This window comes from Homo sapiens, chromosome 8 (assembly GCF_000001405.40).
Source record: "Homo sapiens chromosome 8, GRCh38.p14 Primary Assembly".
Classification (NCBI taxonomy): domain Eukaryota; kingdom Metazoa; phylum Chordata; class Mammalia; order Primates; family Hominidae; genus Homo; species Homo sapiens.
The window spans coordinates 18,165,864-18,237,952 of NC_000008.11; the positions used below are offsets into that span (position 1 = coordinate 18,165,864).

Sequence of the window (72,089 nt, forward strand, 5' to 3'; positions counted from 1 at the left end):
TGAACAAAGTCAAAGTCATATGAAGCATCTTCTCAGATCACAATGGAATAAAAGTAAAAATCAGTAACAAGAGGAACTTTGGAAACCGTACAAATATGGAGAAATTTAAAAATCATGCTCCTGAAAATCAAGGGGTCAATGAAGAATTAAGAATAAAATTAAAATTATCTTAAAGCAAGTTAAAATGGAAATACAATAAACCAAATCTACTGAATGCAGCAAAAGAAGCACCACAAGGGATGTTCATAGCAATAAATGCCGACATCAAAAAAAACAGTAAGACTTCAAATAAATAACCTAACAATGTACCTCAAGGAAACTAGGAAAGCAAGAACAAACCAAACCCAAGATTAGTAGAAGGAAATGAAATGATAAAGATCAGAGCAGAAATAAATACAATTGAGAGTAGGGAAACAATACACAGATCATTGAAAGTTTAGCTTTTTGAAAAGGTAAAAAAGTCAACAAACCTTCAGCTAGGCTAAATTTTTTAAAATATCTAAATAAATAAGGTCAGAGACAAAAGAGGAGACATCACAATTGATACCACAGAAATACAAAAGATAATTAGAGAATATTATGAACAACTGTATGACAACACATTGGAAAGCCTAGGAGAAATGGATAAATTCCTGCATACATGCAACCTACCCCTATTGAACCATGAAGCAATACAAAACATGAACAGACAATGAGCAACGAAATCAAAACAGTAATAAAAAGTCTCCCATCAAAGAAAAGCCGGGACCTAATGGCTTCACTGCTGAATTTCAGAATTTAAATTAACCAGACATTTTTAAAAGGAACTAATACTAATCCTTCACAAACTCTTCAAAAAGTGGAAAAGGAGAAAATACTTCTAAATTCTTTTTACAAGGCAAGAGTTACACTGAATACCAAAGGCAGATAAGGACATCCAAAGGAAAAAAAAACTACAGGCTAATATCCTTGATAAACATAGATGCAAAAATCCTGAACAAAATACTAGTAAACTAAATTCCATGGAACATTAAAATGATCATTCACCATGATGAAGTGATGCAAGGATGGTTCAGCATACGCAAATCAAAGATGTAATATACCACATTAACAGAATCAAGCACAAAAACCATGGATCATCTCATTAGACATGGAAGCATTAAAAAATTCAATAACCTTTTATGATAAAAACTCTCAACAAATTAGGAATAGAAGGTATGTGCCTCAACACAATAAAGGCAATATATTATAGGCCCACAGCTAACATTAAACTCAATGGCAAAACAATGAAACTCTTTCCTTTAAGATCTGGAACAAGAGAATAATGCCCACTCTCATCACTTCTACTCAACATAGTAATGGAAGTCCTAGCCAGAGTAATTAGAATAGAAAATGAAATAAAAGGCATTCAAAACAGAAGAGAGGAAGTGAAGTCATTTCTGTTTGAAGCTACATTCTCTTATACATACAAAACCCTAAAGACGTCACAAAAATATTAGATCTAATAAACAAGTCCAGTAAAGTGGCAGGATACAAAATCAACACACCAAAATCACTAGTGTTTTTATACAGTAGCCATCAATTTTCTGAAAAAGAAATCAAAAGAACAATTATATTTATGATAGCTATAAAAACTGCCTAGGAATAAATTTAACAAAGGAGATAAAAACATGTACACTGAGAACTATAAAATTTTAGTGAAAGAAATTCAAGAAGACATAAATAAATGAAAAGATATTTTGTCTTCATGAATTGGAAGACAATCCAATCCATGAAAAAATATTGTTCAAATGTTCATACTACCCAAAGTAATCTACAGATTCAATTCAATCACTAACAAAAGTCCAGTGTCATTTTTCAAATGAATAAAAAAAAAAATCTTTTTTTTTTTTTTGAGAGGGAATCTCGCTCTGTCACCCAGGCTGGAGTGCAGCAGTACGACCTCGGCTTACTTCAAGCTCCACCTCCCAGGTTCACACCATTCTCCTGCCTCAGCCTCCCAAGTAGCTGGGACTACAGGTACCCACCACCACGCCTGGCTAATTTTTTGTATTTTTAGTAGAGATGGGGTTTCACCGTGTTAGCCAGGATAGTCTTGATCTCCTGACCTCGTGATCCGCCTGCCTCAGCCTCCCAAAGTGCTGGGATTACAGGCATGAGCCACTGTACCTGGCCAAAAATCCTAATTTTTTTTTAAGAGATAGGGTCTTGCTCTATTGCCTAGGCTGGAGCACAGTGGCATGATCATAGTTCACCATAACCTTGAGCTTCTGGGCTTGTGTGATCCTCCTGCCTCAGACTCCTCAGTAGCTGAGACTATAGGCATGGATCACCATGCCTGGCTAATTTTTTGTTGTTGTTTGTAGTGATAGGGTTTTATTTTATTGCTGGGCTGGTCTTGAACTCCTGGGATCAAGCAATTCTCCTGTCTTGGCCTCCTAAAGTGCTGGGATTACAGATGTGAATCAACGTGCTGTGCTTAACCATCCTCAAATTTATATGGAACCACAAAAAGCCATCAATAGCCAAGGTAGTCATGAGCAAAAGAAACAAAGCTGGAGGTATCACACTACCTGAGTTAAAACCATACTACAAAGCAATGGTAATTAAAGCAACACGGCAATAGTATAAAAATAGACTCACTGACCAATGGAATAGAAGGAAAAGCCCAGAAATGTACTCTCACATGTACTGTTAGTTGATTTTCAACAAATGTGCCAAGAATATACAATGTGTTGGCTGGGCGTGGTGGCTCATGTCTTTAATCCCAGTACTTTGGGAAGCTGAGATGGGCAGATTGCTTGAGCTCAAGAGTTCGAGACCAGCCTAGGCAACATGGCAAAACCCTGTCTCTACTAAAAATACAAAAATTATCTGGGCGCGGTTGTGCATGCCTGTAATCCCATCTACTTGGGTGGCTGAGGCAGGAGAATCACTTGAATCTGGGAGGCAGAGCCTGCAGTGAGCCAAGATTGCACCACTGCACTCCAGTCTGGGCAACAGAGTGAGACTCTGTCTCAAAAAAAAAAAAAAAAAAAATACACACACACACACACACACGCACACACACACAGTGGGTAAAGGACAATCTCTTCAATCAATAGTGTTAGGAAAACTGTATATGCATATGCAGAAGAATGAAATTGGACCCTTATCTCATGCCATATATAAAAATAAACTCACAATAGATTCAACACTGAAAAATAAGACTAAAACTATAAAACCTCCAGAAGAAAACATAGTGGGGAAATTACATGACATTGGTCCAGGCAATGATTTTTTAGTTTTGACCCCAGAAGTACAGGCAACAAAAGCAAATGTAGACAAATAAGATTACATCAAACTAAAAATCTTTTGCACAAAAAAGGAAACAACAGGGTGAAGCAACAAGCTATGAATTGGCAGAAAATATTTGTAAGCCAAAAATCTGATAGAAGTTAATATCCAAATTATATAAGTAACTAAAGCAACTCTATTGAAAGAAAACAAATAATCCAATTTTAAAATGAGCAAGGGACCTGAATAGACATTTCTCAAAAGAAGACATAAAATGGCCCACAGAAGATATACAAAATAATGCTCAACATCACTAATATTAAGAAGATGCAAGTTAAAACCACAAGGAGATAGCACCTCACACCTGTCAGAATCACTATTATAAAAAAGATGAAAGTTAAGTGTTGGTGAGGAAGTGGAGAAGAAACCTTTATATGCTGTTGGGGGAAATGTAAATTAATACAGCCATTATGGAAAATTATATGGAGTTTCCTAAAAAAGCACACACAACTAAAAATAGAACTAGTATTTGATCCACTAATCCCACTGCTGGGTATTTACCCAGAAGATTAAAATCAGTTTATCAAAGAGATGTCCACCACTGCCAAGTTCATTGGAGCACTGTTCACATTCACCAAGTTATGTCATCAACCTAAATGTCCACCAGCAGATAAAAATAGTTAAAGAAAATGTGGTATGTAGACACAATGGAATATTATTGAGCCTTAAAAGGAAAGGCCGCGACAACATAGATGGAATTGGAGAACACTAAGTGAAATAAGCCAGAAACAGAAATACAAATAGCAAATTCTCACTTATTTGTATAATTTAAAACAATCAACATCAAATAAACAGAGTAGGATGGTGATCAAAAGATGCTGGCACGGGATGTTGGGGGAATGGGAAGATGGTGGTCAAAGGGTACAAAGTCTCAATTAGACAGAAGGAATACATTTTTACAATTTTTCAGTTTTTAGAGATAGTGTCTTGCTCTGTGGCCCAGGCTGGAGTACAGTGGTGCAATCATAGCTAACTGACTGCAGTGTTGAACTCCTGGGCTCAAGTGATCCTCCCACCCCAGCCTCCGGAGCAGCTGGGACTATGGGTGCACACTACCACACCAGCTAAAGTGTTGGTTTCTTTTTTCCTTGGTGATGTTTTCAGTGGGTTAAATACAGTGTTAGATTTAAGTTTGGCTCAAAGTGTCCTTTGTACTGGGGTAATACGGTTTGTCCCCTGTTGGTCTCCTTACTTTGTGAACTTTACCTTAGTTGATGTGTAAACAAGTTGTAACCTAACCTAGGAGTTTACCTTTGTAACCAAGTGATCCCAGGCTGAAAACTAACACATTCTGCTCAAATAAAGCCTAGGCCAAACTGCACAAATCAGGTAGTCTCTTTATGTCATTGCTTGTTCTCTGGTTATAAATGTAGCTCACCTCATCGGAGGTGGGGGCATTCTGAACCATCTTCAGTGTAGAGGGCTGCTTGGTTCTAGAATCCTTTTCTTGCTCAAATAAAGTTTGTTAAATTTAATTTAACTTGGACTTTTCTTTAACAGATTGACCCAGTCGACAGGATCTGAACTTCCAGTGACCATCCCAGGAACAGAAAGCAACTGTGTAAGTGCCCTCCAGGGCCCATTGAGCCCAGGGATCTCTTTTCTGGGCCTGAATTGCTGGGTGAGCCTCTCTCTGGGATTCTAACTTCCACTTATTTTGTGTTCTGAGCTCTCCACGTTTATCTCAGCGACCTTTGTTCCTTTTTCTCTCTCTCCTTTTTTTTTTCTTTCTTTTTTCTCCTGTTTTACTGAATTGGATTTCACTTAAGAGGCCAGGCATCTGATTAAGTTAGAGTCTGAACAGGGTTCAAAATCAAATTGGATTCAACAGTTAACTAGATTGGATCCAGTTAAAGGCCTTGGGGTAGGTAATTTTGATCTTTTCGGCATTTGAATCCAGGGTTTTGTGCTTGAGAGAGCATTTGAGAATCATGACAGAAACAGGACCCAGTCCTACAGGGAGGCCTCAGTCTGACTGGGTCAGACAGAACTCAACTGGGCTCTGTAGATAGGTAGAGTTAGCCTTTCTAAAGGTAATCTAAAATTAAAGTGGCCACAGTGGTGACATTTAATTTGGACAGAATTGTTTACTTGTGAGGCATATTCAGAAAAAACAGAGATCAGAACCACCCCCCCAAAATACTGGGATGTATTTTTTAATTGGTACTGGGAGGCACGCAAAAGACTAAATTAATCCAAATTGCCTCCTTAAAAGATTTCTTTGCAAAAGGCAAACAAAAAGCTTAAGCAACAGACTAAGGACATGAAGAAAGAGGGGTGCAGTTTGACCGAATTAACCCTGTTTTGCTTCCTACATGTTTTTACCTCAAGTTTCTGAATCTGTTAACCTTTTGGCTCAATTACCTTTTTGCCAGAAAGAGCTAGGAGGAATTGTTGAAAACCTCTTACATTTAATTCCTAATAGCTAAGGTATTTCTGCACAAACAAAACAAAAAAACCTCCAAAAGAAAACAAAACAAAACAAAAAAAACCACACCTGATTGGTCTGTTACACAATTCTGCAGACAAAAGGACAAACCAGACTGCAGAGTTTATTTAGAAACATTGTGGAACATTCTGAGCTAGAAACGCAACAAGGAGTATTTCCTTTAGGGACTGAAACAGTATTAACTTATAGCCTGCAATTAGACCCAGTAGCTAAGCCATAACCTAATTACTTAAAAGTAAGTAGCAGTGGTTGCCAAACTGGTAGCGATCTTCTCTGAGGTAGTTTAGGGAAAAATTTTTCTTGCATGTTCCACATGCTATGGAAAGCCTCTTGAATTCCATTCTAACTCACTGTCTTTCAGCAAACAGACTAACATCTTATGAAATTCTTCTTTTGTCTTCTAAGCATCATTTAAAACACTGAAATATACTTAATCCTCCTGCTCTACTACCTCTAAGGACAACAGTGAAAACTGCCCTTGTGTGAGTGTAGCGTCACAAGTAACAACCACTTGTGTTGATTTATAAGATTCTCCATTAGCTAATCGGGAGTTAATGCTTTGTGTTAATGGGTCTTAAGCCAAACACTAGAAGAAGAGAATAGCAGGCAGTGTATGCTGTTACAATAGAAACTTTTAAGCTCCACATGTTTTATAAGACTGTTGACATTTAACTGCTTCTACCTCCCGACATGCCACTTTCCTCAACTTTAGCTTTTCAAACTGACTTCTGATCACACTGCTTCATCAAAACGCCTGCTGGGAAAGTCACCAGTGACCTTCTGATCACTAGCTGGGTTGATTCTTTCTCCATCCCTGTCCACCATATAATTTGTCCTTGCCGCCAGGCTTGTCACTTATTCTCCCTCATGCAATCCATGTACCAGTCAAAACTAATACATGCTATTTCCCCTGGCCTGTGCCCATGCTGTTTCTCTGTGCAGGCCACCCTTTACTCTGGTGGTTCAAATTCTACCAATACCTTGGCTCAGCTCAGTGGTAAACTAGGACTCTTAACACTCAGCCTTTTATTATCATTATTCGGATAAACATCTTAATTCTGTTATAAAATTAACTCCTTGAAAGATTATAGCTTATTAATCTCTACATCTTTCATGGTTTGTATTTAATACACTGCTGTGCACATAATTACTGTTTAATACATATTTGAGACATTGACTTCAATTTAATTGAATTTCTAGACGGAGCAAATTATACCCCCAAAGAACTTGAGTGGATGCTTCAAGGTCACCTGCCAGGGAGACTTTCTAAAACGAGCTGTTGTATCTGAAAAGTGCCTCTGAGCAGTGCCCCTGTAGAAGAACAAAAGCATGTGAGGCTAGACGCACACATTTTATCATCCTCAGTCCGTTCTCATGGGGAGCCCAGGACCTCTCTTCAGGGGCGAGTCTTCCATGGTGTTTTATTGTCAGGCAGAGAACAGTGCTACTGCTGCTGTAGATTTCTCTGACTGGGCTCTCCTGGCTGTGACCTGTTAGAGCACACGTGCACACAGAGATGCACACACACACACACACACACACACACACACAATGATCATGTGCACAGCACAGGATATGAGCAGAAATACATCACATTTCTTTGATCCTTATTGCAGTCAAGGCACATGGGTGCAGCTGCAACTTGAACTTTAGAATCAGGGTGTCTCGTTCCTCGAATGAGTTCATACTATCTAGCATTTTCATTCTTGCCATCTGTCTTCTACAATAGGTCCCTCTTGTTTTCCACCTCATGGAATGAATGTTCTTTTATCATCCTGTTTATTAAAAAACCTCCAACATATCACTACACAGAGGAAAAGCAAGGCTGTTGTGGATACTCATGTGCTTATGCTGTGCACCTACATTCAGCCCCAGAGCCACATAAAGGGCTTTCTAATAACTGGGATGGCAATTGCAGATGGCCAACATTATAACACTGAGGCACAGAAAATAGTCTCACCTCTTCCCAGTACTTAGGAGCCCAGCGTGGATAGTGGAGAGTGCACATTCCACATCTTGGTTCTGACACTTTCTTGTTGTATAGTCTTGTTTCTTCACCAATAGAATGGGTATAAGATTATGTACCTCATAGATTTGTTGTGATTATTTAAACATATAGCTTCCTAATCCAATGCCTGGTCCCTAATGGGTGGTTCCTTTTAACAAGCAAATATTCTCGACTACCCCATAACATCAGAGAATAGCCTTGAAACAATGTTATTGACATTTTAAAAATCAAACAATATGCACCCCATATTATAGTTATAGTTTCATTGCAATTACTTAAAGGAGTGAATAGACAGACTCACCTTCATATCCACTTTTAATCTAACTGAGAATATCTCAAGACAGTCTATTGAGATGGATAAAGTAAGAAACAGAGACAGAGCTTGTTGATGTGTGTGTGAGTCATCCTCCTTGTGAGGTTCTGTGTGTGATGAATGGCTCACTGGCGCCCTAGGGTCACTAAGAAGAGAGAAAAAGATGATTAGAAGAAACGGAACATTTTGCAATAAAATAAATTGCTATCAATATCTGAGCAAGTGTATGACTAGATTAGCCACATGAATGTCTGTTTCCCAGGGTGAGGGAAAAGCTGTGAGGCAAGGCTGTTCAGTGACTGGACTTATATCCACCATCACTGATTACAACATTCTCAGCAAGCCGTATTTCATCTGGACACATTCAGTCCCTGCCCTTGCTAATGAAGATTAAACACATCATTATTTTAGCTTTCCACTCATTCACTGATGTCCCTTCCAGAAGTCACCTCACCCCTTAATTTCCTCCTCTGTAAAGTAAAGTTCCTACTGTTTTCTAGCTACCTTCATAAAGATATTCAAGGATGGCTGGAAAATTCTTAAGTTGTCAGAGGAAGGCACCACAGGTCAAATCCCATTAAAAACACATACAGAAAAGTATTACATTTTCTCCATCATAATGGACCTTCAACTTAACAAATAATTCAAAATCCGGAGGAGTCCTCACGCCCTGGAGAACCCAGCTTTAGAGGGCGGTTATTGTGATTTTTCCCTGTAATAATAATATTTATTTATTTGTGTAGCAGTGGTAGCAAGCATAAGAATAGCAAGCATCACGTAAGGAGTCGGGAAACCCAGGGTTTTTTCTAGCTCTATAACTCTGGGCAAACCTCAGCACACAAGCCTAAGCCCCATCTTTTACAGAAAAGGATTGGCTCTATAACCCTTTTACCTCCCAAATGCGAACTCTCATGCTTATATAGCACTAAGAAGAGTGAGAGAAAACATACACAGTCCTCAAAGGGTTTACGGTCTCCCCACACCTCTGGGCAACACAATCTCAGAACAAGTATGTACAACGCTGTGTTGATCTTCTTATATTCCTGCTGCCTGGTTTTATTAAGTTCAATATTTCTGTATCATATTCATGATTCCTTAATTTTTTTGTAGAGAGTTTTAGTTTTCTAAAATATTTATTTATAATTGACAAATAATAGTCCACATTTATGGGGTACAGTGTGATGTTTTGATCTATGTATACATTGTAGAAAGAGTCAATCAAGGTAATTAACATATCTATCACCTTATTGCTTTTTTTTTGGTGTGATGAGAATGTTAAAAATCTATTCTTTTTAGCAATTATGAAATATACATTATTATTAATTATGGTCAAAATGCAGTGCAACCAATCACTAAATCTGATTCCTCCAGTCTAACAGAGACTTCGTACCCTTTGATCAACATCTTTCCATTCCCCATCCCTCCTCCTCTCCCCTAGCTACTGGTAATCCCTCTATACTTTTTGTTTCTATGAGATCACATTTTTTCTGAGTCCACAAACAAGTAAGATTATACAGTATTTGTTTCCATGACTGGCTTATTTCACTTAGCACAGTGTTCTCCAGCTCCATCTATGTTGTCACAAATGACAAAAGTTCCTTCTTTTTCAAGGCTATATAGTATTCCATTGTGTAATATAGTATGTTTTCTTTATCCATACTATCATTGATGACCACTTATGTTGCTTCCATATCTTGGCTATTGTGAATAATGCTGAAATGAACATGGGAGTACAGACATCTCTTCAACATACCAACTTCAATTCCTTTAAATATATATCCAGAGTGCAATTCCTGGGTCATATGGTAATTATATTTTTAGTTTTTTTGAGGAAACTTCATACTTTTTCCCAAAATGACTGTACTAATTTATGTTCCCAACAGCATACAAGGGTTTCCTATTCTCCAGATCCTTGCTAACACTTATCATTCCTCTTTTGGATAATAGCTATTTTAACAGATGTAAGGCAATATCTCATTGTGTTTTAAATTTACATTTCCCTGATGATTAAAGATTCTGAGCATTTTTCATGTATCTGTTAGCCATTCCTTTCTGTTATTTTGAGAAATGCCTGTTCAGATCCTTTGCCCATTTTTAATCATGTTGTTTGTTTTCTTGCTCTTGAGTTGTTTGAGTTCCTTATATATTTTGAATATTAGTTGCTTATCAGATGTATGGCTTGTGAATATTTTCTCCCCATCCGTGGGTGGTCTGTTACTTCTGTTAATTGTTTCTTTTGCCGTGCAGAAGTTTCTGAGTTGAATGTGATCCCAATTTGTCCACTTTTGCTCTTGTGGCCTGTGCTTTTGGAGTCCTGTCCAAGAAATCTTGCCCACACCAATGTCATGGAGAGTATCCTCAATTTGATTTTCACAGTATTGAACATTAACTGTGTAGTGTCACAGTTTCAGGTCTTACGTTTAAGTATTTTATTCATTTTGAGTTGACTTCTGCATATGAGTGTGAGATAAGTATATCCACATGTAGAAGAATGCCATTTATTAAAATGACTGTTTTTTCCCAATTTGTGTTCCTGGCACATTTGTCAAATATCAATTGGCCATAAACACTTCGGGTTATTTCTGGGCATTCTATTGTGTTTCATTGGTTGAGGCGTCTGTTTTTATGCCAGTGCCATGCTGTTTTTTTGTTTTGTTTTGTTTTTACAATACATTCATAATATTTTTGAAATCAGGAAATGTGATGCCTTCTACTTTGTTCTTTTTGCTCAAGATTGTTTTGGCTATTCAGGGTCTTTGTGGTTCCATATGCATGTTAGGATTTTTTTTCTATTTTTATAAAAAAATAACATTGAAATTTTAAAAGGAGTTGTATTGAGTCTGTAAATCATTGCTTTGGGTATTATGGATAGTTTAACAATTCTAATTTTTTCAATCCATAAACACAGAATATCTTTCCATTTATTGTGTCATCTTCAATTTCTTTAATCAATGTTTTATAGCTTTTAGTGTAGAGATCTTTCACCTCCTTGGTTAAATTTACTCTTAAGTATTTTTTCTGATGCTATTGTGAATGAGATTATTTTTAAAATTTCTTTTCCAGATAGTTTGTTATTAGTGTACAGAAACACTACTGATTTTTGCATGTTGATTTTATAACTTGCATCTTATTGAATTGATCACTTTTAACAGTTTTTTTGGTGAAATCTTTAGGGTTTTGTATATGTAAGATTATATCAACAGACAGTCTCATTTATTCCTTCCTCATCTGTCTCTTCCCAATGAAAAAGAATTAACGCTCAGAATTACAGTATCTTTTCTTGTTCCCTCTTTTACCTATCCCACTATATTCCAAGAATAGTAAATATTAAAAGACATTGAATAGGTTTTGGAATATACAATGAATTAACTTAGATTTGATCTTTGATATTAACCCACAAGTTTTATTTATATAGTTATATGAGCATTAGTCAGACTTATCCTCTAAGTCCTAAAATTTTGTGTTTAAAAATTGTAAAATTTACAAACAATTGCTTCTGACGTAAGAATGGGAAAATTGCTTTATTTTTATAAGTCCTGAATTCCCAGCTTATATTCATTTGGTGTCACTGTCATTACCCATAAATACTACTAGGTATTACATGAAATTCCATTGTATACAATAATGGGTTAGTGTTTTTACCTCATTTTAGAAATGAGGATATATGTGTTAATGATAAATGCAGTGGGAGGAAAGACATTCGTATCCCACTGTCCTAAAGCCAAACAATAATGTTTATGTTGACCTTTCAGATTTGCTCATCATTTTCCTTAGCTGGAATCAGAAGAATAGAAGTCTTAGTTTTCAGTTTTAGATTACGCAGGTTGCAACTTTATTAACATGTGTATCGTTGTCCAGGAGAATCCAAAAGGCAGCTTAGAAGACGGATGTTTCTAATTATCTGAGTGACTTTGGGCACCTTTTATTTAATGTAGCCTTAAGGACCCTTCCAGTTTTGAGGTTATCTTAGCTTTTGATTTTCACAGTATTGAACACATGGGATTAAGATTCAGTGAGAAACAGCTGAGTCAGCTATTAACTTTCTCTCTTCTTACATCCTCCCTGGATTTTCTAACAAATGGTGCAATTAATCTAACGTAGCTAAAAGGCATTATTAGGTCACATGATTGGAGTCATGGGACAGAGGGAGGGAGATGGGAAATGGCAAGTGCTAGCTGACACTGCAGGGAAGAAATAACACCACTAGAGGCAAACTTAAGAGCAGGAGATGCAAGAACTCACACTGTATGTTTCTAGGAACCTCTGTTTAGCAACTGTTTTGCATATTTTTCTGGATTTGTAGCTACTTGACAGAAAATAATCAGTGGTGACTTCTTAGACAGCATTCCTTCTGGTCAAGCTGGTCTTCAGAATATTAAGCTACTGAACATAAGTCAAAAGAGAATAAAAGTTTAGTGTGGATTTTCTTGTATATTAAAATGTGTGGCTTTGATATACTATTTTATTTCTGGGCTGAGTTAGAATCAACTTGATAACAAAACAGACATCTCTTCACTCACAGAACCTGGATTGAGGTTCTATTTTTGGGTCTTCACTGGAAGTTTTGCTACTTTGGCCAGGATGTGTAGACAGCAGAGAATTACAGTGCTCAGTGAGATGTGAGCTATAGCTGAAGAGCTCATGAATCAAGTTTTCCTAGTGAAAATTATCACTGTTCTTTCCATTTAAGTCACAGATGAATAGAATTGCAAGGCTTTCAGCAAATCCATAATGTGGACAATTGAGTCATATTCCTTTGAGAGAGGAAGGAGTAGATAAAATATCAGGACTGTAACCAGTTTCCCTAACAGATGAGTGAGTGTTAGGAGAAGGAATGCCGGGTTTTGAACAGAGACTTCTATGGGCTCCATTCAGTTTCCTCTCTGTTCAAATTCTAGAGTTTAGCTGACAAGCTTTTCAAGTCTAATACCACTTACTCCTCTAGATTTGTCTTTTCACCTTACGCTTCAACCTCACTAAACAACAAGTGTTCTCCTCCAAACACTACAAATCCTTCTCTATAGAATACCTTTCCTCAACAGTTTCAACTTGTCCTTCTTGTTCCTGCGTGCCTTTAATTAGTCAACATTTATCCCTCTATATTCCACTGTATGCCCGGCCTTCTCTCTTGTCCTCTTCCTCACTCTGTCCTGGCCAATTTGTTCTTACATCTCTCCATCTACTGCACAGTATTTGCCTGATATTTGGTGTCTGTTCCTTGCCTAAAACATTGGGAAAATCTCCATGGTGGGGATTGTGTCTTAGTCGTTTGGCACATCCAGTTCCAGGACACTCTTCATATCCTCAATGTGGTAATACTACATAATCATTCACTTGATAATAGCAGCAGATAAGGTGAAAAGGTAGATAGGGAAGAGAGAGAATGAAATAACTGATTTTAGGGAATTGGTCTAAGGTAGAATTGAAATTTTGGAGCATTTTCTATGGCCACTCAAATTAGTAGCATCCTCTTGAGAACCTTGGTTTTGAAGCACCAGCCTGGAAGTGGCATGCATCACCTTCACTTTTTTCCACTTGTCTCAGTGTCAGCTGGAAGCTTTTTGATGTGCTACAGCAAAAGGCTAAGAAATGGCGTATTGAAATGAGCACAGAAAGAAGGGCAGAACTGATTTTGGTGCATGATTAGCAGTCCCTGCTGGAGTCTGCAGACCCCAGGAAAATCGTACATGTGTTCTCAAATGTCTATAAGGGATCAAGTTTCAGAGGCGTGGGAGACAGAATCAGAGCATAAAGCATACTTCTTTAGTCAATCATAGTACTAGGGCCCTAGGGATAGATCTACACATGTGCTATCACAAACCAAATCAAAGCAAATATTTATTTTGCACTCATATGCATGGCATTGTGTTTAGCCTCATGAAAGACACACAGAAACACAAGGAAGGCACTGTTTCTGCCTGCCTCTAATGATTTGCAGTGTAGAAAGATTAAATCTTAAGCAACTTTACAAGATATACAAAGAATAATAGAGGAGATGTCATAAGGCAACAATAACTAATGGCCCAAATTACAGACTAGGCAGAGCCGGGGCATAGTAAGAAGTCAGAGGAGGGAGTATGCTATGCAGTAGGGGTCAGGTAAGATTTAAAGAAAAGTACTGAGGCATGAAAGACAAGGTGTGTAGATAAGCAAGGAAGGAGAATTGGGGGAGCTAGAGGGAACTCATTGAAACCCCAAAAATCATTGAGGACCACCAGTTGCAAGGTTCTGGACCAAGCCTGGGTGGGCTTGATGAGTGGACTTGATTCTGACATCAGGGTGGTGTTGAGTTAGGAAAATTAGTGCTAGAGTTGGATTTCACACTTAGATGAAGGGAAAATGAATTTTGTCAAGGGGGATGCTATTTGACTAGGGTCTGAGGGGTTGAGAAATGGTTTTTGCAGTCCAAAAGTACAGATGGAGCAAATGCAAGCAGGTATGAAGCCTATAGTGGATTTGGGAAGGAGAAACAAAGAAACAAAGATCTATTGAGCACCTGCTCTGCTCCAGTATTTTGTTGAGGATTTTTGAATCTATGTTCATTAGGAATGTTTGCCTGTAATTTTCTTTTCTTGTAGTGTCCTTATTTGGCTTTGATACTAGAATAATGCTGGCCTCATAAAATGAGTTTGAGTTCTATTGCACAATATGGTGACAATTTATATTAAGATATGATATAGTACAAAATATCTAAAACAGAGGCTTTTGAATGTTCTCACCATAAAGAAATAATAAGTGCATGAGGTAATGGTAACACTAAATACCCTTATTTGGTCATTATACAACATATATATATTAAAACATCAAGTTATACCTCATAAATATATGTAATTATAATGTATCAGTTTTTAAAAATGAGGTGGCTGGGAATAGTGGATTTATTTCTGGATTCTTTGTTCTGCTCCATTAGTCTGTGTGTCTGTTCTTATGCCAATACCATGCTGCTTTGGTTGCTATAGCTTTATAGTATAATTTGAGACAGCTAATGTGATGCTTCTAGTTATATTCTTTTTGGTCTGGATTGCTTTAGCTATTCAGGGTCTTTTGTAGTTCTATACACATTTTAGAATTTTTTTTCTATTTCTGTGAAGTATGTCATTGGTATTTTGATAGGAATGCATTGAATCTGTACTTACTTTGAGTAGTATGGCCATTTTAAGAATATTAATTTTTCCAATCCATTAGCATGGGATATCTTTCCATTTTTTGGGTCCTCTTCAGTTTCCTTCATCAATGTTTTATATTTTCCTTGTGGAGATTTTTCATTTCTTTGATTAAACTTATGCCTAAAAATTTAAAAAGTAGCTATTCAGTAGGATTCAATGGGATTGCTTTCTCAATTTCTAAGATTTTTTTGCAATTGGCTATTGGCTGAGTACAGATTCAACGCAATCCCTATCAAAATAACCATGACATTCTTCACAGAAATAGAAAAAAAATAGAGATGCTATGGATTTTTAAATGTTGATTTTGCATCTTGCAACTTGAGTGAATTTATCAATTTGAACAGTTTTTTGTGGAGTCCTTACGTTTTTCTAAATATAACACCATGTCATCTGTAAACAGGGATAATCTGACTTCTTTCTTTCCAGTTGAGATGCCCTTTATTTCTTTCTCTTGTCTGATTACTCTGGCTACAACTTCTAGTACTATTAATATGTATAAAAGTGGTAAAAGTGGTGAAAGTGGGCATACTTGTCTTGTTCCAGATCTTAGGGCATAGGCTTTAATTTTTCTCCATTTGGTATGATGTTAGCTGCGGGTTGTCATATATAGCCTTTATTGTTGTGAGATATTTTCCTTCCATATCCAGTTTGTTGAGACATTTCACCATGAAGGGACGTTGTATTTTATGAAATGTTTCCGCTTCAGTCAGGTAGTGGTGAAGCAGGCCAGGACTTGTTTTCCTCCAGTTGGGGCAGTGGATTCTCCTCTGTCCCAGGGAAGGTCTAAATTCTCCCTCTCTAGGTTTGGAATCAGGCACTGTGGGGGCTCTGCCTGTGCTGTGTTGCACCGTGGCAGGCCTGACTCTAAATTCCAATACAAATTCCCATACCCACTTCCCATTCCCTTCCCCAAGCAGGAATTGTCTCTCTCCTCTCTATGGTGCCTGGCATTGAGGAGAGGTGGTTTTGGCAATGAGTGATTATCCTTCTTACCTTCTTCAGTGTGTATCTCTTCTTGTTATTATGCTAAAACCAGGTACTGTGATAGCTCACCTGATTTCTTTAGCTCTTTTGAAGGTGTCTTCTTGCAAGGATAGTTGTTCCATTTGATGTTCCTGTGGGGGGTGATTGACAGAAGGCCTGTTCAGCTATTTTGCTCCCCATATTTGAAACTCAGCATTTCTTTAATATTCCAATGTATCAGTCTTTTTTTATAATTAATGCCTTTTATGTTTTATACATACTATTAGTGCATTTTGTGTACAAATTTTCTTATAGCCCAAGGTCATGAAGATTTTCTGCACTGATGTTTATTGGAAGCTTTATTGTTTTACCTTTTACTTTTAGGTCTACAATCCACCTAGGATTGATTTTTGCTTATGGTGTGAGCTATAGATTGCTTCGTTTTTAAAAAGAAACTCTTTTCACTGCTTTGCAGTGTCATATTTGTCATGAATTTGGTGTCCACATGAGTGGGTCATTTCTGAGCTCTCTATTATTTCCTTAGCCTATTTTTCAATCTTGATTTCTAGAACTAACTAAGTCATGTTTTCTAGCAGAGTAATTCTCCCCACATTGTTCTTCTCTAAGACTGTCTCACTATTTTTGACTATTTGCATTTTAATATTCATGTTAAAATTAACTCATCAATTTTCACTCAAAAAGTGTTGGGATTTAGATGGGGATTTCATTGAACATACTGATAAACTTAGGAATAAATTACATGTTTTCATTAATTTCTATCTAATCTTCATTTATTTAGGACTTTAAAAATGTCTCTAAATAATGTCTAATCATTTTCTGCATAAAGATCTTATGCACCTATTATTAGATTTATTACTATTTATTTGAAGTTGTTTATGCTATTATAAAGTCTGTTTTAAATTAATTTTTGTCTTAGTCTATTTTGTGCTGCTATAACAGAATAACACAGATGGAGTAATTTATAAACAGAAATGTATTGGCTCATAGTTCTGAGGACTGGGAAGACTAAGGTCAATGCACCAACCAGAGGGGAGAAGAACGCTGACTCCTCATGTGGTGGAAGGTGAAAAGGACCAAGAGAGAGCCCACTCTTGAAAGCCCTTTTTACGATTGCATTAATCCATTCATAAGTGCTCTGCCATCATGATGTAAACACCTCCCATCAAGCCCCACCTCTCAATACTGTTTGCATTGCAAATTTCAACATCAGTTGGGGAAGGGGACAAACATTCAAACCATTTTAAACCACAGCATTCTGGCTGTGGTCCCCCAAAACTCACGTCCTCGCATATAAAATACATTAATTCTTTCTCAATAGTCCCGGTAAGTCCAAAGTCCAGAGTCCCATCTAAATGGAAGAAAATTTGCAGAATTAGGAGTTTGTAGGCAGATATTCAGAAGAAGCCGGCAGAAGAAGTTCCTTACCCATGTAGTGTCTTAAAGGCCATTAGAGATAAATAGCCCTGAGGAGTCAGAAGAATCTTCCTAGATTAATGGTTCATCATTTTCTGTGTTCCCTTACAGAACGGAAGATATGGGTGAGACTGAAGCATGGTTCATCCTGAGACGAATCCCCTCCCACAATAAACCTATGAAATCAAACTATTTATTTATATGTTTCCAGAATACAGTGGTGGGACAGGCACAGGATAGACATTCCTATTCTAAAAGGGAGGAATAGGCAAGAAGAAAGGGGTAGCAGGTTTCAAGTCCCAAAGCCAATAGGGCCTTACATCTTAAGGCTTGGAAAAAAATCTTGACTCTATGGCCTGCCTTTCAGACACACTTGGGTTGACCTCCCAAGGCCTCAGACAACCCTGCCCCTATGACTTTGCTGGGTTCAGCCCACACAGCATCTCTCATGAGTTGGAGTCTCATGCCTGTGCTCTCCCAGGCTGGCAGTGTATACTAGTGGCTCTATGCTTTCAGGGTCCCGGGGCGGGGTGGTGGGGGGGTCCCTGTTCCCATTGCTTCACTAGGCATTACCTTGATGAAGACTCTCTGTGGTGGCCCCACCCCTGTGACAAGTCTCTGCCTGGGCCCCATGACTTGCCATAACATCCTTTGAAGTCTTGTTGAAGAAATTCATGCCTCCTCAGCTCTGGCACTATGTGAGCCTGCAGAATTAGAACCACATAGATGCCTCGAAGGTTTACAATCTGCCTTCTGGAAGACTAGGTGTGGCCAAGGAGAGTTGCATTAGAATGCATGGATCAGAGTCCTGAGACAGCCCTGATAGAGAGCAGCCCACGGAGGGCGCCCTGGGCCCATCATCCAAAACCCTTCTGCCCACAAAGCCCTAAAGCTCTGGGCCTGTGATTAGAGGGGCAGCCTTGAAGACCTCCAAAATGCCTTTGGGATCATTCTCCCACTTTCTTGATGAGTAACACTTGGCTTTCTTTTATCCATTTAATCTACAAATTACTGGAATTAATCAGTGTAATTAGCAAGGTTGTTGAATATGAGGTCAATACATAATAATCAAGAATAACAATAATTAACAGCATTTTAAGTAATGCTATTATTTGAATGTTTGTCCCTTCCCAAATTCATGTTGAAACAATCTCCCATCCAACAGTAGTGGGAGGCAGGGCCTAACAAGAGGTGTTTAGGTCATGAGGCCTCTCCAGTCTATGAATGGATTAATGCTGTTGCAAACAGAGCTTTCAAGAGTGGGCTTTCTCTCTTGGCCCTTCCACTTTCTGCCATATGTGGATCCTGCATTCTACTTCCCTCTAGAACATTTCACCAGTTTTTGCGTGCACTCATTTTTCTAATGCATGCTTGTGCAAAATTCTATGACATTTTATCAAATGTACAGTGATATTTGACTAGTAAGCTTATCTCAAATTCCTGGAATAAATTCAACTTGGTTGTGGGCTGCTATCTTTTTTAGTTGTTGCTGGCAAATCTAAACATTGGTTAAACAAATGTTTAAATGTTATTTTTTTCAGGTTTCAGGAGTGCTTGTTTCGGTTTCAGGAGTGCTTGTTTCAGTTTCAGGAGTGATTGTTCTGTAATTTTTCCTTCGGGAATGTCCGTATCAAGTTTGTGTACCGACATTAGATTAACTTCATAAAAGAAGTTAGGGGAAGAGTTCTTATTTTTTCTATTCTCTTGAAAAGTTTATAAAAGTTTTGTAAATATTTAGTACAATTCGCCAGCAAAGCCATCTAGGCCGGATGTTCTGTTTGTGTGAATTTTTTAAATTTATAGATTCCATTCCTTTAATAGTTTCAGGATTATTTAGAATTTCTATTTTTCTTGTGACAGTTTTATGCATTATATTTTTTCAGAAATGTGTTAAGTTTACCAAAATTTTCAAACTTATTGCCATAATACTGGTCATAATGTGGTGTAATTTTGTTTTTTACTGCTTCTGAGTCTGTGACAATATTCCCCTTTTCAATCCTATATTGTTGGTCTTTGTGCGTTCCCTCTCTGTATCTGTCTTTTGGTCAGTCTCATCAGGGTTTATCCATATTACTAGTCTTTAAAAACAAAACAAATCTTAATGTTGTTGTTTTCTTTTTCATAATTTCCACTATCTTTATTCTTTTCATTCATTCTTCTTTTAAAATTCCTTGGGTTTAATTCACAACTTTCTTATTCATTTCTTGAGCTAGATATTTTAGATCTTTATTTTTCACCCTTTCTACTTTTCTTACGTATGCTTAAAATTCATATAAATGCATATAAATTATTCCTTTAAGTATTGCTTCGGCTATGTCCCCAAAATTTGATATGTTACATTTTGTTATACTTTCAAAATATTTTCTATTTTTATCATGGTTTCTTCTTTGATCCTTGGCTTAGTTATAAGTGTCCTCCTAAATTTACAAATATTTAGAAAGTTTAAGTCCTCTTTTTGTTATTGGTTTCTAGTTTAATTGCGTTGTAGTCAAAGCACACAGTACGTATGATTTCAACCCTTTGGAACTGGTTAACACTTGCGTTACACGTTTGGGAACATTTGTATTTTAATGTTTTTGGGTGAAGTTTTCTACATATGTTCATGAGAGTCAAGTTTGTTAGCCATGTTTTAAAAAAAATCTATTCATACTGATTTTTTGTGCTTTGATTTTATTAGCTAGTAGAAGATAGGCATTGAAATTTCCCATTATGATTATAGGTTTGTCTACTTCTTCCCGTAGTTCTTTTTCATTTATCTTGATGTTTTACTGTATGATTGTACATCTAGAATTTTATAATTCCAAATGAATTAATGTCATTATGAAGTGCTCCTCTTAATTCTCATAATGCTTTTATCTCAGTGACTAGCTTGCATGATACTGGTGTAGGTACACCATCTTTCTTTTTTTCTTGTTGTTGTTAATGTTTTCACTCTTTTCCTTTCAAGCCTCCTGTTTTCTTGTGTTTAATATCGCTACACATATGTAAGTAGCATATAGTTGTTTTTGAAAAATCTAATTTGGCAATATTTATTTTGTAAATGCTTTAACACAATTGCTGATATTTTAGGTTTATACCTATCGTCTTATTGTATTTTTATTTTCCCATATGTACTTGATTCATTTTTGCTTTTAGAACAGTTGAATATCTTTTATTATTCCTTTTCTTTTCTCCATTGTTTGGAAGTTTTTCCTGTCTTATCATCCTTCCAGTGATTGCTTTACAGATCGCAACATGCCCCTTCCCTTAACAAAGCTGAAAATTAATTGCTAAAAATTGACAAATGGGAACTAATTAATCTAAAGAGCTTTCGCACAGCAAAAGAAACTATCAATAGTGTAAACAGACAACCTACAGAATGAGAGAAAATATTTGCAAGGAGAGCAGAAGAAACTCGAGGAGCTAAAAGTGAAAGCTGCAGGGAAGGGGCCCCTGGCTAGAGGTCAAATTAAGAAATCTGGCAAAAAGTAAGCTGTTCCTTGTGCCTGAGGAGTTGGTGACTCTTGATTTCATTTGTACTTAAACACCTGTATTCCCCGCCATAACATCTTTTGCCACCTATAGCTGGAATGAAGTGTTGTCTCGGAACTGGTGTAAATATAAGAATAAACTTTTGTACTAAAAAAACCACAATGATATACCATCTGACACCGGTCACTGTGGTTATTATTAAAACATTAAAAAATAACACATGCTGGCGAGGCTGTGGAGAAAAGGAAACACTTATACACTGCTGGTAGGAGTGTAAATCAGTTCAGCCACTGTGGAAAACAGTGTGGTGCTTCCTTAAAGACCTAAAACAGCATTTCCATTGACCCAGCAATCCCATTACTGGGTATATACCCAAAGGAATATAAATTGCTCTACCATAAAGACACATGCATATGTATGTTCATTGCAGCACTATTCACAATAGCAAAGACATGGAATTAACCTAAATGCCCATCAATGGCGGACTGGCTTTTAAAAATGTGTATGTGGTACATATACACCCTGGAATACTACGCAGCCATAAAAAAGAATAAGATCATGTCCTCTGCAGCAACGTGGATGCAACTGGAGACCATTATCCTTAGCAAACTAATGCAGGAACAGAAAACCAAATACAGCTGTTCCCACTTATAAGTGGGAATTAAATGATGAGAACACATGGACACGAAGAAGGGAATAACACACACTGGGGCCTACTTGAGGGTGGAGGGTGGGAGAAAAAAACGGGATAAGGAAAAATACCTGTAGGGTACTATGCATATTACCCGGGTGATGAAATAATCTGTACACCAAACCCGTGTGACATGAGTTTACCTATATAACAAACCTGCGCATATGCCCCGGAACCTAAAAGTTTAACAGATCCTGAAAGAAACTGCTACTTTTAATCCATTTATTCCCTCTCAATTTGTATGCTATTATCTTGTATCTTAAACACACACACACACACACACACACACACACACACACACACACACTTTTATGCCACATGAGACAGCACTATTGTTTTGTGGCTCCATTTTTATAAAGCTATGTTGTCTTCTTCAAAAAAGTTAAAATTCATCTTTACATAATACAGACTAGATCTAGAAATTAATATACTTTTACTCTTTGTACCTGAGCAAAACAGAACACTAGAAATAAAGGACGCTAAATAGCATAATAGAAAGTCTGTATGTATGTGATTTCACAAGTAAACAATTAGACACATCCCTGAAAACACTGTAACTGTAAGAAAGCAACATTTTTTCTTCTGATGTCTGCCCAAGCCCACCTTCCGGAATCCATTCATTAAACAGCTTTATGTCAACTTTGACTTCCTCCAGTTATCTCTGACACTAATGACGAAATTTTTCTTTGACTTTTATCAAGGTAAAATTCATTTTAAGAAATGACCACTGATTTGTTTAAGATATTCCAGCATGGGGGAGGAGGGCAAAATATACATTTATAAATGAATAAGTCTTAGTTATAACTTTATTAGCTTTTGACTCAAGTTTAAGTCAAAAAAAGTTGATTTTATCAACTTTTATTAAAATTGGGAAATAGGCATGTGGCATTTGATTATACATATCTTTATTTTTGTGTATGTTTGAATTTTTCTTTAATATAAAGTAAAAAATAGTGGCTTTTTTAGTTTTTTAGCTTTTTTAAATGAAATTTAATTTTTTAATTGATATGTAATAGATATACCTACTTTTAGAAAAACATCAGGCCGGGCGTGGTGGCTCATACCTGTAATCTCAGCACCTGGGAGGCTGAGGCGGGTGGATCATGAGGTTAGGAGTTCAAGACCAGCCTGGCCAACATGATGAAACCCCGTCTCTACTAAAACTACAAAAATTAGCCAGGTGTGGTGGTGAACACCTATAACCCCAGCTACTCAGGAGGCTGAGGCAGGAGAATCACTTGAACCCGAGAGGTGGAGACTGCAGTGAGCCCAGATTGTCCCACTGCACTCCAGCCTGGGTGACAGAGAGAGACTCCGACTCAAAAAAAAAAAAAAAAAAGAAAGAAAGAAAGAAAGAAAATCAGTGTATTTTTTGCCTATCACATCTGCAGAGTATTTGTCCCTTACTTAGAGATCTCAGTAAGAAATATTTATTACAACACATAAAATGCATTATTCACTCATCAAAGTTGTCAGATAATTTGCTACAGTTTTTTTCCTTGGGTAGCATTAGGGGTTCCTTGAGGATTTCAAACTTGAAAAACACATGTTTTATGGCAGCAATTTTATTCACTTTATTATTTTTTCCAACTTTTCCCTCCCTTCCTCTCATAATAACGTTTATTGATCAGGCACTGTGCTAGCTACTTTATGTTTGTAATCTGCTTTAATCATTCCTGCAAGGTAGCAGGTATCAGCACCTCTCATTTGGAGAGTAGTACGAGATGGGAAAAGAGAGCAATACTCTGGGGGAGGCATATCAGATAACAGTGTAGTTTGAAAAAGCACGTGTAATAATATAATAAAAACGGTCACACAACATAGAGTTGATCAAATATTCACTACTAGTAGGAATATACTAAAGACATATTTTTCTACCCCAGACATTAGAATCTCAAGGGGAGTGGGAAGTGATTATTTGAAAAGTTGATCAGTTTTTATAGGTAGAAGGCTTTTGTTTATTTACTTTGCGATGTGGTTGTTTCTTGCCTTTTCTCTCCGAATTCCCTTGCAGTATGGGCTGGTTACACTGTGTTCCACCTGCATGATGACTGTGAAGCTTAGAAGTCACAGAGTTCTGTGGTTGTTGTTTAGGATCACTGTTATGTAGTATTGACATTTGATTATTATTTTGTGACAAGAGTCTCACTCTGTTACCCAGGCTGGAGTGCAATGGCATGATCTTGGATCACTACAGCCTCCACCTCCTGGGTTCAAGCGATTCTCCTGCCTCAGCCTCCTGAGTAGCTGGGACTACATGCACGTGCCACCACACCTGGCTAATTTTTGTATTTATAGTAGAGATCGGTTTTCACCATGTTCGCCAGGCTGGTCTCGAACTCCTGACCACAAGGGATCTGTCCACCTTGGCCTCCCAAAGTGCTGGGATTACAGGTGTGAGCCACCACACCCAGCCTGCTATTGACATTTTATATTCTAATATATGTGTTTTAATTTAATTCAGCTCTTATAAGAACCTGATGAGTGAGATGATCTTAATCCCATTATACATAGAACAAAATGGAGATGCTAGAGGTAACTTGCCCACATTTACTATCCAGGCTACTGTTGTAAGTTTAATTAAGTGCTTCAGAACTTTTTCTGTTCACTCCTGTGTGAAAGTGTGTGTCCTTGGGCTGTATGTCTCATGCAGAGCATAATTTCAGAGGAGGCGGTATTCACTGATGAAGTCCTGGGCAGCTTTGAACACAGCCTAGAGTATTTAAATTGTGGCCACACACAGTGTGACATCACTCTAGTGATCATCTTTGAACTGAATGAGAAGAGTGTTTCCTCTTTACCCTACATGCATTCATTTTCATGTTTATTAGCCCAGGCGAAAAACTTTCCTGAGGACTGACTCTGAAAACCGATTTAATACTTCTTTCAGCTGCTTTCCTCTTTCAGCTGTGGACCTAGAAGCCATGAGCAGCTGCTCTCCAGGACGTGGTGGTGATACCCACTGCTGAAATAGCATGTGGAGCACTGATGCAGGAGGCCAGTTTTATGCCTTCTGTCTTGGACAAAGAAAGCAAGCTGGCCCTGACATCCAGTTGTCATACTTTAAGAATAAAAAATAAATAAGTAAATATATAGATAGGTAATAAACAGGGCCAGGCATGGTGACTCATGCCTGTAATCCCAGCGCTTTGGGAGGCCGAGGTGGGTGGATAACCTGAGATCAGGAGTTCCAGACCAGCCTGGCCAACACAGTGAAACCCCATCTCTACTAAAAATACAAAAATTAGCTGGGTGTGGTGGCACATGCCTGTAATCCCAGCTACACGGGAGGCTGAGGCAGGAGAATCTCTTGAACCAGGAGGCAGAGTCTGCAGTGAGCTGAGATCACACCACTGTGCTTCTGCTGAGTGACAGAGCAAGACTGTCCAAAAAAAAAAGAAAAAAAAGAAAAAAAAGATAAGCAATAAATATACTGATACCCTGTATAATAATACATATTTTAGAACTATGGATCAAATATTAAAGTCTTCCACATTCATACAATATCCTTAATTAAGATCAGGCTCAAGTGAGCATTTCTGACCTGTATGTAATTAAATGCTGACTGAATTGAATATGTCTACAGTATGAGAAGAACACAACAAAATAATAGGTTTTATAGACTGCCTTTGATTTTCACTTAGTGGTGTTTTTAGTTTAATAAAACCTCTGAAGTTTTTTATAAAAACTTTTATGTATACAAGCCTGTTTCTTTTTCTAAGATTTTTGCATTTCACAAGAGAAAATTCCATTCTTAACATTAATGCCATCCCCATCAAGCTACCAATGACTTTCTTCACAGAATTGGAAAAAACTACTTTAAAGTTCATATGGAACCAAAAAAGAGCCCGCATCGCCAAGTCAATCCTAAGCCAAAAGAACAAAGCTGGAGGCATCACGCTACCTGACTTCAAACTATACTACAAGGCTACAGTAACCAAAACAGCATGGTACTGGTACCAAAACAGAGATATAGATCGATGGAACAGAACAGAGCCCTCAGAAATAACGCCGCATATCTACAACTATCTGATCTTTGACAAACCTGAGAAAAAGCAATGGGGAAAGGATTCCCTATTTAATAAATGGTGCTGGGAAAACTGGCTAGCCATATGTAGAAAGCTGAAACTGGATCCCTTCCTTACACCTTATACAAAAATTAATTCAAGATGGATTAAAGACTTAAACATTAGACCTAAAACCATAAAAACCCTAGAAGAAGACCTAGGCATTACCATTTAGGACATAGGCATGGGCAAGGACTTCATGTCTAAAACACAAAAAGCAATGGCAACAAAAGCCAAAATTGACAAATGGGATCTAATTAAACTAAAGAGCTTCTGCACAGCAAAAGAAACTACCATCAGAGTGAACAGGCAACCTACAAAATGGGAGAAAATTTTCGCAACCTACTCATCTGACAAAGGGCTAATATCCAGAATCTACAATGAACTCAAACAAATTTACAAGAAAAAAACAAACAACCCCATCAAAAAGTGGGCAAAGGATATGAACAGACACTTCTCAAAAGAAGACATTTATGCAGCCAACAGACACATGAAAAAATGCTCATCATCACTGGCCATCACAGAAATGCAAATCAAAACCACAATGAGATACCATCTCACACCAGTTAGAATGGCGATCATTAAAAAGTCAGGAAACTACAGGTGCTGGAGCGGATGGGGAGAAATAGGAACACTTTTCCACTGTTGGTGGGACTGTCAACTAGTTCAACCATTGTGGAAGTCAGTGTGGCGATTCCTCAGGGATCTAGAACTACAAATACCATGTGACCCAGCCATCCCATTACTGGGTATATACCCAATGGACTATAAATCATGCTGCTATAAAGACACATGCACACCTATGTTTATTGCGGCACTATGCACAATAGCAAAGACTTGGAACCAACCCAAATGTCCAACAATGATAGACTGGATTAAGAAAATGTGGCACATATACACCATGGAATACTATGCAGCCATAAAAAAGGATGAGTTCATGTCCTTTGTAGGGACATGGATGAAATTGGAAATCATCATTCTCAGTAAACTATCGCAAGGACAAAAAACCAAACACTGCATGTTCTCACCCATAGATGGGAATTGAACAACGAGAACACATGGACACAGGAAGGGGAACATCACACTCTGGGGACTGTTGTGGGGTGGGGGAAGGGGGGAGGGATAGCATTAGGAGATATACCTAATGCTAAATGATGAGTTAATGGGTGCAGCACACCAGCATGGCACATGTATACATATGTAACTAACCTGCACATTGTGCACATGTACCCTAAAACTTAAAGTATAATAATAATAAAAAATAAAATAAAATAAACAACAACAACAACAAAAGATTTTCCAGATGTTAAGATCTAATGAATTAGAATTTTTTTTTTTTTTTTTTTTTTTTTTTGAGACAGGGTCTCTCAGTCTGTTGCCCAGGTTGGAGTGCAGTGATGCAATCACGGCTCACTGTAGCCTTGACCTCCTGGGCTCAAGCAATCCTCCACCTCAGCCACTCAAGTAGGTAGCACCACAGGTGTGTGCCACCACACCTGGCTAATTTTTAAAAATTTTTTTGTAGAGATGGGGTTTCCCTGTGTTGGTCAAGCTGGTCTCCAACTCCTGGGCTCAAGTGATGCTCACACCTCGACCTCCTGTAGCTACTTGGGAGGCAAGGCAGGAAGACTGCTTGAGCCTGGGAGGCAGGGGTTGCAGTGAGCTGAGATCGTACCACTGCACTCCAACCTGGGTGAGAGAGTGAGACTCTGTCTAAAAAAAAAAATTTATATATATATGTATATAATCTGATATATATATATATAATATATATATATATATCACATACTTTTCAAAAACATACAGAACCAGGTCCTTAAAGAGACAGTCCTTCTATCATGTAATTCCTGTGAAAAACGGGATATTGTAATAATGCTACCTGTAAACCTGCTTTTTTTTTTTTTTTTTTTTTTTCGAGATGGACTTTCACTCTTGGGGTCACCCAGGCTGGAGTGCAATGGTACGATCTCAGCTCACTACAACCTCCGCCTCCTGGGTTCAAGCGATTCTCCTGCCTTAGTCTCCTGAGTAGCTGGGATACAGGTGCCTGCCACCACACCCAGCTAATTTTTGTATTTTTAGTAGAGACAGGGTTTCATCATGTTGGCCGAGCTGGTCTTGAACTCCTGACCTCAGGTGATCCATCTGCCTCGGCCTCCCAAAGTGCTGGGATTACAGGCATGAGCCACCACACCCGGCCTAAACCTGCTATTTTTAAAAACAAAAATATACACGGTTGCATGCATCTCCATCACGTCCTCTTTCAAACCTGTGGATCCTGTGGCTTAAGTAGACATCCTAACTGTTACTGGCTTGATGTGTAGCCCCCTGGAGCCAGATCCTTACTGGGGTATGATTAGGGCTGAATGGAATTGGGACAACCGGATGGCCAGCCTGCTTTGTGTTCACTGGAGGTGGGGGAGTGCCGACCCACTGGTGTGGCACAGCAGAGCAAGGCTGAGGCTTATCACAAAACGTGATTATTAACCAGTAGTGCACGGAGCTGCACTGGGCATTTTCTTTGAAGAGTGACTACTTTAGTGATGTGTCTGTAGGGGAGAGGGTGAGGTGGCATAGCCTCAGTGATTTAAATCTTTTTAGTCACGTATATGATCTCTGCCTATGATGACAATTAGGATTTCTCAGATTTTCTTCTTACTCTGATGTTTAGCACCAGGACCAAGTCGTATCTGTTGAGTCCACTTGTGATGGTGGAGGTCTGTTATCTCCATATAGAGAGTTTAATGGCCCTGTAGACACAATATAAAGCATGGCCCTTGAGCAGGAGACTTAAGGTTGGCTGGGCACGGTGGCTCACACCTGTAATCCCAGTACTTTGGGAGGCTGAGGCAGGTGATCACTTGAGGTCAGGGGTTTGAGACCAGCCTGGCCAACATGGTAAAACTCTGTCTCTACTAAAAATACAAAAATTAGCCGGGCATGGTGGCAGGTACCTGCAATCCCAGCTACTTGGGAGGCTGAGGCAGGAGAATCGCTTGAACCCTGGGGGTGGAGGTTGAAGTAAGTTGAGAGACGCCACTGCACTCCAGCCTGGGCAACAGAGTGAGACTCTGTCTTAAAAAAAAAAAAAAAAGAATATTCAGGCAGAGGCAGCAGGAATGTGTATGTTTCTCTTGTTGGATTCATCGTCTTCTCTCCCAGCTAAGGAGCTGCATGGGAGTAATTGTGCTGGTTTCTGTTAGATGGATACCTGCATGTTCTCAGATGGAGCAGAGATCAGACCCTCTTCTCACTAATACGTCATCCAAATTGCTAGCAGTTTCAGCAGTGGTCCAGAAAATGGTCAAATCTCTGTTTGATGAGTAAGGTCAAGGAGTTTCCCCTTGGAGTTACAGGGGATCATCTCAAGACCAGGAGCCTCTGCACAGGAGACACAAGCATCCCGTGAACATGGAGGACAACACATGGCTTCAAATCATGCTTCGCCATGTATGCAGAATCTCTCTAAGATTTCTGTTTCAAATTCGCAGATCACCACGCTAGTCCCTAAGGGCATAGCTACTTCTGGTTAGTGAGAGTGAAGGAGGTAGAGGTCAAAAGCATAGATTGCTTCCAGAACTGCAGTCCCTAAACAGAATATTCAAATAGGGCTAAGGAGCCTCATTCTAAAGTCAGAAAGTGACTGTAATTTACCTGGTAATTAGATATGCTCAGAAGTAACTTCTGACTTTTCCCATCAATTTCTAGGCTCCCTTAACACCTGTAATAGCTGGACAAAGGAAGAAAGTCGTGCTGCCCTTGGTGGAAGTTTGGACCCATCCCCAGAGAACTGTATACGCTTCCTGCTTTCAAATAATATGTGTAATCCTATGGGGTCTGACTGGCAGACTTACTTTTTTTTCTGATTCAAAATGCCATTCCTGTATATTATTAAAATTTGGAAAGTACATAAAGATATAAAGAAATTTTAAAGCACCACACGATCCCACTACTAAGAGTTAGGGTCTAAAATAGTGTGGTCTGTCCTCCTGAGCTTTTTTCTAGGTGTAAATGAGCTAGCATCAGCTGCACTCAGAGCCCATAAACCCAGGTTCACTTTCAAAGTCGTGTTCAGGAACTTCTCCTTGCATTCTACCTGATGGGGATCAGATCTTTTCGACCTACCAGTTATACACACACACACATAAATACACACACTCAGAAGTTCTTGATGTTAGATTAAAAAAAAAAAGACCCTGATGGCTTGAAGAATTGACATACCACAAAAATGTACGATGCACTTTTATGGGGTACACAGAGGTGAAGTTTGTCTTATAAATAGATGGTGGATCCAAGGATTAATTTACAGAAAAAAAGCTTTGGAAACTTTTAATAAATATACAGCAATTTCAAAACATTACACTTTATACAACTTTTATTTTTTTTTTTAATAGAGACAAGGTCTCACTATGTTGCCCAGGCTGGTCTCAAACTCCTGATCTCAAGTGATCCTCCTGCCTCGGACCTCCAAAGTGCTAGGATTGCAGGCGTGAGCCACCACACCCAGCCAACTTTTACAACTTTTAAAGAGAGAAATTACGAAATGTAATTAAAGTTCTGAATAAATGCCCCAAGAATAATGAGATCCTGAAGTCTCTTTCACCTGAGCCTTCAAAGGCATGAAGCACAATGACAAAAGTAGGGATGAACATATGAGGAAAAAAGAAAAAAAAAATAAGTTGTGCCTCTATAAAAGCCACCCACCAAACACAGGACAAACATGAAAGTAGATGATGACAGACTAACACTTCAGTACAAAAAGAGATGCTTTATAGGACCTTAAACTATCTCCACTCAATATTTTTCATGAGGATGCTGTACTTATTACCGATACATCTGACTTTGTTACTTCTTTGCATTTCTGCTGCATTTCAATCTGAGAAAGTCATAAATTCTTGAAGCTCTTAGTATTTTTTCTCTCCCTTCTGGGAAGGTTAGAAAGATGACAATGATAAATGCATAAATAACCAGCAGGGAGGGAAGGTGCATCATTACATTTAGAAACACCTGACTGTCCTAGCTTTTTATTATTTTAAGAAAGAGGAAGGTTATTAAAGGATATTTTAGAACTACAGAAAAATCAATAATAATAAAAACTAGTATCTGTATGTGATGTTAGAGTTCACAAGCACTATCATCAATTTCCATTTAATTCTTGTATTAGTCCGTTCTCACACTGCTATAAAGAGTATTACCCAAGAGTGGGAAATTATGAAGGAAAGAGGTTTCGTTGACTCACAGCTCTGCAGGCGTTAACGGGAAGCATGGCTAAGAGGTCTCAGGAAACTTAAAACCACGGCGGAAGGCAAAAGGGAAGCAGGCACCTTTCACCCGATGGTTTTAAAGCCATCAGCTCTCATGAGAACTAACTCACTATTATGAGAACAGCATGGGGAAACCACCTCCAAGATCCATGAACCACCCCCAGGATCCAATCACCTCCTACCTGGTCCCTCCACTGACATGTGGAGATTACAGTTTGAGATGAGATTGCGTTGGGGACTCGGTCCCAAACCATATCAATTCTTAAGCAATTTTGTGACACAGATTTTTTTTATTATCCCCACTTTATAATTTACTAAACTCATTGAAGTACATAAAGACATCATACAGCCATCGGGGGATAACTCAGTAGGCTTCTTGGTCTAATTCTGTGATCCTCAACCAGGAGTGATCTCTCCACCTCTAGCAGACATCGGCAGTGTCTGGAGACATTTTTGGTTGTTACCACTAGGTAGTGCTATTGGCATCTAGTGGGTGAGACCAGGGATACTGCTAAACAATGCACACGACAGCCCGTCACAACAAAGGCTCATCCAGTCGGAGTGTCAGTAGTGTTGAGATTCAGAAACACTGGTATGTTCTACACTTTCATTAGGGTCCTGATGAAACTCTTAAAACTTGGTGTGGCGGTTTGTCTAAACAGCATCCTTTCTCTCATTGTTCTTGCTGTCAGAACCTCATTTTATTCAGGGAAGGGCACCCTAATCTCAGTTTAGGAGTAAATATTGGTTAGACTAGATTAATCATGGTAATCCCATTTCCTGTCAGCAGTTGATTATCAGGGATGGGCATGTGACCTGGTTCTGACCAATAAGACACGAAGGGGGATCTGCTAGAGGGATGGGTTCTGGGAAGTATGTTTATACTTTTTTTTTTTTTTTGAGATGTTGAAATTATTTTTAGGAAGGCTAAGAACTAAAATCATTTATATATGTATGATGAGACAACAAGGGATGCCAAAACAATTTAGAAAGAATATACTTACTAAAATTGCTAGCAAAGGCAAAAAATAAATTAAAAAGTAAACCCAAAACAAATTTTAGAGATACCATGCCTTATAGAACTTCTAGAATTGATACATTTTAAATTTATGGACCATTTCCTTGAATTGAAATTAACAGCAGAGACTTTCCAATCTAGGCAAAAAAAAATCTGCTTTTCTTCCTCCAGAATCAGAGAAATCAATGAAGTGAAACATGAAAGATTCATGTGAGGTGCCCTCTACTGAAAGCATAAATTTTGATGCAATCAGAGAAAAACATTATGAGAGAGGATGATCATTAAGTTAATATCTTCCAATTACCTACACTTGTCCCTCAGGGTAAGTCACTGAGTTATGAATGGTGTTTGTTCAACTACAATAGTCCTTCCTAACCACATAAGATTCTTAAATCCCCTTCTATCAGAGAATAACTCTTGTAGTAAATTAGGATTCCTAAAGGGAGTATCAAGAGCTCTCAGTAGTGTTGAGGTTAAATCACTCTTTCCAGCAATAAACACTATTTCTGAAAAGTAAAACTGAAATCGAACTTGTGTCAGTTAAGTGTCATTGCAAAGTTTTAAACTGTGCTCAGTGTATAAAGGTTTTATTTTTCCCCAGTAGTACTGAAGTATAATTGACAAACAAAAATTGTATATATTTAAGGTGTAACATGTGATGTTTTGACACATATATGCATTGTGAAATGATTACCATAATAAAGCTAAGTAGCATATCCATCACCTCACATGGTGACCATTTCCTTTTGTAGTGAGAACACCACACAGTGAAATGGTCACTTCTGTGGGCTGCCTTTTTGGTGATGGAAGCTCAGCTTGCAGCAGATGTGAAAGTAAAACAACTTGAGTAGGACTTGCAATTAGAGAAAAAAACTTTTCTGAGCTCTATGTTCAGAAGTCAGCTTAATTAAAAAGCTGATATTCAGGATATAGTGTTTTCTCTTTTTTTTGGAAAAAAAAGGGCCTTCTGCTTTTAGTCAACTGAAATCTCCTTTAAGACCTTTTTTTTGGCCTGGTGATGTGGCTCACGACTGTAATTCCAGCACTTTGGGAGGCCAAGGCAGGTGGATTACTTGAGGTCAGGAGTTCGAAACCAGCCTGACCAACATAGTAAAACCCTGTCTCTACTAAAAATACAAACATTAGCCAGGTGTGGTGGCGCACATCTATAGTCTCAGCTACTTGGGAGGCTGAGACAGGAGAATCGTTTGAACCCAGGAGGTGGAGTTTGCAGTGAGCCGAGACTGCAACACTGCACTCCAGCCTGGGCGACAAAACAAGAAAGACTCTGTCTCAAAAAAAAAAAAAAAAAAAAATTTTTTTGTTTGGCGCCTTTCTTGTTGGCGTGATTTTTGCCTCTGTAACTTGTTCTTCCATTTCCTTCCATGCCTGTTCTTCCTTCCTTTTGCCATCTTTGATATCACACGAAAAAAATCTAGGGGAGACGTCTAGAGACCCTGAGACCCCTTAAGGAACAGAGAAAAATGTGCCATCCGTCCCCTTTAAGGAGTCTTCTGCCTTCCTTGCGGAGTTCCAAGAATCATTGGAAGGTTTGCCTTCAGTCTAAAGTTCTGCTCTCTCTTGAATTGAGTTCCCTGAACTCTTTGGCTTTTGGGAGTAGTACCAGGAATTGCTTTGGACTCAGAGAACATGACCTTTGAGTGTGTGATGGCTGATAAGTCACTGGTGACGGCTGCAGTTTTGGAAGTAGCTCATAGCATTTACAATGAGTGGTTATTACAGCTGGGGGCTACTCGTTTCTTTGTGCATTTAGGTAAGAAAAGCATGATCTGCAAGCAAAAAACAAACAGCCACATTAAAAGATGGGAAAAGGATATGAACAGACACTTTTCAAAAGAAGACATACACATGGCCAACAAGTATATGAAAAAATGCTCAACATCACTAATCAGAGAAGTACAAATTAAAACCACAATGAGATACCATCCCCCACCAGTCAGAATGGCTAATATTAAAATGTCAAAAAGTAACAGATGCTGGTGAGGTTGTGGAGAAAAGGTAACACTTATCAGGTTGTGGAGAAAAGGTAGCACTGATTCACTGCTGGTGGGAATGTAAGTTAGTTCAGTCACTGTAGAAAACAGCCTGGTGATTGCTCAAACAATTTAAAACAAAATGACCATTTGACCCAGCAATCCTATTATTGGGTGTATACCCAAAGGAATATAAATTATTCTACCATAAAGACACATGCATGCACGTGTTCATTGCAGCACTATTCGCAATAGCAAAGATATGGAATCAACCTAGGTGCCCATCAATGATAGACTGGATTAAAAAAAAATATACAAAATGGAATACTATGCAGCCATAAAAAAGAACAAGATCATGTCCTTTGCAGCAACATGGCTAGAGCTGGAGGCCATTGTCCTAAGCAAACTAACACAGGAACAGAAAACATAATACCACATGTTCTCACTTATAAGTTGGCACTAAACATTGAGTACACATGGACACATAAAAGGGAACAACAGACACCGGGATCTACTTAAGGGTAAAGGGTGGGAGGATGGTAAGGATTGAAAAACTACCTCTCAAGTACTATGCTTATTACCTGGGTGATGAACTAACCTGTACACCAAACCCCTGTGACGTGTAGTTTACCTATCTAACAAACCTGAACATACACCCAAAACATAAAAGTTAAAAAATAATAAAAAAACTAAACCACTGTACGGGATTGATTAATTAAGTAATATGTAGGTATCAGGCATACGTGATCAATCCCTTCATTTGTTTATATTGGAGGAAGGATGGGATCCAGCCCCATTCACCTAGGAGAACCGCAGAGGTAGCAACACTCAGGACCTTGATATTGGATCTCCTGGAAGTCCATTTGTAGTGAGGGTCTTCCCTTCAGGGTAAATATAATTTTTAGCTCTGAAGAAGGTTTAAGTTTTATATATAGTCTAGGCCATAGGTGCTGGAGACCATAACTAGTAAGGCTAAGCCTATGGTGGCTTTGCAGGCTGCGAAGGATAATGGGTAATATGGATGCTAAAATGAAATGTAAATTCAAGGTTATAAGGATGCTCATGATGAATACTGACAGCATTATGCCTTCTAGACATAGAAATGAGACATTAGATGAGATCGGTAAATTATTATTCCTGCTAGAGATGTAATGAAGGCCAAGGTGACATTAATATAGATAGAAGGCATTTAGTAATTATGAGTAATCATAATTTAATGAGTCAAAATCATTTGTTTTGGTTTAAACTCATTACCAATTCAACTCATTCTAGTCCATTTTGGATTCATTCATGGGCTAATCCTAGGGCTAAGACAGTAATTAAAATGAGTACTATAATAAGTACTAATTTTAGGCTGTTCATTCGGAAGGGAAGAGAAGACCCTCACTGCAATCAGGCATCCAGGACAGTGATCATATGGTCCCACACTACCTCTTCCTCCTCCCTGGGTCCTGCATTTAACTTCCTAATCTCTGCTGGTAGCAATATTAACTGAGTATTCAAGACTCTCAGGGCCCCTCTCAAAAAAAAAAGAAAAAAGAAAAGGAAGAAAAGCATGGTTTGGTCACCTGCAGGCTATAGAAATGCTTGCCAATGAGGGATAAGACTCCCAGAGGGGATGGGCTGACCAGCGTGGGCTGACTGGCATTGGGTTGGCCAGCAGCCTCAGGGGGCTATTCTGACAGTGGAGTACACTGTGGAAGCATCGCACTGGCTAGTCCCATGGTGCTTCCCTCTTTTTGGGGACCTAGGATTCAGTGTGAAAATGGGATTCTTGATTTCGGGGTATCTAAGTGCTCTACCTTCCAGCCGTGGCTGTTTTTCACACACATATGAAGCCCTGGAAGCTGCAAATGCTTTCCTTGCCCTTTTCATCAAAGGACTCCACCTTGAAGTCAGTAATCTCATGAATAAACAAGCTAAGTGGAAAAGACCACATATCAAGCTCAATCAGTTTCCAAAATACAACTTTCTGACATTTAGTTGGCCATTTTGAAACTCTTTGTAAATAAAATTTATGTCTATAAAAGAAATCCCCATTTGTAAGCGCATCTCTCTCTCTGCTCCTAAACCATTAGAAATTGTAGGATGAAGACATTGACTTAATATTTACATAACAAACCTTATCTTTGTGTAAGATATTTTTCCTGGCAAGCTTGTCTTGACTGGGCCTTTACCTGTGTCCTTCTTTGCCTCAGCAAATAATGGTTTTAAACCTAAGTTCTGTGCCTTTGAGATACAAACTTTAATCTGCGAGTCATGTCTATGGAAGTACAAATTTAGGGTTACCTAGCTAACAATTATTTTGGGGAACTGAACGGGCAATCAAGAGATTGATCGTCTAAAGCGCGAAGGGAAACTATTTGAAAACTGTCAAATGAAGACCCTTATAAAGCTATTGTGTCCGGAATTTATTCCTTCTGGTAGGTTCTTGGTCTCACTGACTTCAAGAATGAAGCTGCGGACCTTTGCGGTGAGTGTTACAGCTATTAAAGATGGTGTGTCTGGAGTTTGTTCCTCCAGATGTTCAGATGTGGCCTCTGGAGTTTCTTCCTTCCAGTGGGTTCATGGTCTCGCTGACTTCAGGAGTGAAGCTGTAGACCTTCGCAGTGAGCGTTACAGCTATTAAAGGTGGTGCGTCCGGAGTTGTTTGTCCCTCCTGGTGGGTTCGTGGTCTCGCTGACTTCAGGAATGAAGCGGCAGACCCTGGCGGTGAGTGTTACAGCTTACAAAGGTAGTGAGGACCCAAAGAGTGAGGAGCAGCAAGATTTATTGTGAAGAGTGAAAGAACAAAGCTTCCACAGCGTGGAAGGGGACCCCAGCAGGTTGCCACTGCTGGCTTGGGTGACCGGCTGTTATTCCCTTATTTGGTCCCACACACGTCCTGCTGATTGGTCCATTTTAGAGGCGCTGATTGGTCCATTTTATAGAGTACTGATTGGTCGATTTTACAGAGTACTGATTGGTGCGTTTACAATCCTTTAGCTAGACACAGAGCGAGATTGGTGTGCTTTTACAGAGTGCTGATTGGTGCATTTACAATCCTTTAGCTAGACACAAAAGTTCTCCAAGTCCTCACTCCACCCAGGATGTCCAGCTGGCTCCAGCTCTCACTATAAGATCTGCTTCTGTCATATGTCTGTATGTTTATACGCTTGTATGTATGTACATTTCACTACCCAAATATATGAAAGAGCTCTAATTAATTGGCTTAAAGAAAAAGTAAATGCTGAAATAAAATATGTCAGGAAAATAGAAATGACCTCAGATGCCTTTTATGTCATGTGTCTTTAGTAATTTTGGGCAAATAAAACTAGTTTTTACGTTGTTGGTAAAATAAAATAGAAATGTGTTCAGAATCATCAGAGTTAAATATAACTGAGGCATTTTCACCTAGATCTACTGGTAAGATAAGTTTAGGCTATCTCTCCTAGATTTTTAAGGTCACAAATGTTGCTTCTGTGACATTTTTGATACTTCTTTGACTTTTCTGTGAGCTTATGTTATGTCTTGGAGCCATTAGATTTCAGGCTCTAAACAAATGGCCACAGTGAGGCCTGGGGACATTTGTGGAGTTCTCACTGGCCCAGTTGTGCCTCCTGGCTATGCTGGGAAGGGACAGACATTATCCTCACAGCTCTGTCCTCCATTGTGAGCTCTATAATTGGTGTGTACATTTAAGACCCAAATGGGCCCTACCCTTTATAGCCGTCCTTGTGATATAGGAGTTAAGAAGAAATTACTTAGGCAGATAGTAAGGGTATGGGAGTCCTAGGTAAGGATTTCCTTTTTAGTGAAAAGCAGCCCCAAATCGTTTTCTAACAAAGAACAGCCTGCAGGCTGGGAGCTTGCACAGGTGAATGCTGGCAGGAAATATGGGCTAGACACGTTAAAGATGGTGGCTCCATCTTCCCTTCTCTGCCAGTCACCTGTACTGTAAAGGAGCAGACAAGATGGTGCCAATCAACTGGAAAGTCCACTTGCATAAGAAAATTAGGGTGGGGCAACCAGCCTTCCGCACGCACTATGTAGACGTCATACCTGATCTAACCAATTTGTGAGCCCTTTGTAAATCAGACACCACTTTCTCCTGCCTGCCTATAAAATTGGCTGCAGTCCGCTGCCTCCTTGACTTTTTGGATGTCTTTCTCTCTCTCTCTCTCTCTCTCGCAAAGAGCTGCTCTCCCATATCCTTTTTCTGTCTATTAAACTTTCCACTCCTTAACTCACCCACATGTATCTGTGTCCTGAATTCTTTCTCCACACACAACGAACGCCAGGGTATATACCCCAGAGAGTATACAGCCTTCACTTGGGTGTACATGGGTACTTGGGACCCAGGATGAGTAGGGAAGTCAGTAAGGAGTGTGTCATAGTTTCAAAATTCTTTTCAGTAACTTAAAATCTTAAAATCATGTTATGTTAAACTAAGTAATAGATAATCATGAAATATCTGAACCATTTAAGTAACTTTAAAAACTGAAACATTACTTATTAAACATAAGTTTAAGTTTATATACTTTGGCATTTTATTTTTAATATGATACAGAACAAAATATATTTCAATCTGTTAATATACAAAAAATTGAGGAAACATCTTTCTAAAAATTTTGATTTTTATCTACGAATACAGATATAGACAGTTCAAAATTACTTCCCATGTTTTTCACTGGAAATTAGTATTTCTAAGAGTTAAAATGGTAGTCAATATACATAATTAAAACTAATAGCCATAAGAGAATCAATTCTACATACAAAGTGTATAAAAAAAGTAAGATGTAATTTTGGTGAAGAATGTTATAAGACAGATATGAGGATGTTGTTTTAACTCTTAGAAATCCTTTTATCCTATTTGATGACCATGAAGTTTTGATTGCGGTGTAAAGTGGAATGAAGTGACTGACCTCATTTCTAGAAGATTCTAGTGGGCCAATGCTCAGCTCCCAACTTCTGGACTGTATGCTCTAACTATGGGGGACTTGCCTTGATCCCTGACTTTGTCCTCTGGCTCCTTGAGTTTAGGTATCCACTGTGTTGAGGGGGGTCGAGGTACTCCCGGACCATTGGTCACTACACTCCGATGGGTGGTGTCGGCCAAAGCATTTCATAGTGCGGTTACAGCAAGATCCATTCTTGCTCACACGTGCCAGCAGCAGTGGTAGTGGCAGCATGGTAGGTTGCACGCTTGTCAGCTGAGGCAGAGTGCTAGCAGGTGCCAGAGTGCCTGCCTCCCTTCATCATAGGGGTGGAGGCAATGCAGCTGTGGGGGTGGGAGCTTGGTGGAGAAGCCTGATTGCAATTGTGTGCATGGTCATACTGGTGGTGGTATTGGCTTGGGGGTAGGGTGCTGGCAGACAACACAGGTCTGTGTGCCTTCTCTGTGCCCTGTAACAGGAGTGGTTGTTCGGGGCAGGTGAGGATCCACTGTTCTCTGTGCCTAGTTTCACTCCCTCAGCAGTGTTAGCACAAGAGTGGGGCACTGGCGGGGGCAGGGCTGGCTGGCTCTGTGCCTGCCAAGTCTCCATCTGCAGTGATGGTTTGCGGAGGGAGGAGTGGCAGACTGTACTCCCGCCACAGCAGTGGCAGGGCACGGTGCACACATACTCGCCTGCTGGTGGATCAAGGAAAGCAAAATCTGCCCATTCAGACACATGCCAGCAAAGCAATGTGAGGAGTTGCACTGGGCCCTAGGGAAGCTGCAGTGTGGAGAGGGTGCATGCAGGCTGGTGCGTAGGCATGGGGGCCGCCATGCTAGAGCTCCTCGCAGGTTAGGTATAGTGTGCCAGTGCAGAAGCTATGATGTAGCTCCCAGGGCGCTGCAAGCAGGTGTGGCCAGGCTGGGGCCCTGGGAGAGGCCGGCAGACTGAGGGGTGCTCAGGTTGGACTGGCCCTATTTGATGGGCAAGACCACCCTGCAGAGTTCAGGACTGACAGTTCTCCAAGGGCTAAAGGCTCCTATGGGAGCAAGTGGAGCCTAGGGTGATGGCCATCCCTGGCCCTGCTCTGCTACAGATGCTCCAGGACCAAACCCTCTGGGCTCCACATCGGCTGGTTTGCTGCCTCCTATTTCTTCTCTAAGCAGCTCTCCCTGCCAACTTGTGTCTATGGTGGCTGAAGGGTCTCCTTCTGCTGGAGTTCCAGAGACTCGTGGTGAAAGTGAGTTGCTCCATACCAGTTCAACTCACCTGTTCCCCTGGAGCTGCTGGGGCACAGGGACAACACCAGGTATGCAGCAGACCCATGTAGGGTTCCCAGGTTTCCCCCTCTCAGTCCACCTTCTGTGTGTTCCCTCTGTTCACTTTCAGTGCCTTCCCTTTGAAGATCTTCTAGGAGTATACCAGTCATCTCGGTCCCTTGGTGGCAGCTGTTTTACGTGGCTGCATCTAGTCAGCCATCTTGCCCCCGCTCAAAAACTTCTTACTGTTAATGTGGGAAAAACTGAATGCTATTCCTCTAAGATCTTCACAAGGCAAAGATGCGCACTCTTGCCATTTCTATTGAATACAGGACTGTATGTATGAGCAAGAGCAATTAGTCGAGAAAAAAATAAAAAGTACACAAGCCCTTTTTTCATGTGTGTTGGCCGCATAAATATCTTCTTTTGAGAAGTGTCTGTTCATGTCCTTTGCCCACTTTTTAATGGGGTTGCTTGTTTTTTTCTGGTAAACTTGTTTAAGTTCCTTATAGACGCTGGATATTAGACCTTTGATGGATAGATTGCAAAAATTTTCTCCCATTCTGTAGGTTATTTGTTCACTCTGATGACAGTTTCTTTTGCTTTAATTAGAAATTATAGAAATTATAAATTACTTTGGGCAGTATGGCCATTTTCATGATATTAGATAGCTCTTTTGTTTAATTAGACCCCATTTGTCAGTTTTTGCTTTTGTTGCCATTGCTTTTGATGTTTTCATCATGAAATCTTTGCCCATGTCTATTTCCTGAATAGTGTTGCCTAGATTTTCTTCTAGGGTTTTTATAGTTTTGGGTTTTATATTTAAGTCTTTAATCCATCTTGACTTAATTTTTGTATAAGGCTTAAGGAAGGGGTCTAGTTTCATTTTTCTGTGTATGGCTAGCCAGTTCTCCCAGCACCATTTATTAAATAGGGAATTATTTCACCATTGCTTGTTTTTGTCAGGTTTGTTGAAGATTAGATGATTGTAGATGTGTGGTCTTATTTTTGAGTTTCTCTATTCTGTTACATTGGTCTATGTGTCCGTTTTTGTATCAGTACCACGCTGTTTTGGTTATTGTAACCTTGTAGTATGATTTGAAGGTGGGTAGTGGGATGCCTCCAGCTTTGTTCTTTTTGCTTAGCATTGTCTTAGCTATCCAGGCTCTTGTTTTGGTTCCATATGAATTTTAAAATAGTTTTTTTTTCTAATTCTTTGAAGAATGTCAGTATGTCAGTGGTAGCTTGATGAGAATAGCATAGAAATTATAAATTACTTTGGGCAGTATGGCCATTTTCACGATATTGATTCTTCCTATCCATGAGCTCACCATCACTGATCATTAGAGAAATGCAAGTCAAAACCACAGTGAGATACCATCTCTTGCCAGTCAGAATGGCGGTTATTAAAACATCAAGAAAAACAGATGCCAGTGAGGCTGCAGAGAGATAGGAATGCTTTTCCACTGTTGGTGGGAATGTAAGTTAGTTCAATCATTGTGGAAGATGGTGTGGCAATTCCTCAAAGTCCTAGAATCAGAAATACCATTTGACCCATCAATCCCATTCCTGGGTATATACCCAAAGGAATATAAATCATTCTATTATAAAGATACATGCACGTATATGTTCATTGAAGCACTATTCACAATAGCAAAGACATGGAATCAACCCAAATGCCTGTCATTGGCAGACTAAACAAAGAAACTGTGGTACATATAGACCATGGAATACTATGCAGCCATAAAAAGGAATCAGATCATGTCCTTTGCAGGGACACGGATGAAGCTGAAAGCCATTATCCTCAGTAAACTGACAAAGGAGCAGAAAACCAAACACTGCACGTTCTGACTCATAAGTGTGAGCTGAACAATGAGAAGACATGGACATAGGGAGGGGAGCAAGACACACTGGGGCCCGTTGGGGTGAGGAGGGTGGGGGTATGGGGAGGGAGCGCATCAGGAAAAATAGCTAATGCATGATGGGCTTAATACTTAGATGATAGGTTGATAGGTGCAGCAAACCACCATGGCACACATTGACCTACGTAATAAACCTGCACATCCTACACATGTACCCCAGGGCTTAAAATAAACAGAAACAGAAACAAAAAAAAAGGAAGTAAAAAATAAGCCTAAAAGGAAAAAGTAAAATTTTTTCTATTTGCCGATGACGTGATCCTACATAGAGAAAACTCAAAACACGTCATAAAAATTGTTAAATCCAGTAAAGTAGCAGGATACAGAATCAACATACAAAAATCAGTTGCATTTCTTTACACCAGTAATGATCTATCTGAAAAAGAAATCAGGAAAACACAATCCATCATAATAGCATCAAAAAGAATAAAATAGAGGGTGGAACAAGGTGGCCAAATAGAACCTTCCAGTACTCATTCCCCTGCAGGGACATCAAGTTCAACAAATATCCTCACGAGCCCAGGCGGCACAGTGTGAAGACAGAGTCTACCTCCTTAGGAAGTAAAAGGAATGTTAGTGTGGGATTTTGCATTGGAGGCTAGTGCTGACCCCACTGCAGTGGAACACAGCACTGGGCAGAGCCTCCAAGGCCCTTGATTCTAGGCTGGAGGCCACAGAGGGAGCATTTAGACCCCCGCCCCGGGTCAGAGGGAAATCTGCTACCTCAGCAGGAGGAATCCAAGTTCCAGTCCACTTCACAACCACCTAACTAAAGTGGCCTTCCGCCAGACCCTAAAACAAAGATTTGCATTCAGGTAGATTATTTGGAAGATGATTTAAGGACGTACCAGTGCAGGAGTTGTCGCGGGACAGTGAGACCAGGGCAGTTTGACAATCAATAAAGGGTGCATCATTGGCAAGCTACCTGTGAACAAAGGGAGCATAATTCCACTGGACAACACCAGGAGGCAGTGTTATACAAGCCTAAGGGTAATTCCACCTGACCAGGTACAGCACAAAGATATGTGGCCTCCAACTCCCAACATCCTGGGCTGAATAGTGGTCCCAGACCCATAGTTTTCAAGTCTATCTAGCCTGCCTGAGGACATGCCAAGAGAAAGCCTTCGCATAGAGTCCCGAGTTCACGTGGCAGGACGCCAGAGGCATGTTCTAGAACAGTAGGTGCCGAAGGCACAGCACAAGGAAACACTCACTGGTGGAATGTTCTCAAAACAAAGAAATGATAAATGTTTGAAGTGATAGATGTGCTAATTATCATGATTTGATCATTACACAATGTATGTATGTATAAGAACACCACATTGTACCCTGTAAACATGTATATTGGGTCAATAAAGAAACAAAAATTATGTTGTATAGAGAAAAATGCATAAGAAACAGCAAGAGTTGTAGATCAATACCATGAATGTAAATAAAAAACACCAGCATAAACAAAGCCATATGACATATATCACCCTCATACCACACACATGGGGCTCTTTCAGACACATTGCCCAGTGCCTTCAGGTAGAGAGGCCAGTGGGAATGAGGATGATGGATGAAGGGAAGAAAAATTTTTAAAAGAAGTCTAATGGGAACTGATGAAGAAAGTATACCATAAACTTGGAGTGTGATTAAAGCCTTCCATCTTCCTCTTTTGCCTCCTCTAGGTTACCAGTTCTGCTTTTCCTGGACCTGTTCCAAGCTCTCACGTTCCACATCACACATGGGACATCTAGTGTCAGGCTCCCAGAGAGCAGGAACCAGGTGAAATATAAGAGCACAGTCCTCCCAGCCGGTGGCATGGGGATAATCGGACAATACAACTCTCCACCCTTTTTTATGGTAAGATATGAATAAGGGGTCCACAGGAGCAACCTGAGTCCCTGCAACTACATTTCCCAGGGGCCCCTGGGGTAACCCTAATGTGACTCTGGGGGCGGGGCCAGTTGGACATCCAATGAGAGCACTTCCCCTGCAGACTTTGGAAGTGAGAGCACTTCCTCATAGACCTTGGATGTGGGAGGATTGCATTCAGTCTAGTTCCTGGTTGCCGGCTGAAATAACCTGGTAAGTGGAACTCTGTAAGGGGCTTTGAAATTGGGGTTTAATCCTATCTCAACTGTGAGTACAGGAGAGTAGGTTCTACACGATGTCTACATTTCAAGTATAAGGTTGCTCAGAAAGTGTGGCTGGCACATACTTGGAAGCTAATGCTGTCACTACTCCACAGCTTAGTGGTGACAGTTACAGGTCCTTGATTCAAACTGTTGGGTTTACAGTCACAGCCACTTTATAGCTGTGAGAACTTGGCCTAGTCACTTAGTTTCCCTAAAACTCAGTTTCTTTTTCAGTAAAATGGAGCTACGAGTACTGCTTACTTAAAGGACTTGTTGTGAGGATTACATACGTGTATTAAAAGATAACTAATGTGTTTAAGGCAACTTTCTCAACAGGATTTCCCTCTTGGTTACTTGTAACAGTGACGCTCACCCTCCTCTGTCCCCAGTGGTGTGTGTCCCAAAGGACCCAGTTAATCCTACAGGCAGCAAGCTCGTAATAATTCCTGCTCCTCTTGCACTAGCTGATAAAAAGCCCCTAATGATCCTGGATGTCCAGGAAGATTGAATTCTGTTGTTTGCAATGCCTATGGGAATTCCAGAGGGAAGTTTTTGTTTTTTTGAGGCAGAGCCTTGCCCCATTGCCCAGGCTGGAGTGCAGTGGCGTGATCTCAGCTTAGTGCATCCTCCTCCTCCTGAGTTCAAGTGATTCTCCTGCCTCAGCCTCCTGAGTAGCTGTGATTACAGGCACCCGCCACCATGCCTGGCTAATTTTTCTATTTTTAGTAGAGATGGGGTTAATTTTTGTATTTTTAGTAGCGATGGGGTTTCACCGTCTTGGCTAGGCTCATCTCGAACTCCTGACCTCAAGTGATCCACCTGCCTCGGCCTCCCAAAGTGCTGGGATTACAGGCGTGAGCCACCACACTAGGGACGAAGTTTTATTATGGCCGAAGGACACTTACTGGAGAGGGTCTCCAGGAGGTATGAATGACAAAAAAATTTAACTCCTTCACCGTCAGACCGAGAGCATCACCCCCTGAACATGGACTTGCAGAATTCCACAGAAGAGAGGAGACTGGCCTAGACAGACAGCCCCAGGAGCTGAGGGCCCAACAGGCTTTCTACCCTGGATGCTGCTCCCATGCCCTGACATGAGGCCCACTACAATGGTATACTTGTTTGCTCTTTCCTAATTAAGAAACAAACAAACAAAAAATCAGACATACTGTTTGCTCTTGAATGCTTGAAACACAAAACAGGTGACACCACCTTCCTCCTCAAAAGGAACTTTTTAACTGTCAACTTTCTACCTGCACGCTGCCCAGAGACTTATTTTGTCTGGCCCTTGCTGTCTTCAGCAGTAGCAGCTGTTTTTCTTTAGATTTGCTTTTCTGGCCTGGTGCAAGTAACCCCCACCACCTGCCTGGCCCCAGTCGGCATTAAATGGGAGCAGTGAGTGGCCTTCTGGACAAGAACAACTGTTGAATGATGGTCTTTGGGTGCGGCTAGTCCAGCAACCCCTTTTCATCCAGAGGCCCAGTGAGCTGGCTTAGGAGGGGGCTAGGTTGTAGTGTCAATTTAGTGGGATTCCATGCCCTTCTTTCATGGTGGTAGAGGCAAAAGAAAAGAGAAGGAATAGGAAAAGAAAAGAAAAGAAAAGAAAAGAAAAAACACAGAAAGAAAAGCCACTCATTGGCTCTCCTTGTAATTCTTCTAATCATTAATGCCAGAAATCTATGCAGCAGGCGTAGATGATTTTATCTCAGTCCACAATTGTACTTGTGCTGATTGTAGCCTTAAGGCCTTACAGCCCTATCTCATAGGCAGACTACCTCTGGGTTAAACTGCTTTTAATTCTTCTATGTTGGGCTCTTGTTTATAACTTTTTTAAGAGAAAGAATACAGGTTTCTTTAGCAATAAAGAAAAAGAAAACCACTGCTGTATATTTAACACACATCGATTCTAGAGACCTGGAATTGAACAATGAGTTCTGCATATCAACCTGCTCTCCAGGGGTACCAATCCAAGAATGTGATTATTGAAGTGCCAAGTCACATAGGGATAAATCACAATAGTTGGTCAACTGTTGAATCTTGATCCTTCAACTAAACAATATTCATGAACTCTGCAGAAAAACACCAGCATTTTGCTCAACATTCAGGACCCTCTAGAAGTTGCCTCATTCTACTCTCCTTTCTTACCTTTCTTTTACACAGCTCTCCAAAATGTCCACAAAAGTGACTTAAGTCAGGTTCCCCCAAACCAGACACCAAGACAAGAATCCATGTGTGTGTGACTGAAGGAAGTGCTGGGAGAGCCCCAGCTGCAGCCTGGATGTGAACTGCAACTCCAAAGTGTGTCCAGACTCAAGGCAAGGGCACTAGGCTTTCCAGACCTCCTACTAAGTCATTGATCCAGCACTGCCCTGCCAGGACATAAATCCCTGGCACCTCTTGCTCTCTGCAAAGGAGGGCAAAGCAGCTTCAGGAGCCCTTGGGAGTCCTCCAAAGAGAGTCTAGGGTACAGGTCCGAAAGTAGAAGAACACAGAAGGCAGGCCAGGGGCACTGTGAGATGGTAAAAGAGATCTGAAGGGATCCAGGTAAGTTATTGAAAGTATTCTTTCTGTGCTAACCCCAGTCCTCAATCCTTGCCAGCCAGCCCCGTCTTCCCTCTTAGGTACCCTGAGCAGGCTCTATTTTATGCCCTTCCATACCTACGGTGGAAACCAATAGGGTTTTTTTTTTTTTCAGACAGAGTCTCACTCTATTGCTCAGGCTGGAGTGCAGTGGCACGATCTCAGCTCCCTGCAACCTCCACCTCCCGGGTTCAAGTGATTCTCCTGCATTAGCCTCTCAAATAGCTGGGACTATAGGCATGTGCCACCACACCTCGCTTTTTTTTTTTTTTAATTTTTTATTAGAGATGGGGGTTTCACCGTGTTGGCCAGGCTGGTCTCGAACTCCTGACCTCAAGTGATCCACTCGCCTCGGCCTCCCAAAGCGCTGGGATGACAGGCGTGAGCCATTGCACCAAGACCCGATAGGTCTAAGGGGTCTCATTTGAGTCATTGTATATAAATTTTTTTTTCAATGTTTTTTGTCTAAAAAACTTTAGACAGGGAATGCACTCTCCAATTACCTTCAACTGCTACCTCTCCTTATTTTATTATACCTAGATACATCTTGCCTTAACATTTCAATAATTTAACCAGAATATGTTCTGTTAAAAATCTTTTCATTGGCGGGCCATCAGACTGGGTGACTCCTGTGGTTTCATTTTCACTCATTTTACTGTTTACCAGTAAACAGTAGAAAACTAGAGACTTCACCAATCAGAAACTGTCAACTAACCTCTAACTAGGGACTTTTCACTCTAACCAACCAAATAGCTTTTCTTTGTCTCACTCCTGCAAACATTTTATAAAAGTTTCTCTCCTGCCCTCTCCTTTCCTCAGCAGAGCATTGAGCCACCTGTAGTCTGGTGCTGCCTGGCTCATGAATTGCTATCTGTTCTAATAAACTTTAAAAAATGTTATACCTAAAAAATTATCTTTTAACAATTCCAGTGTTGACAGTACTGGATTGGACTCTCCTAGACTCTGGTCTTTCTTGATCTTCAGATCAAATTTTTAACGTCATATTTCTTTTTTTTTTTTTTTGAGATGGAGTCTCACTCTCGCCCAGGCCGGGGTGCGGTGGCACTATCTCGGCTCACTGCAAGCTCCGCTTCCTGGGTTCACGCCATTCTCCTGCCTCAGCCTCCTGAGTAGCTGGGACTACAGGCACCTGCCATTGTGCCTGGCTAACTTTTTGTATTTTTAGTAGAGACAGGGTTTCACCGTGTTAGCCAGGATGGTCTCGATCTCCTGACCTCGTGATCCGCCCGCCTCGGCTTCCCAAAGTGCTGGGATTACAGGCATGAGCAACCGTGCCCGGCCCTAACGTCATATTTCTATCTCCATATAAGCCAAAATGGCTTGTTCAAAAGCCATAACTCTCATAACTTTTCTACTCTTTGTTCTGTATTGGAAGGAGTCAGTGTTCACCAACACTCCTTTAGTGTGACCTCTCTACTTTTTGGTTTTCATATTCATCTACTTGTTCACTGGCCATGAAACCGAAACTATCAGGATAGCTCAGTTATTGCATTTCTCAAGCTCTTTTATGTTTGATATTACCTTTATATTCATGTTGCCTTTATGATCAAGTGAAATACTAGCCAGAATATTTGGAGCAAACTCTTTCCCTTCAATACTTTGAAGATACACTTCTATTACTTCACCAGTGGATATTTTTGTGTAACATTCTCTTGCTGTCCTGATGTTTTCTCTTTCATGAAATATTTTCTTTCTCTGCCAGAGGCTTGAGTAGTTGTCTTTAATTTTGACTTTTAATAATTTAACAAAAATATATTCCAGTGGCAAACATGTTGTATCGAACTTTCCCAGAATTTTCTCTTTTGTTTTTTAGCTTCAATTTCTTCATCATTTCAGGAAAATATTTATCTTTACATACATTTTTCTTAACTTTTAAATCCAGGGGTACATGTACAGGTTCGTTATATAGGTAAACTTGTGTCATGGGGGTTTGTTGTACAGATTTTATCACCCAGGTATTAAGCCTACTACCCGTTAGTAATTTTTCCTGATCCTCTCCCTCCTCCCACCCTCCAACCTGTGAAAGGCCCCAGTGTGTGCTGTTTGCTTCTTTGTATTAATTAATTCTCATGATTTAGCTCCCACTTATAAGTAGGAACATGCATTATTTCATTTCCTGCTCCTATGTTAGTTTGCTAAGGATAATAGCTTCCCGCTCCATCCATGTTTCCATGAAAGACATGATCTTGTTCTTTTTAGTGGCTGCATAGTATTCCATAGTGTATAAGTACCACATTTTCTTTATCCAGTCTGTCACTGATGGGCATTTAGGTTGATTCTGTGTCTTTGCTATTGTGAAGACATGATCTTGTTCTTTTTCGTGGCTGCATAGTATTCCATGGTGTATAAGTGCCACATTTTCTTTATCCAATCTGTCATTGATGGGTATTCAGGTTGATTCTGTCTTTGCTATTGTGAATAGTGCCATACATTTTTCTATTGCACTTTTTGCATTCTCCACTTCGGAAGCACCAATTGTCTTTGCATTGGCTTGTCCTTGACTGCGTTCTATTTTATTCTATCTTAATTGCTTTATCATTTCATTAGCCTTTAGTAGGAATATCAAGCTTTTCTGCCACATAAGCAATGTGATACGATATTGTATCTATATGGTTCCTTTCTGTTCATCATTATGTATTCTGTTGATTAATTAGTTCCATTTCTGTCCTTAATTAGTATTCTAAGGTATGAAATCTTTCTTTTCATAAAACTATTATTTTATCACTTTATTTTTAGCTGTTTTTTATTGAGTTTATTTCACATGGTCCATAGCCCCAGATACCTGTACAATTTTTTTTTTCAGTTTATTTTTCTTCTTGAATTGGTTGTGGTTTTTTTGTATATAACTTTTGCATGTTATGTCTTTTCTTCTAATCCCAATCTCACAGTATTTTGATTTTGTTAGTTCTCATCATTTTCATGTATGTATAGCTCTGTTTCCACCTTTTATTTGCTGCTTGAATCTGGTGTGGCTGGTGAGATGTCCAGCTGGGGTTGGTGTAGACTTGTCAATTGAGGAAAATGACGAGACGAGTCTCAATCATTTTAGGAGATTTATTTGCCAAAGTTAAGGATGTGGGCCTGGGAGACAGGTCTATGCCTTTCTCTGAAGATGATTTTAAGGACTGCAAATTTAAAGGGGAAAGGATGGGATATCGAGAAGCACCGTTTTCATGTAAGAGCTGGGTAGGGAAAATAGTGATTCATGGCCTTTGGCTCAGTGAATGTGCTTTTTTTTGCATAAGATGACATAAACAAAAGGGGCAGAGGAAAAATGCAAGGACTCTGCATTTTACATAACATACCTGGTGGCTCAGATGCTACTCTTTTAGCTGTGGTTTCAGCCAGTTGGTTACCCTGACTTTCTGTGGTGTCTAATTTTGAGTGACCTGGGATTTTTATAATTGCCAAACGTTTTGGTTTTAGAGTAGCTTCTAACAGCGCTGATACTTGCTGCCCATTTTCTATGGGTTGCCCTGAGTAGGTTAAATATCCTCTCTCTTTCCATAGCATCCCAAAGTTATGAGCAACCCCAAAAGCTTAGCGGCTGTCAGTGTAAATGTTTGCAGCCTTGTCTTTTGCCACTTGACAAGCTCGAGTCAGGGCAATCAATTTGGCTGCTTGAACCAATCTGGCATGGGGAAGAGGACTGGCTTCAGTTACCTCTAGTAAGGAAACCACAGCATATCCTGCTCTAAAATGTCCATTTTCTCATCTTCAATAAGACCCATCTGTATACCATTCTATCTCAGCATTATCCAGTGGCATCGCTTATAGGTCTGTCCTGGGGGTGAGAAGTTGGTCAGTCATCAGAACACAGTCATGAGGGGTCTTGTTGGAAGGGCCTGGCAAGAGAGTGGCTGGATTAAGATGATAGAGCAGGAAATAGTAATATTGGGAGAAGATAAAAGCAAAATTTCGTAAGAGGCTAAGCAGTTGACAGACAGATACTGGGTATGATGAGAATTTAGAAGGGTCTCAATAGGATGTGGCACAAAAATGGTAAGGGGGAACTCATAAGAACTCATAATTATTTCTTCAACAGACGTGTACAGAAGGGCCATGCTGTTATTACTCTTACACAAGGAGGCAGCCCTCGAGCCACAGGGTCCAGCTGTTGGCTATAATAGCCTACCGGTCTCTGATGATCACCATGTTTCTGGGTCAGTACCCTGGATGCAGTACCTCCAGTTTCGCATACAAAAAGGGAGAAAGGCAACTTGTAGATTGGGTGCTGTGAGTCTGGGGAATTAGTGAGAATTTCCTTTATTTGTTATATAACTGGTTTTCCCTCTGGAGTCCCCATGATGAGATCAGGTTGTTCATTTTTTAGGTATGCATATGGAGGGTGAGCCACAAAGGAGAAATTTGGTATCCAGTTTCTACAACAGCCTGCCAGTCCCCGAAATCCTCTAAGTTGTTTCTTAGTGATGGGCATTGGGAAAGCTAAAATTTCTCTCACATTATCAGGGTTAATACTCAGTCCTTTGACCAAGATAATATGCCCCAAATACTTAACTTCCGGTAAGCACAGCTGAAGTTTGTCTTCAGACGCTTTGCGTCCCTTGCTGGCTGAGTAAATGTAGACTATCTTCCTGGGAGGAAGATGCTGTGCCTGGACAAAGGAGAAGGTCATCCACATACTGAACGAGTGTTGAGCCCTGGGGAAAAATTAAATCCACTAAATCAGCTTTTAGTATTTGGGAAAAGTAAGTGGGACTTTCTGTATACCCTTGGGGCATGACAGCCCACATATATTGCCATTCTTTCCAAGTAAAAGCAAACAAATATGGCTGTCTGGATCTACAGGAATACTGAAAAAGGCACCGCAGAGATTCACAACTGAGAAATACTGGCTGGTAGTGAGTATAGCTGATAAAACGGCATGTGGGTTGGGGACTACTGGGTGCCTGGGTATTACAATATTGTTTATTGCCCTCAAGTCCTGCACAAATCTCCATTTTCTCCTGCTTTGTTTCTTTACAGGGAACATAGGGCTGTTGCAGGGGCTGGTGCAGGGAATAATGAGCCCCTTTTTAGATAGTCTTGTATAATAGGGGCAATTCCATTTGCGGCTTCCTGCTATAGAGTGTATTGTTTAAGGCTAGGCAGGGGTTTCTTTGGATTTATCTCTACCTTTATTGGAGTGGCTGAGAATATTTTCCCTATATCTGTATTGACTGAGACCGTAAGTGGGAGGAGACATCCTTGAGCAAGCGTTCCTCTTCTGGTGTTAACAGGAAGACTGGGGAAGCTAAAAGGAGTTTTACCGTTTCCTGCTCTTTATTCCAGTGTTTTCTCTTCTCCTCTATTATTTCCTTCTGTGTCTCTATTTCATATTCCCGGCCACAAGACGATGTTTCAACACTACTAGTACTAAATTGTGGTACGTTGTCAGGACATTTTGTAATTCGGTATTCTTGGTCTCCTGGCCCCAATTCTAAAAAAAGTTCACGTTTTGATGAAAAAAAGATATGGGCATTATGGATGTTGAGGAGATCACAGCTCAAAAGATTGACAGGGGCCCCAGGGCATATAAGAAACATATGGTACCTACGGAGCATGTCACACACAATTAGAGCTTGCGGCGGGGGAGCTGAACCCGATGGAATTGTAAGGTATAGGTTTGGACTTAAAACGTGAGATCATTTTATTAGACGCAGCCACCATGTTAATTCTTTCATTACTCTGAGGAATGGGCTTTCTAAATCAGGTGGGATTTATCAGAGATATAGTTGTGTCTGTGACAATTAAGGCAGTTGTAAGCTCATGATTTATTATTATATTAATGTCTCCCAATTTGTTTGTCATGGTGAAGTTTTAACAGCTCACTAGGAGTTAACTTGTGGGCAAAATATGGGGGAGGCATGTGGCTTTTCATCTTGTAGCCATCTTATTCAGGAACCAAAAAGGGGGAGGCAGGTTTGCATGACCCACTTACTAGCTTGACTTTTCCCTTTGGCTAAATGAGTTTCGGGGGTCCCACAATTTAATTTCCTTTCACAGACTCCTCAGTTTTCTTTAGTGGAGGTGAGGGGAGGTGGCTATGACAAGAGATGCTCTGATAGCGGATCTTCTGTATATAGATGGTCCTTGTTTCTTTTGAGTAGCATCATACATTAAGGGCCTTACCTTGTTTATCTGCCTCAACATGCCGAATTATAGCTGTACCTAGAGGAAGACCAGGTGCTAGCACTACATCCTGGTCTTTGATGTGTTTGGTATATGTCATGGTAGTGACTGGGGGCATGGAACTTGGTTCACCCTTCCTTGCTGATCTCATGACAGTTCATCAGCTGGTGGGTTGCCTCGGGAGGCTGTGGAAGCCCCGCTGCTGGTGGCTTCCACAGCTTCCAGGTTTTTAAGCCAGAAGGCTGTACCCCATCAGCGTTGCACCCATCTCCATAGTTGTAGTTTCCACACACTTATACAACTCAAATGTTCACTTTACTGTGCAGTCCATTCCCTCTGTTTTGTGATTTTTAGGAAATCTTCATAATTTACGGTCTACAAAACTATTATTTTGTTTTCAAGGAAGTCATGTTATATATTTCTGACTGTCTTTTCTCTTATTTCTAGAATTCAAGCCAGGAAGAAGCAGCAATCTGTCTTCTGGATTAAAACTGAAGATCAACCTACTTTCAACTTACTAAGAAAGGTATTAAGCGCCTTTCTGAGAGCTCTCAGTGGGCTTCCTAAGCACGTTCACTCTGCCTCCTTTAAGTCTTATATTTATGATCAAGATGAAAGGGAGGGATGTATCACTGCACAGAGATTCTACAAGTGGATATATAAAGCTAATAATGTTTTCAGTGAGCTCTTCTCTGGCAACTACTTTCCAAGTGCTTTCAGCATTCCACCTTGAAGCACAACGTTAATAATGCACAATTTCTTATGTTCAGCCACAGAATGTTCACGTGTGATTTGGTTACAACATATTGCTCTATCCAGGCCTCTAACAAAACTGACTTCTTTCAAATGGACTTGCAGTTGCTGAATTCCAAATCAACACTTTATCTTAAAAACAGAAAAGGAGGGGAAGGGTGGAGGGAGGGGAACAGAGAGGGTACAAGAGGCAAAAAAAGAAAAAGAGGAAAACAAATGCTTGTAAACAAGTTAAACCAAATAAAAGAGATATAAAGTAATTTCTTAAAAGAAGGAATGATATTCTAAGCAAGAATCAAATATCCAGGTATGTATAAACCGCCTTCGTCCTTTTAGATCGGCTTCTCTCTCTTCTTTACATACTCAGTACAAATTCTAGGTGAGGGGGCAGAGAGGGGTTGGCATTGTCTGACTAAATACATCTTGTTCTCTCTCTGAGTGGTAGAACTTTAGAGCTTGACCAAATGTTACGAAAGGGTGCTGGTGGAAGTTAGGATGAGAAGAAATGCAATCTAATAGATTTGGAGAAATGATGTTGTAGACACCAAGAACAGAGAAAGTTGGAAACTGGCAATATGGGGAGGATAGCTGGGTCAGAAAGGAAAAATAGGAGAATATAGAAGAAATGTTATGAGAAGGGAAAATAAGAGATGCTCCACTTATCACCATTCATCTCGGGGCAGGTCCCTTTGTACAAGGTCATCCTCAGGCCATACCACATACAAAAGAGTTATACCTGAGGTCTGTACAGCACTGTTACAATCATAGTCTCAAAAGGTTAAGGCTCTATGATGGCAGGTTTAAAAAACCTTTTCTAAAATATTTAACAAAATAAGGGGCATTTATTTTTTTTTGGTTCACATTACCTGAAAGTTAAAAGATAGCTTTCGGCTTCATTCAGGTCTTTCCTCATTCTACCTTCTGTTGTTTTTCATCTCTTGGTAAACTTGGTGAACTCTTTGTTAGTGTTGTTCTTCAGTAGGTTCTCACCAATAGCTTTGAATGAATACCCCACCAGCTTCTACTCACCAATAGCTTTGAATGAATACCCCACCAGCTTCTACCTTGTAGCAGAATGTACACGCTTAGGTTTCAGCAAAAGTTCCTCAGTAAAGTCTCAGATCTACTTAGATCATATGTTATCCATGAGCCAAGCACTGGTCCTAGAGCATATGTGTTCAAATTGGTCCCACCTAGTCCATGTGACTATCCATAAGGCGCAATATGGGCAGCCTGTTCTCTACACAGTATCCAGAAACATCACTTTGATTGTGGCAAACATTGCTCAATTACAACCCTTCTCTCAGGCCTCTCTCATTTACATTTCTCATTTCACTTACAGTAAAAACCAAAATGCCAGTCTTAGCTCCAAGGCTGCAGTTGCCTGTCAGATCTCATCTCAGTCCACTCTCCTTCTTACTCATGTGCTCCAATTACCCTTGCTTCCTGAATGTTTTTTGAACGCTCAAGGCAGTTTCCAGCTTAAGGCCTTGTTATTTTCTGTTTTCCTACTTGGAACAATCCTCCTCACGCATATCCTTAGGCCTTATTCTCTGGCATCCTTCAAATCTTAGCGAGTGTTTTTTTTTTGGTGTGTTTTTTTTTTTTTTTAAACCAACTAATTTAAAATTGGAGCTCTCCCTCTGTACTTACTGGGTCCTTTCTTTACTTTAGTTTTCCCAGGGCACTTACTACAATCTAACAGATTGCATGTTTTATCCATGTATTCAATTTCCTATATATGTCACTCCAACTCCCACTAAAATATAAGATTTTTGAGAGTAAGCAAGCACTAGAACAGTAGGAAACACATTATAGCTATTCAGTGAACTATTTCTTGAGTTAATCAATCAATGGATGAGTGAATCAATACAGTTCTTTGAGCGGGAAACTTTGTATAAGGCTCAGCTAAAAGGGAAATTGAGTGGGTCAGGTACCACGGATACTATACACTCTATTGCATGATTCTCCTGCCTACATCAGAAGACGTTTATAAGCCTATTTTAAAGGATACCAGTTGGAATCTCTCTTTTATTAATCACCAAGAGAACCATGAACAAGCTGTTTATCATTTGACTCATCATTTAATCTTGATTTCCAGCTTCTCACACTTGAAAGAAGACATAATACATTTCTCACAGGATTCTGGGACTATTAACTGAACTTATGTGTGTAAAAGGAATTCATACAATGAAAGCACTAGAAATAATTATTATACTTATAACCATTGTATTTTTACATGTTTAAAATATAGCCATAATTAGCCTACTCAAATCCAAGTGTAAAAGTAAAATGATTTGCTTTCGTTTTGTTTTCCTTGCTTAGGGGATCATGGACATTGAAGCATATCTTGAAAGAATTGGCTATAAGAAGTCTAGGAACAAATTGGACTTGGAAACATTAACTGACATTCTTCAACACCAGATCCGAGCTGTTCCCTTTGAGAACCTTAACATCCATTGTGGGGATGCCATGGACTTAGGCTTAGAGGCCATTTTTGATCAAGTTGTGAGAAGAAATCGGGGTGGATGGTGTCTCCAGGTCAATCATCTTCTGTACTGGGCTCTGACCACTATTGGTTTTGAGACCACGATGTTGGGAGGGTATGTTTACAGCACTCCAGCCAAAAAATACAGCACTGGCATGATTCACCTTCTCCTGCAGGTGACCATTGATGGCAGGAACTACATTGTCGATGCTGGGTTTGGACGCTCATACCAGATGTGGCAGCCTCTGGAGTTAATTTCTGGGAAGGATCAGCCTCAGGTGCCTTGTGTCTTCCGTTTGACGGAAGAGAATGGATTCTGGTATCTAGACCAAATCAGAAGGGAACAGTACATTCCAAATGAAGAATTTCTTCATTCTGATCTCCTAGAAGACAGCAAATACCGAAAAATCTACTCCTTTACTCTTAAGCCTCGAACAATTGAAGATTTTGAGTCTATGAATACATACCTGCAGACATCTCCATCATCTGTGTTTACTAGTAAATCATTTTGTTCCTTGCAGACCCCAGATGGGGTTCACTGTTTGGTGGGCTTCACCCTCACCCATAGGAGATTCAATTATAAGGACAATACAGATCTAATAGAGTTCAAGACTCTGAGTGAGGAAGAAATAGAAAAAGTGCTGAAAAATATATTTAATATTTCCTTGCAGAGAAAGCTTGTGCCCAAACATGGTGATAGATTTTTTACTATTTAGAATAAGGAGTAAAACAATCTTGTCTATTTGTCATCCAGCTCACCAGTTATCAACTGACGACCTATCATGTATCTTCTGTACCCTTACCTTATTTTGAAGAAAATCCTAGACATCAAATCATTTCACCTATAAAAATGTCATCATATATAATTAAACAGCTTTTTAAAGAAACATAACCACAAACCTTTTCAAATAATAATAATAATAATAATAAAAAATGTATTTTAAAGATGGCCTGTGGTTATCTTGGAAATTGGTGATTTATGCTAGAAAGCTTTTAATGTTGGTTTATTGTTGAATTCCTAGAAAAGTTTTATTGGTAGATGAGTAAATAAAATATTGTAAAAAAACTTATTGTCTATAAAGTATATTAAAACATTGTTGGCTAATATAATTTGAAAAAAAGTGGTTTTTTGGAAGACTTAGGATATTATGGTGCTACATAATTTTTCCTCGATGCTCTCTTCCTCTCATCTTTCTTGTCTCTTAAATTACTTTACTTCCTTGCACACTTTGCCATACAAGAATGAACATGAGCTTTTCTTGTGTAGATCTGAGTTGAAATCCTGTGGACACTGGGCGAATTACTTTTTAGATCTGTAGCTCTGACTCCTCAGGCATAAAATGGGAATAATGCTTTTACAGTTTAGTGGCGGAACTAAACTCCCAAAATTATTTGTTATATGGATCAAGTAATAACGTCAGTAATGTTTTTGGTACAAAGTCATTATTTAATAAAAGTTATTGTTCCATCTTGCTTGCCCCCCCACCCCTGTCATCTGCCTGCTTCTTTCTTGATTAAATATTGATAGGATATTAGATGCCCAAGATCTAAGAGTGTGCTCTGTGCTTCAGAATCTGAATCTTTGCTTATCTATAATTCAGATTTTCTGTTTGTGGATTCCAGTATCAGGACTATAGTTTAACTTGCAGACTTGATCTTACACTATTCTCCCTCTTCGACGTGTGATCATTGTAATAAGGTTAAGAGAAAGGCAGGGACTAGAATGAAGAAATTTTAGTTAAGAGAACAAGATACATTGTAACATCGGTATTTTATGCAGCAATTTAACAGTTGGGAGATGCTGGTGTGGGGGGATATCTTAGGAAGAGGTAGAAATGAGACATGGCCTCAGTGGGAAGGAAGGATGAAAGATATATTTCAGTATTTGATGGCTTGCTGTCTTCCTTACTGTACTGGCCTTTTCCAGCTCTGCTGCTATCTGGCAGCAATGCCAGGTCATTTCTTGTACTCTTGGGAAGAAATACGTTTTTCACTTTCTGACCAGGACCATGCCTGTGGAGTAGATGTTGACAAGAAACACTGACCAGATCAAAATGTGTCTCAAGGAGAATGGCACAATTTTGTGCAAATGAATCAAGGAAGTCTTATTGCACAGGAGTATCCTGGAACCCAGTGCAATTGATTTTTTAGAAAAATATATCACATAGGGGAAAAAAACTGGAATATGTTGAAGGAGACGTATATAATATTTAGCATCCAGATTGATGACTTCTGCCCTAACTATGCAATGTTAACTTTTCTCAGATGAAATCTAAATGAGTGAAGGAGAATAATCTCGCCAATTCATTTGGTCAGAGATCTTAAGAAGCCCCCTACTTACTTGTGTTTGTCCAAACTGTTGTCTCTGTTTTTGGTGGCCCCTTGGAGATCAGAATGTGCCATGTCCTGTCAAGACCCCAAGACAAGTAAGGTAGAATCCAAACATTTTATATGTAGCTGGAAAAGTGGGGGTGTTGGATGTGTATTTCAGTTTCTTCAATCATTACGGTGAAGCTGAGCGTGAACCTTTATCTCCCATTCTCTCTGCACTAAGCCAAGGAGAGAATCTGTGACAAATGCCTGTACTGGTGTTTAGGTTGTACTCTGGGGGAGATAGCTGCTAGAAGTTGGCCCAATTGTGTATTTGCCTGTTTGTTTCCAGTGTCTAAGGCCACTCAGAAATGCATAGCCCCATTGACTCCCAGAACTAAAGAGACAGTCCCTTTTATGAGAGGTCATTAAAGAGACAGTCCTTTCTATGAGAACTATACAAGTTGTGGCTGTTGGTGTGTGGACCAACTACCTCCAAAAAATATGGGTAGACTTGGAATAATCACTGGAGTGAGCTAGAGGAAAGGCTCAGGAGGTGACATCCTTCAGCTCAGGCTTTTGGAGGGTTACTGTTTGTCTACCCCATTACCTCACCAATGCAAGTTCAACGGAAGCTGCCAAGTAGCCACTTAAAAAAATGTGCAATAGGCTGGGTATGGTGACTCACGCCTGTAATCCCAGCACTTTCGGAGGCCAAGGCGGGTGGATCACCTGAGGTCAGAAGTTCGGGACCAGCCTGGTCAACATGGTGAAACCCCGTCTCTACTAAAAATACAAAAAGTAGCCAGGTGTGGTGGTGGGTGCCTGTAATCCCAGCTACTTAGGAGGCTAAGGCAAGAAAATTGCTTGAACCCAGGATGGGGAGGTTGCTATGAGCCAAGATCGCACCATTGCACTCCAGCCTAAGCAGCAAGAGTAAGACTCTGTCAAAAAAAAAAAAAAAAAAAAAAGTGCAATAAACCGCTTCTGGAGAAAAAAATGGGGGTTGTGCATTCCAGCCTTTTTTTCTGCACTACACCCAGAGAGTGTACTCTTTGGAAACGCACATCTTTGTTCTGTGACCGAGAGAAACACGTATGCCTAGTCTCCTCTACTGTTAGAGCCCGGAGGCTTACGATGCTGTCCTTCATGGGGAAGCTGTAAAAGTTGGGGCATAAGGAAAATAACTGCCAATTGAAAATACTATACTTAGCAAATCTATTCTTCAAACATGAAGAGGAGATAAAACCCCAAGACAAACAAAAGCTAAAGCCATCACCACCAGACTTGTCTTACAAGAAACGCTAAAGGGATTTCCTCATCTGAAAGGAAAGGACGCTAACATGCAACAAGAAAATATGTGAACGTATAAAACTCACTGGTAAGAGTAAGTACACAGACAAATTTATAATACTCTAAGACTGTAATTGTGGTGTGTAAACCACAATATCTTTAGTATGAAGACTAAAAGATAAAGCTACCAAAAATGACAACAATTTGTCAGGAGATGGGCAATATAAAATGATGTAAATTGTGGCAACAAAAAGTCAAAATATGGGAGGCATGGAGTAAAAGTGCAGAGTTTTAAACTTTTTTTTATTGGCTTCCTTTCTTTGTGCTGAATGTTAAGTTTCCATCAGTTTAAAGTAACTTGTTATAGCTCTAAGATTTTTTTGTAAGCCTCATAGTAACCACAAAATGAAAGTTTGTCATAGATATACTAAAAATAAAAAAAGAGTAATTAAAACATACTCCCAGAGAAAATCAGTTAACCACAAAGGAAGATGGGAAGGAAGAAGAACAGAATTAAAAACAACCAAACCTGGGCATGATGGCATGTACCGACAGTCCCAGATACTCAGGAGGCTGAGGCAGGAGGATCACTTGAGCCCAGGAGTTAAAGGATTCAGTTAGCTATGATCACACCAATGCATTCCAAACTTGTTGACAGACAGAGACCTTGTCCAAAAAAAAAAATAAAAAATAAAAACAAACAAAAATCTAGGCGTGGTGGCTCATGCTTGCAATCACGGCACTTTGGGAGGCCAAGGTGGGCAGATCACTTGAGCCCAGGAGTTCAAGACCAGTCTGGGCACCATGGCGAAACCCTATCTCTACTAAAATACAAAAATTAGCCAGGCATGGTGGAGCATTCCTGTAATCCCAGCTACTTGGGAGGCTTAGGCACGAGAATCACCTGGGAGGCAGAGGTTGCAGTGAGCTGAGATTGTGCCACTGCACTCTAGCCTGGGCAACAGAGTGAGACTCTGTTTCAAAAAATAAGTAAGCAAATAATTAAAACAGCCAAAAAACAAGTAACAAAATGGCACTAGTGTGTCTTTATCTAGCAATAATAACATTGCATGTAAATGGAAAAAGTTAAAAGATGTAGAATAGTTGAATAGATTTTTTAAAAATACTCAATTATATGCTGTCTACAAGAAACTCATGTAACCTATAAAGGCACATGTAAAGTGAAAGTAAAGAGATGGAAAAAGACATGCCATGGAAACCAAAAATGAGCAGGAATAGCTATATTTATATCAGATAAAAGAGACTTCTAGTCAAAATTGTGCAATGAGGCAAAAAAGGTTATTACATAATGATAAAGGGATCAATTCAGCAAGATGGCAAGATGATATAACAATAATATATATGCACCCAACACTGGAGTACCCAAGTATATAAACATAAATAAATCTAAAGGGAGAAGTATACAGCAATAAACAATATTAGGGAACTTTAACAACCCACTTTCTACAATGGACAAGTCATCCAGACAGAAAATCAACAAAGAAACAATGGAGTTAAACTGCATTCTAGACCAAAAGGACATAACTGACATTTCTAAAACACTTTATCCAATTGCTACAAAATACACAATCTTCTCATTAGTACATGGAACACTGTCCAGGATATACTGTATGTTAGGCCACACAATGATGTCAACAAATTTTTGAAGTCAAATTCATATCAAGTATCTTTTCTAACCACCATGAAATAAAACTGGGAATCAATAACAAGAGGGATTTCGGAAAGCGTACGAATACATAAAAATTAAACAGCATGCTCCTAAACATCCAATAGGTCAATGAATAAATTAAGAATGAAAATTAAACATTTTGTGAATCAAATGAAAATGGAAGCACATCATATCAAAACTTGTGGGATACAGCAAAAGCAGTAGTAAGACAAAGTTTATAGTAATACATGCCTATCAAAAAGGTAGAAAGGTTTTCTATAAACAGCCTAATAATGTACTTTAAGAAACTAGGAAAGCAAGAATAAACTAAACCCAAAATAGTAGAAGGAAAGGAATAATAAATACCAGAGTAGAAAAATTAAATAGAGACTAAAAAAACAGTACAAAGGTCAACTAAATGAAAAGTTGGATTTTTGAAAAGATAAAATCAACAAACCTTCATATGGATTAAAAAAATTACAATTGATGCGACAGAAATACAATGCATTATTGTAAAGTATTATGAACAAGTATATGCCAACAAATTTCAAAACCTGGAAGAGATGGATACATTTCTGGACACTTACAACCTATCAAATTGAACCATGAAGCAATAGAAGACCTCAACAGATTAATAATGAGTTATGAGATCAAGCGTAATAAAAAAATTCCACATCAAAGAAAAGCCCAGGACTTAATGGCTTCACGCTAAATCTACCAAACATTTAAAGAAGAACTAATACCAGTTTTACTCTAACTCTTCAGAAAAAAATGAAGAGAAGGAAATCTAAATTAATTCTATGAGGCCAGTATTACCCTGAAACCAAAATCAGAAAAGGACACAGAGAAAAAAGAAAACTACAGGCCAATATTCCTGATGAACACAGACGAAAAAGATTTTCTACAAGATACTAGCAAACTGAATTCAACAACACATGTAAAACATCATCACCATAATCAAGTGGGATTCCTCCTAGAGATGCAAAGATGGGTTAATATATGCAAATCAATAAATGTGATACATCACATTAACAGAATCAAGAGAAATCATATGATTATTTCAATAGATGCTGGGAAAGCATTGCATAAAATTCAACATCCCTTAGTGATAAAAACTCTCAGCAAATTGGTTATGGAAGGAACAAAGCTTAAAACAATAGAAAATATATATATGACAAATACACAGCTAACATCATACTGAACAGGGAAAAATTGAAAGCTTTTCCTCCACAATTAGAAAAGACAAGAATGCCCATTTTCAGCACTTTTATTCAATGTAATACTGGAAGTTTCAGTCAGAGCAATTAGACAAGAGAAAGAAATAAAGAGCATCCAAACTGGAAAGAATTCAAATTATTCTTCTTTGCAAATGACGTGATCTTATATTTAGAAAAAGCCAAACACTCTACGAAAAAATGGTTTGAACTGATAAATGAATTCACTAAAGTTGCAGGATACAAAATAAACATACAAAAATTATTAGCATTTCTAGATGCAAATAGCGAACAACCTGAAAAAGAAATCAAGGAAGCTATTCCATTTATAATAATTACACAAAAACAAAAACCTAGCCACAAATTTAACTTAAAATGAAACATCTCTCATTGAAAACTATAAAATATTGATGAAATACATTGAAGAGGACACAGGAAATAAAAAGATATTCCATGCTCATTGATTAGAAAAATTAATGTTGTTAAAATGTATGTATTATCCAAAGTGAGCTGCAGGTTAGATGCAATCCCTATCAAAATTCTAATGACATTCTTCACAGAAATAGAAATAGATTCTAAAATTTGTAGAGACCTATTAAAGACCCTGAACAGCCAAAGCAATTTTGAGCAAAAAGAACAAAGCTAGAGGCATCACACTATCTCACTTCAAAATGTATTATAAAGCTTTAATAACCATAATAGCATGGTACTGGCATTAAAACAGACACATAGACCAATGGAATAGAATACAGAATCCAGAAATAACCCTAGGCATTTACAGCCAATTTATTTTTGACAAAGGTATTAAGAACATACATTGGGGAAAGAACAGTCTCTTCAATAAATGGTGCTGGGAAAATCTCTACATTTTTATGCTGAGAAAAGAACCCAGAGTAATTTAATTTTTTGATTTAATTTTAATTACAAAATTAAATCAAAATGGATTAAAGACTTAAGTGTAAGAACTGACACTATGAAGCTACTAGAAGAAACTATAGGAGAAATGCTTTAGTACACTGGTCTGTACAAAGATTTTTTTGGGTAAATTCAAAAATACAGGCAACCAAAGCAAAAATAACAAATGGGATTATATCACACTAAATGGCTTCTGCAAATCAAGGAAACAATCAGCAAACTGAAGAGACAACCCACAGGATAGGGGAAAATATTTGCAAACTATACATTTGACAAGAGATTAATAGCCAAAATATATAACGAGCTCAAACAACTCAATAGCAAAAAACCTACAAATGATCTTATTTTAAAAATGAGCAAATGATCTGAACAGACATTTCTCGAAAGAAGACATATGAATGGCCTACAGGTATGTAAAAAAAATGCTTGACCAAACATGGTGGCTCACTCCTGCAATCCCAGTGCTTTTGAAGGCCAAGGTGAGAGGATCACTTGAGGCCAGGAGTTCAAGACTGGCCTGGGCAAACTAGCAAGATCTGCATCTCTACTAAAAAAAAAAAAAAAAAAAAAATTAAAGAATTAGCTAGGCATCTTGGCACATGCCTGTAGTCCCAACTACTCAGGATGCTGAGGAGCCTAGGAGTTTGAGGTTGCAATGAGCTATGATCATGTCACTGCACTCCAGCCTGGGTAACAGAGTGAAACTCTACTAAAAAGAAAAAAGAAAAAGGAAAAGAAAAAAAAACAAAAACAGAAAGGAACAAAAGAAGAATGCTGAACATTGCTAATCATCAAGGAAATGCAAATCAAAACCACAATGAGTTATCTCACACCAGTTAAAATGACTATTATGAAAAATAAAAAAACAAAAAATAACAAATGCTGTTAAGGATGTGGAGAAAGGGAAATGCTAATACACTGTGGTGGGAATGTAGATTAGTAGATCCACTATGGAAAATAGTATGGAGGTTCCTTCAAAAACCAAGAATAGGACTACCACATGCTCCAGTAATCCTACTTCTGGGTATATATCTAGAAGAAACGAAATTAGTTACTGAAGCGGTATGTGTACTCTCATGTTTACTGCAGCACTGTTCACAATAGCCAAGATATTGCTTCAACATAAGTGTCCATCCACGGATGAATGGATAAATAAAAGGTGGTATATATGCACAATGGAGTATTACACAACCATGAGAAAAAAACGAAATCCTCTTGTTTGGAGCAGCATGGATAGAACAGGAGGACATCATGTTGAGTAAAATAAGCCAGGCGCAGAAAGACAAATATTACATGTTCTCAAATGTGGTTACAAAAAAGGGGACTTCATGGAGGTAGAGAGTGGAATGGTGGTTTACCAGGGCTGGGAAGGGCATGGAGGAGGTGGGGATGTAGAGAAGGTGGCTAATGGGTACAAAAATACAGTTAGACAGATGAAATAATTTTTAGTGTTCTATAGCACAGTAGCGTGACTATAGTAAACAATAATTTATTGTGTATTTCAAAATAGCTAGACGAGATGTAGAATGTTCTCAATACAAAGAAGTGCTAAATGTTTGAGGGGATGGATGTGCAGATTATACTGACTTGATTAATACACATTCTATGCATGTAACAAAATGTCACATGTACCCTATACATATGTACAGTTGTTACATATCAACAGAAAAGAATAAAATAATAAAGAAATTTAACTAAAAAAAGAAATATACACTGAAAAGTATAAAACATTGATATATGAAATTACAGAAGACACAAATAAATGGAAATAGGTCCCATGTTTGTGGAGAGGAATTAATATTTTTTAAATAGGCATACTATGGCAAAGCATATATTAATTCAATCCTTATCAAAATTCTAATTCTATTCTTCACATAAATTTTTAAAAATTCAAAAATTCACTTGAAACCACAAAATGCCCCAAATAGCCAAAGTAATCTTGAGAAAGTAGAACAAAGTTGTAGGCATCACACTTCCAGATTTCAAATTATATTACAAAATTATACTAATCAAAACTGTATGGTATTGGAATAAAAACAGACTCATACAGTAACGGAACAGAATAGAGAGCTCAGAAATAAACCCAAACATATATGGTCAGCTAATTTTTGACTTGCATCTAAGAAGATACAATGAGGAAAGCATAGCTACTTAAACAAATATTGTTAGATAAATTGGATATCCACAGGCAAAATAATGAAAGTGAATGCTTATCTCACATAGATACACCAAAGTCAGCTCTCAGTGGATAAAAGATCATGCATAAAACCAGAAATTGTAAAACTTCTAGAAGAAAACATAAGAGAAAACCTCCTTGATGTTGGCCTAGTAATGATTTTTTGGATATCACTCCAAAAACTCAGGAAACAAAAGTGAGAATAAATAAATGGAATTACATCAAACTAAAAAGCACCTGCACAGCAAAGAAAACAATCAACAAAATGGAAAGGCAATGTGTAGACTGGAAGAGAATATTTGCAAACCATTCATTTGATAAGGGGTTAATATCCAAAGTAAAAGAGCAATTCATACAATTCAATAGCAAAAAAAAAAAAAAAAGATTATAAAATGACCTGAATGGACATTTTCCCAAAGAACACACACAAATGCCTAATAACCTTATGAACAAATGCTCCACATCATTAGTCATCAGGGAAATATAAATTAAAACCACAGTGAGCTAACCACTCACACCTGTTAGAATGACTATTTTCAAAAAGGCAAGAGAGAACAAGTGTTCTTCATGATGTAGAGAAAAGGGAACGTTTATACAATGTTGGCAGGAATGTAAATTACTTCAGCCATTATAGGAAACAGTATGGAGGTTTGTCAAAGAAATAGAAATAGAACTATCATATGATTCAACAATCTGTCTGTTGGTTATATACCCACAGGAAATGAATTTAGCCCCTTGTACTAATATCTGTGCTCTTGTGTTTATTGTAGCATTATTCACAATAGCCCTATCAAATGACAGATTAATGGACAAAGGAATTGTGGTGTATATATATATATATATATATATATACACATATATACATATATGTATATATATGTGTATATATGTGTATATATATGTATATATATGTGTATATATACATATATATACACATACAATGGAATATTAGTCAGCCTTAAAAAAGAAGCAGATACTGCCATTTGCAACCACATAGATGAAACTTGAGGTCATTATGCTAAATTTAAATAAGCTAGACACAGAAAAATACCACATGATTTCATAAGCACAATCTAAAAAATATTCAAATACACAGGAACAGGTAAAATTTCGTTTAACAAGGGAAGGGAGGGGAGAAAAATAGCAACATGTAGGTCAAAGGGTACAATCCTACAGTTATTATTGGATGAGATCTAATGTATAGTATGATAATTACAGCCAGGTACGGTGGCTCACACATGTAATCCCAGCCCTTTGGGAGGCTGAGGCAAGAGAATCACTTGAGGTCAGGAGTTCAAGACCAGCCTGGACAACAGAGTAAGACTCCATCTCTAAAATAAAAACTTTAAAAAAATTAGTTGGGTGTAGTGGTGTTCACCTGTGGTCCTAGCTGCTCAAAAGGCTGAGCCCATGAATTTGAGGCTGCAGTGAGCTGTGATGGTGTCACTGCACTCCTGCCTGGGTGACAGAGTGAGACCTTGTCTCGAAAAAATAAACAAAAATTTAAAACCAATAATTATAGTTAATGTTGTATTGTACACTGAAAATTTCCTAAGAGAGGTTTAAAGAACTAGTAATCATAAACATAGGAATCATTTCACTATGTTTATGTTTATCAAAACATGTTGTATACCTTAAGTATTTTCAATAAATTTAAAAGTAAAATTTAAATAAAAGAATTAGTGGGAAAGGGGAGCCATGCAACCTTCATACACTGCTGGTGAAAACTGTATAATCACTTTGGAAAACATCTTGGTAGGATCTACTAAGCTGAATATCTGTCTCCCACTCTATGCCACAGCATTTCTACTCTTGGATACATGGCATGTGTCAACCAATAGACACATACAAGAATATTCGGCCTGACGCGGTGGCTCGCACCTGTAATCCAAGCACTTTGGGAGGCTGTGGCGGGTGGATCACCTGAGGTCGGGAGTTCGAGACCAACCTGACCAACATGGAGAAACCCTGTTTCTACTAAAAATACAAAATTATTGGGGCGTGGTGGTGCATGCCTGTAATCCCAGCCACTTGGGAGGCTGAGGCAGGAGAATTGCTTGAACTCGGGAGGTGGAGGTTGTGGTAAGTCGAGATAGTGCCATTGCACTCTAGCCAGGGCAGCAAGAGCGAAACTCCATCTCAGAAAAAACCCCAAAAGAATATTCATAGCAGCACTGTTTATAATTGATCCAAACTGGAAACAATCCACATGCACATTAACAGCAAGGGGATAATTAAAATGTGGCATATTTGTTCAACAGAATATTATATAGCAAAGAGAATGAACAAATTACAATTGTGCACAACACAAAGTTGTGAAAAAGAAGCTAGACACCAAACTGTACGTATCACTCAATTCCATTTACAGATAGGTGAAAACCATACAAATCATGATTATACTGAGGATGGTGGCTACTGACTGGAAAGAGGCACAGAAAAAGTTTCTGGGGTGTTGGTGATGTACTCTCTTGATATCAGAGTTCTGATGACATGCTCATTTTCTTAAAATGTATCAAACTTTATACCTGTGACTGGAGTACTTTTGTGTATGTTATGCTTGAACAAGAGGTTCACTTAAAAAAATTAACTACCAGGTTCCACCATTCCAAGAGATAATGGGGAATGGGGTTATTGGAAGAAATAGGAGGAAAGGTGCCTACTGTAGGAAAAGGGAAAGAGAGAACAATATAAAAATCAAATAAAACAATTCTGAATGTATTTATTGCTTAATAGGGAAAATTCCATTTACAAACATTTATTTTACAATCAGAACCCAAATGTCTCCAAGTTGAAAATGTGGTCACTTTAACAACACTGAACATTTCTCAGCTCTTATCTCTACCCTCTAATATTCCTATGCCTGGAAAGAACTCTAACAAGTATTTATGGAAATCCCTAGGGGTATCTAATAATGTTACCAAGAATTTTCCCTGCTCTTCAGCAGTGCTGCCACTGGTTACCACTTCATTCCTCAGCAATCCTACAGTCCCAGGTAATCATGCATTTATCTAAACACCTTGTTGCCACTAACTCTTCTGATTTTGTTGATGCAATGGAAATTTTTGAGGCCAAAGCTTCATGGTATTTTGTGAGAAGAATATGTTTTCCATCTTTTCTGTCATTATACTCGGATAGAGAGGAACCAAGGCTACACTACCTTACACCTGTAGAACTAAACAAAGACCAACCAAATGACAAAAGCAGAGGCGATTTGTTCTTAATTTGTTACAGCTAGACAGGTAAACACATTTCCCAAGTGATGCAGGTAGCAAAGAGATATTGCTGTGGCTTTTACTGAGGTAGAAGCAAAAATGAACGAACAAGAAGAAACATAATTTGAAGCAAACAGACATGAGCTTGAAACAAGGAAACTAAGACATGGAGTAATGGCTTTTGCAAGAACCTGATTAATATATTCGGTTGGTGTCAAAGTAACTGGCAAAACTGCGATTAACTTCGGCAACAACCTAATACAAAATTAAATAGACCTACAATGTAATGAAAAAAGAACAGCACACCTGTTATGTGTTCTAGGATCAGCCGTTCAAACAAAATTTATAGAGAATCTCTTTGTACTAAGAGTTTCACTTCTAGACAAATATATACCAGGTACAAAGCAAAGAGATGAAAACACCTAGGCTTTCCCAGAAACATGGGTGATTTTTACAATTTCTGGGCGTTTTTTCCCCTGTAAAATGGAAATAATATATGTGGAAATAAAGAAAGATCGCCAAAACTGGAACGGGCAGAGGCTCTTTATTCCAAGCTTGGAAGGGAGTCAGCCACCGTCACTTGCATTTTGTCAGAGGCCAAAGGCAGGCAGAGGAGTGGGAAAGCTTTACAGTGGGAAGAGGGAAGGCACCAGTATGTCTTGTATGAAGCCCGTTGGTGTGGGAAAGCTGCAGGTGGGCTAAGTAGAAATGGGGCATCCTGTGCAATTTATTATGTTTGGCTTTCTCTGATTTGTCCAAAGCTGGAAGTGGGGACAAAAATTAGGGAGGCTGTCAGTTATGAATCTAGTCCTGGCCATTCTGGGCCAAATGTTACAGAATATATTATTAGTTATTAGTTTGGCATCCTGGATTGTCACTAGAGATAGCAATTTGGTCTTCTGTAAGCCTGACTTACAGCAGCCTGGCTTCTGGTTTTGTTTTCTTTCCAACTTGTAAAATTAGCTTCTTTGTATTTTTTTTTTTAATTTTTAAGTTCTGGGTTACATGTACAGAACGTGCAGTTTTGTTACATGGATATATGTGTGCCATGGTGGTTTGCCGCTCCTATCTACCTGTCATCTAGGTTTTAAGCCCCGCACGCGTTAGTCATTTGTCCTGCTCTCCCTCCCCTCACCCCGTAGCCCTTGAGAGGCTCTGGTGTGTGATGTTCCCCTCCCTGTGTCCATGTGTTCTCGTTGTTCAACTCCCAAGTGTGACTGAGAACATGCAGTATTTGATTTTCCGTTCCTGTGTTAGTTTGCTGAGGATGATGGCTTCCAGCTTCATCCATGTCCCTGCAAAGGACATGATCTCATTCCTTTTTATGGCTGCATAATATTCCGTGGTGTATATGTAGCACATTTTCTTTATTCAGTCTATTCTTGATGGGCATTTGGGTTGGTTCCTTATTTTAATTGTCAATAGTAGTTGGTTACCGGGCCAGGTTAGTGTAGGTTATGAGTCAAAATTCTATTTTTATATATGATCTGGACATTTTCTGTTTGTATATTCACTTTCTCTCACACTCTAATGTTCAACAGATACTTTCACTAAAATATTTGATATAGTCTATCAATTTGTTTATGGCTTGCAGTTTTTGAATCTTATTTTATATCTATCCACATATTCATACATCTATCCAATTTATTCTATCGCTTTCTTCTAGAAGTTTATGGGTTGGCTCTTATACTTAGGTCTATGCAATGTTTTGACTCAATTTTTGTATATAGTTTGAGGATAGAATATAAGAAAAAAGGTTGTTTGGTTGATGGGCTACTTATTTATTTATATTTATTTATTTGTTTTTGAGATGGAGTCTCACTCTGTTGCCCAGGCTGGAGCGCAGTAGTGTGATCTTGGCTCACTGCAACCTCTGCCTCTCAGGTTCAAGCGATTCTCCTGCCTCAGCCTCCCAAGTAGCTGGGATTATAGGTGTCTGCCACTATGCCCAGATAATTTTTTTGTATTTTTAGTAGAGATGGGGTCTCACCATGTTGGCCAGGCTGGTTTCGAACTCCTGACCTCAAGTGATCTGCCCGCCTCAGCCTCCCAAAGTGCTAGGATTACAGGCATGAGCCACTGCACCTGGCCGGATAATTTTTCCAGCACCCTTTGTTGAGAAGGATGTCTGTTCTCTGTTGAATTACACTGACATTTTACAAAGAAAATTGTGGGCATATTTGTGGGCATATTTGTTCCTATTAGTTTCATTGATCTATGTGTCTATACATATGCCAACACTACACTGTATTGATTCCTGTAGGTTTACAGGAACACTTGAAACATGGTAATGTGAAACTTCTAAATTTGCTATTTTTCTAAATTATTTTGGTTATTCTAGATTCTCTGCATTTTCGCATAAGTTTTAGAACACATTTCCAATTTTCTACAAAAATAGTCCACTAGGTTTTGAGATTGTACTGAATCTAGAGGTAAATTTGAAGAAAATGATATCTTAACAATGTTGAGTATTCCAATCTTTGAACACAGTGTATCTCACCATATCTTTAATTCTTCTTTCCTCCTAGCAATGGTTTGTAGTTTTTACTGTATGCTTTAATATATTTTGTTAATCTTCGAATGCTTTAAGTTGTATTATCTATAGTTTCAATGTCCAATTGTTTGTTGCTAGTGTATAGAAATAAAATTAATTTTTTATATTGACCTTGTATCTTGTGACCTTCATAAATGCACTTATTAGATTGCATATTCTTCAGAATTTTTTATAAAGATGACTAATTTGTCTGTGAACAGTTATTTTTTCCTTTCCAGTATGTATGTCTCTTATTTCTTTTCCTTACCCCATTGCACTGTCTAGACACTCCACTGCAAGGCTGCATATAAGTGGTCAAAGTGGACACCCTTCCCTCGTTTCTGATGTTAGGGGAAAAGAACTCAGGCTTTCACCATTGCGTGTGATGTCAGCAACAGATTTTTCATAGATGCCTTTTATCATGTT

The 72,089-nt window shown here is 39.0% G+C and overlaps 1 protein-coding gene and 1 pseudogene across 15 annotated transcripts; one reads left to right on the plus strand and one right to left on the minus strand.

Moving 5' to 3' along the window:
- On the plus strand, positions 4,604 to 57,826 carry NAT1 (N-acetyltransferase 1). 15 transcript variants are annotated; one of them, XM_047422397.1, is made up of 9 exons: positions 4,604 to 4,644; positions 4,816 to 4,876; positions 43,918 to 44,092; positions 44,229 to 44,317; positions 45,330 to 45,479; positions 46,528 to 46,911; positions 51,014 to 51,131; positions 53,548 to 53,626; positions 56,179 to 57,826. In XM_047422397.1, exons 7-9 carry the CDS (start codon positions 51,031 to 51,033, stop codon positions 57,055 to 57,057), a joined length of 1,059 nt encoding a protein of 352 aa, XP_047278353.1. In that variant the 5' UTR covers positions 4,604 to 4,644; positions 4,816 to 4,876; positions 43,918 to 44,092; positions 44,229 to 44,317; positions 45,330 to 45,479; positions 46,528 to 46,911; positions 51,014 to 51,030; the 3' UTR covers positions 57,058 to 57,826. The 15 variants fall into 15 exon arrangements, with proteins under 15 accessions (XP_047278353.1, XP_047278354.1, XP_047278355.1 ...); XM_047422398.1 differs by lacking the exons at positions 45,330 to 45,479; positions 46,528 to 46,911; XM_047422399.1 differs by lacking the exons at positions 45,330 to 45,479; positions 46,528 to 46,911; positions 51,014 to 51,131.
- Positions 35,061 to 35,342, minus strand: MTND4LP26 (MT-ND4L pseudogene 26; annotated as a pseudogene).

Excerpts from the sequence above, each read along its gene's own strand:
- NAT1 (XM_047422397.1), top strand. The coding sequence starts at position 51,031 with ATGCTGTTATTACTCTTACACAAGGAGGCAGCCCTCGAGCCACAGGGT. Across the intron at positions 51,132-53,547 it reads GATGATCACCATGTTTCTGG|AATTCAAGCCAGGAAGAAGC; the intron begins GTCAGTACCCTG and ends TCTTATTTCTAG. Across the intron at positions 53,627-56,178 it reads CTTTCAACTTACTAAGAAAG|GGGATCATGGACATTGAAGC; the intron begins GTATTAAGCGCC and ends TTCCTTGCTTAG.